Consider the following 71140-nt stretch of genomic DNA (forward strand, 5'->3'; position numbering starts at 1 on the left):
TTGATTTCGATATTTCTTCTGTTCACTCACTTTGCATTTAGTTAATTGATAAATATAATCTATTAACATGTCTATTTTTGAAAGCATTCTTACTTTACAGAATTGTTTCACACCTGCCTAAAATCTTTGCACGGTACTGTGTGTATACAGTGCATTCAGAAAGTATTCAGACCCCTTGACTATGTTAGAGAGTCTGGCCACTACCATAGAGGCCTGATTTGGTGGAGTGCTGCGGAGATGGTTGTCCTTCTGGAAGGTTCTCCCATCCCCACAGAGAAACTTTGGAGCTTTGTCAGTGAGAATCGGTTCTTGGTCACCTCCCTGACCAAGGCCCTTCTCCCCCGATTGCTGAGTTTGGCCGGGTGGCCAGCTCTAGGAAAAGTCTTGGTGGTGCCAAACTTCTTCCATTTAAGAATGATGGAGGCCACTGTGTTCTTGCGGACCTTCAATGCTGCAGACATTTTTTGGTACCTTTCCCCAGATCTGTGCCTCAATACAATCCTGTCCTTCGATCTCTACGGAGAATTCCTTCAAACTCATGGCTTGGTTTTTGCTCTGACATGCACTGTCCAATTGTGGGACCTTATATAGACAGGTGTGTGCCTTTCCAAATCATATCCAATCAATTGAATTTACCACAAGTGGACTCCCAACAAGTTGTAGAAACATCTCAAGGATGATCAATGGTAACAGGATGCACCTGAGCTCAATTTCAAGTCTCATAGCAAAAGGTCTGAATACTTATGTAAATAAGTTATTTTTCTTTTTTCTTTTTTAACAATTTGCAAAAAAAAAATCTAGAAACCTGTTTTTGCTTTGTCATCATGGCGTATTGTGGGTATTTATTTTTATTTATTTTTTTAAATCAATGTTAGAATTAGGCTGTAACGTAACAAAATGTGGAAAAAGGAAACGGGTCTGAATACTTTTCGAATGCACTGTATGTACAGTACCAGTCAAGTTTGGACACACCTACTCATTCAAGGGTTTTCCTTTATTTTTAATAATTTCTACATTGTAGAATAATAGTGAAGACATAAAAACTATGAAATAACACATATGGAAACATGTAGTAACCAAAAAAGTGTTTAAAATTGAGATTCTTCAAAGTAGCCACCCTTTGCACACTAGGCATCCTCTCAACCAGCTTCACTTGGAATGCTTTTCCAACAGAGTTCCCACATATGCTGAGCACTTGTTGGCTGCTTTTTCTTTACTCTGCGGTCAAACTCATCCCAAACCATCTCAATTGGGTTGTGGTCGGGTGATTGCGGAGGCCAGGTCATCTGATGCATCACTCTCCTTCTTGGTCTAATAGCCCTTACCCAACCTGGAGGTGTTTTGGGTCATTGTCCTGTTGAAAAACAAATGATAGTCCCACTAAGCGCAAACCAGATGGGATGACGTATCGCTGCAGAATTCTGTGGTAGCCATGCTGGTTAAGTGTGCCTTGAATCCGAAATAAATCACTGACAGTGTCACCAGCAAAGCACCGTCACACCTCCTCCATGCTTCATGGTGGGAACCACACATGCGGAGATCATCTGTTCACCAACTCTGCGTCTCACAACGAAGCGGCGGTTGCAACCAAAAATCTAATTTGGACTCATCAGACCAAAGGACAGATTTCCACTGGTCTAATGTCCATTGCTCGTGTTTCTTGGCCCAAGCAAGTCTCTTCTTCTTATTGGTGTCCTTTAGTAGTAGTTTCTTTGCAGCGGTCTCTTCTGAACAGTTGATGTTGAGATGTGTCTGTTTGTTGAGCTCTGTGAAACATTTATTTGGGCTGCAATTTCTGAGGGTGGTAACTCTAATGAACGTATCCTCTGCAGCAGAGGTAACTCTGGGTCTTTCCTGTGGCGGTCCTCATGAGAGCCAGTTTCATCATAGCGCTTGATGGTTTTTGGGACTGCACTTGAAGAAACTTTCAAAGTTCTTGAAATTTTCCGCACTGACTGACCTCCATGTCTTAAAGTAATGATGGACTGTCATTTCTATTTGCCTATATGAGCTGTTCTTGCCATAATATGGACTTGGTATTTTACCAAATAGGGCTGTCTTCTGTTAACCACCCCTACCTTGTCACAACACAACTGACTGGCTCAAACACATTAAGAAGGAAAGAAATTACACAAATTTAACTTTTAACAAGACACACCTGTTATTTGAAATGCATTCCAGGTGACTACCTCCATGAAGCTAGTTGAGAGAATGCCAAGTGTGTGCAAAGCTGTCATCAAGGCAAAGGGTGGCTACTTTGAAGAATTTCAAATATAAAATGTATTTTTATTTAACACTTTTTTGGTTACTACATGATTCCATGTGTGTTATTTCATAGTTTTGATGTCTTCACTATCATTCTACAATGTAGAAAATAGGCTTTGAAAAAGCACCCGCGAATAGGCTACCAGTGCAGCAAGTGCTGAAAAGCTTTGAAAATAATTTGAATTTCAGTATACATCCGGAATTGACTGGGATTTCAATGGAATTGACCCCAACCCTGTGGCTAACCTTTGTGTAAACAGCTGCTCTTAGCGATACAATTTAGCGTACCTTTCTAGCTAATAGGCTATGTTAGAGTTTACTCTTCCTCTTTCAATTGTAATGTTGGGATGTCAAAATAATGAACTATCTACCAAATCTATTCATTTGTAAATGTTGCTTCTCCTTGCCATTATCATTCACCTGATACGACCAGATGTGAGATTTTTTTATTTATTTTTGCTAACGTATGATGGTGGGTTGCCAGTTTGCCTGGGATGGGGTCCGTGGGCAAGAACAGTTTGAAGACCTATTGTATAAAGCAATAATGGAGATACTGTTGTTACAGTGGAGATGGATATTGGATCTTGTAATGAGCTAATCCTCAGCGGATTTCTCAGATGACTCATGTCTCTCGCTGGTCTTTACATAATGTATCCTTGATTTCTCCTCTCTTCAGAGTTGCGTTCGTTCCTGCAGACCCTGCTGGACTTGCTCCAGAGAGCAGAGGACTATATCAGAGACAAGGTAGACCTGACCTTCTTCACCCAGACCCTGCCTCAACTGGTGGAACACATCTACAGTACAGCCTTTACCGCCAAGGAGAGGGAGAGGAGGGAGATCCCACAGGAAACAGGTACAACACAGGCAGCCCACTACTGTACTCTTTCTAGCCCCCTCGTACCCTCCATTCTTCCCCGTTCTGTTAATCACCTACATTCATATTATCCCCTACCTCCACACACCCTACTACTCCACATCACAGTACTGTAAGCCCCTACACCCCTGCTACCCCCACAACAACCCCATTCCTACTCAAAACCATGTCCAAAAACACAATCTTACCCACACAGCCTACCTTAGCATTACTACCTATAGAAAAAGCTAAAAAGCTATTTATTAACAGTATGTATGTATTATATTATTCATACAGAAGTGTGTGTCACATGGCCATTGTATGTGTCTAACAGGGGTATTATTTATTAAAGAACAGGTATGGGGTGCTGTCCGGTCAGGGTCAGAGGAAACTGGTCCTGAGTTGTTCCAGAAGGTAGGCCCCCTGGTGGCTGACTGGGAGAACTACCTCAGGGGCATCGCTGTGGAGTTGGACACACAGACACACGGACAGACAGACGGCTCCAAACCCCTGAGCCAAGAAGAGAGTCTTTTCCTCCAGGTAGGCCATAGTGAACTCAACTCTTCAACACTTTGTAAAGGTCATTTTCAGTCACTTTGTCTATCTTGGGAACTATCTTTATGATCGTCTCCCATGTTGACCACTGGCTTATGAGACTGTGTTGTACTCTTACTTTATATTCAGTAGCTATATCAACACTATCAACAGTACACTTTACTGGTGTACTGTGCTATACTGTTGCTGTACGTTAATGTTAGTCTGTGCTTTACTATACCCTTTTTTAACCCTCTTTATGATGTCATTTCCAGGCAGAGGACCCCTCTCTGCATCAGCTAAAGGGGAAGTACCAGACCATCATCTCAGCCTTACACTCCAAACTGGACTCCAGACCTGCTCCTCCAATCCTGCACCTGAATACAGCCCTCCTCCAGGAAAACTCTCCCAACATTCATGCTGTTCCCACTGAAGAGTCGCCCTCCTCATTCCCCCTTCAGGGGTCAGAGTCGCTCACAGCCCTCATCAGTGAAATCCGGAAATTTGGGACACAGAATGAAATGGCGACAGAAGATGCAGAAATTAGTGTAACATCTTTTGAAGAGGACACATTTTCTGATCCAACACCAGTCAGTTCTATAGAGACTACAGATTGGCTTAACAGAGCTGTGACCGAGCAGACATCCTTACAGCGCCTGTTCCCGTCTCTGTCCACCATCGGCAGCACCATGTCTCCCGTAGCAACGACCTTTGACTCCAGACAGACTCTACTTCCTGGTTCTCCCTCCCTCCAGCTGTCCCTCGACCACCGGAAACGCAGGAGTCTCCGCAAGAGGCAGATCCCTGGGGTTAAAGGTACGTGTCACAGCTAGTACTGTATGTCTGTACTGTATGTGTCTGTGATGGTAAGATGGAACAACTCAGTAATCAACAGTGTCACATTATTACGACCCTGATTTTGTTTTTTATTTTTCTGACCATGTGACATGACTAGGAAACACTCTGGGTCCTAGATAGACTAAACATAAGGCTTGGAGTTTTTCCTGGTCAGGTCACGTGGGCAGGAGAAACCCCTAGCCCAACTCATAGCATGTGTATATGTTAACATTATCAGTGTTGGATATTAGCAACATAATAATAGGTTGTGGGTGTTTGACAGCTTGTCCAGGAGTAGCAGAGTCCACCCAGCAAGTCAGTGGTATCAGAGACACATACAAGTGGATCCTGGGCATCCCCACCAAGAACCTCCACATGAACTTCCAGGAGGTGAGTTTATCTCTGCACAGCAATATTTACAAGGTCTATTAATAAGGGATATAGTTATGTAGATATTGGGATTGTGCATGTTATGTCAGACAAGTCAACTCAAACCAATCAGACTTTTTCCATCACTTTTTCTCTATTCAAGTAATGTGTTACTGTGTTACTGTCATCATGTCCTGTGTTGTTGACCAACGTCCCTCTCTCTCACACTCTCTTTCTCCTCCTCCTCCTCAGTTGCTGGTGGACCTGAGCTCTAAGAACGATCGGGGTCTGTACGAGGCTCGGGTCAGGGCGGTGGTGGGGGGTCGACCTCTGACCTTCTACAGCCTGGTGGGTCTGGAGAATGAGTCCTTCTACCGTAGCATGCCGCGCATCATTGCTCTGGCTCTGGATGCTCTCAAAACGTAAACGACATCAACTTCAACAAAAACGAACACGCGTCAAAGACTCGGTGGCTCAGCGAAGGTCGAGTCAGCTGGTGGTGGCAGAGACCAGAGAGGGGGAACGAACCCAATGGGACCTTGAAACTGGCGACTACTCATTCAGATGGGAGGCGAAAGGACAGGCACTGGGCATTCTAGGAGACCTAAACATTAGGAATGTAACAACTCACCAATACACATCAGATCCGGTTCAAATGTTGTAAGATGCGAGTGCGTCAAGTTTATTGGTGGGCGGGAGCTCAAACTGATCCAAATGACGTATGCGTCGGTCAGAAAACCCATTTTAAAATGTTCCAAATTGACAGTGAACTGTTTTTGACTTTATATAGTGTTATTCCGGGGGGAAAACACTGATTGATGCGTCCTCCTTCAGTTCAGTAGCCTATCAAACTTGTTTTATGACGTAACTGCATATGAGTGTGAGATAGCAACTGTGCGTACAGTGCTGGAGACGGCTGCTCGCGCCAACGAGAGGTTGTTCTAATGGGCTATTCGTACATCTGCATTCAGATGCTTGTAATGGCTTTCACAATGTCAAATCCTAGGCTTTATTAGTTGAGTGACAACAAATGTAATTTGGGTCATTTCGGGTCACTGTTACCAAATGAGCTGTAGAAAGTAGTTTTTTTAAGTTTTTTTACTCGAGTTGTGTCGCCTACCGGAATGGATGCAACTCACATCCAACTGCAGATTTTGGGTTTTCAATCATTCAGATTTCATTTAATAGTTCAGGTTCACTATAAGAAATAGTTTTGGTAGTTTTGCTTCAAACAGTCGGTGTATTTGGTCATTTCAACATGAACAGGGTATGTTCATTAAGGACGGAAATACGTTTTGCCAGCTGCGCATGGTTGCGTTCATTCATTGGTCGGAATGGAGAAGCTCTCCCATAAAACTCCAAATGGTCTAAACCATTCCCTTTTGAGACGGGGTAAAATCCAAACCTGCATTATATTAATTGGCTAAATGCCATGCTAATTTCTAAAGAGAAATATTGACATAGTACTAGCTCGAAACATGTTTAATCTGCAAAAAATGACAAGTTAATCAGTGGGCGATGGTGATGTCAGAGAAAAAGTGGTGGGAGAAAAAGCATACATTTCCCCACTTCTAATCTGATAGTGGGGTGGTAGATGCTCAGTCTGCTCACGTGTCTACACACACACACACACACACACACACACTGAGGGCCACTCAGCTTAGAGAAGTCATCTCAGAGAGGCCCAGCTTCCCATCAGCAGCAGTTATTAATTAAAAATGGAAAATTAATGTGTTCAATGCAACAGCGAAAAAAGTGCATTGAACCGAATTGCATCAATTAGTTTCCCTAATCAAACCAAACGTATCGTTCCTGTATTGTACTGGGGCCAATGTGTCCAAATGCGTATCAAATCGTCCGCGCAAATGGGCGCAAGTGTACACGCGCACGCACACACAGTGTGTGACTCTGCTGGCAAACGCTGAAGAACAGAGACAGGAGAGTGACATTACAATATGACATCATGTCAACCCACCTGAGAGCCTGACCTCTATATGTACACACAGCCCTGAATGTATTGGACCATCCTGCTTAGCAACCATTCATGGAGATGAGTTGTTTTTTTACATGGCTGGCGTATCGCAGTGAGACAGCCATAGAAGTAGATAGAGAACTCATTTTTGTATCTGTGCCATTAAAATGGTGGAAGCCCACAGTGGCGATGGCCATGCTAAAACGGGTTATATCCATGTGTCTATCTCTATGGACGCAACCCTTTGTAATTTTTGAGCCTGTATAAATAAATAAGTTATTCAAAATGTTTGTTTTTCTGCAAAAGGTTGAGCCTCTTGTGAAGCAAGCAGACTGTAGGCCCCTTCATACTGTACATTGGTATATTATTTTTCGTTGCTATATTTATTTGTATAGAGAACTGCTTTGTATTTTTCTAATAAAATATCAATAAAATTGTTATTATTCTATCTGTAGTGCTTGGTTAGATATTCTATGTCTGGTGAAGTGCACAGAGAATCCTTGTCCTCATTTCAACTCGGATTCATTCATTTGTAAAAAAATATATATATATTTTTGAATATATGAATATGAATGGCTCAGACTCGCTTTTGTGAGGACGTTGCCTCGAGTCAAAATGGATGTTGAGCAATTCAAGATTCAATTACTAATCATTATGAACACCAGAACTAGTTGATGGGTTGAAACAAAAGCCTGCACAGAGGGACAGCAAAAGAGGTTTGGGGCTCCTAAATCAAATCAAGTTTATTTGTCATATGCACAGGATACACAAGGTGTACACAGTACAATGAAATGCTTACTTACAGGAACACCTCTCAACTTTGCGACAGCTAAAACAGAGCTGGCAAGGAGCATAGGCAACAGCTGTATCAACATACTGTAGGCCTATAGCTCTGTACCCCCACATGAAGGTATAAACGCTGGTAAGAATGTTAGCGTCTAATTTTCCTGTTGGCACGGCTGTTAATTGGAGGAAATTCAGTTGGTATTTGGGAGGAATGTCAAGGTGTGGATCAGTAGCCTATAGATTTTCTGAGAGTGTGGCAGACGCGTTATGTAATAACAATGCGTTAAACGAAGCTTCAAAAATATTGCTTTCAGACACGTTTTGCTCAGTTCAAAGTGAATTAATAGACAAATACTTAGAATGAAAAGAGCAATGTGCGCTACAGTGTGTTGCCCTCAGGGAATCTGTATTTTGAAATGAATGTTTTTGTTTTTCATGGGGGGGTAGCTGTTTTTTGGGGGGGAATACAGTATACATTAATAGATCATTTTAGTTCTGTGTATATTTCTATACCATTGGGGAAAGTATCCAAAGTATTTTTGCTTTAGCTGACAAATCAAAGCCAGTGTGTTTACCTATTGGAAGTGTGAAAGGTCCAATGCAGCTATTTTTATTTCAATATCAAATCATTTCTGGGTAACAATTAAGTATCTTAATGTGATTGTTTTCAATTAAAATGCCATCTACCGAAGTGCCCGCTCCATCATCGTCAACTACTTCCTCTTCGACTGGCAGAATTTCACCATGTTCTTCCGGTGTGGGAATCATACACACTCCCAATCAAAAAACCCAAAACATCCCCTTAGCCAAGACATACCCCCAACCTCTTCAGTGATTTGAGGCGTCGGGTTACTACCTGTAAAAGCCTCGGGGTCGATCACCACCCACTCCACAAGCTGGTTGTCCTCCTCTGTGAGAACTAGTTCTATCTCGTTAACGTTGTAGGTCTGGGAACTGAACACAGGGGAGACACAGTCATCCATTACTGTTTACAAGACAGCATGCTGAAAGGAGACATTAGCATGTTTGTTAGGAGTATTGTCCCTGGCCTGGCTGACAGGGAGAGATTGAAGAAAGACCGTGAATAAATCTGAATATTAAAGTACCTTCCTTTCTTAAACTGTTATTTTCTTGGACTGTTTAAAAAAAATTAGGATCAGGTGGATGAATGCAAAAACACAGACCTTACATATCAGTAAGCTGTCTATCATGTTGACCAACTTGGTCTTCTTCATATTTGTTGTTTAAATTACTGTGTGCTCATTGGCAGGCCAGGTGGAGGCATTATCCGTATCCTCTATATATTCCATTAAAAAAAATAAAAAGTTCTCTCAACATCCATTGCTCTCTCGTTCTCTCTCTTTTTCTCTCTTTTTCTAGCCAGAATTGGATATTGTTCTAAGCAGCATATCTGGAAGTCATGACACTATTCATATTAACTCTAGCTCTCTACTGTTGCCAGAGAATGGGGAGTGGAACATCAAGCACAGGCCTGCTAAGAAGCTGATCAACCAGCTCTACACTAAAATAAGTTAGAGTAGGGTTACTAGGATATTTTCCAGGGGAATATGGGGAATTGATGGGAATTTTTGGTTACACTGTACCTACCCTGCACTTACAGTTAAGGGTTGAACAAGGATGTTGACATGACGCTAAGGTTAGGGTTAAGGTTAAGGTTAGATCTAGGGTTAGGGCTACTGCTGTCAGTACAGTACAGTGTTACAATGAGCAGTGGCGGACTGTCCGTCGGGAGCACTGGCCTGAGGGTCGTTTTTGCCTGCCATGAATAGTCAACTTGACCAGCGATAATATATCAAGCAGGAATGAGTTGACAGAGAATCCACACATCAGGCGTGACTCTCTCGCTGCAGTGTCCCCGCGCGAGGGTGCGCGCGCCAAAAATGACATCAGGTCTCTCCGCGACGCACATAGCAACCGTCTACCTGCTTCTCTAGCGATAACATTTTAAACAAGTCGCACGGCAAAATGGACGGTCAGAAAAGGAAAGGTGGAGCAGAGAGAGAGAGAATAAAAAAGAGAAAGGCCCTTGCCACAGACGCTGCTAAATGCTGCAAAATAAGCGACATATTCGCCAGTAAGGGACCAGGTCAGTCAAAAACACACACACGACACCCAGAATGGCTAGCTAAGTAGCCTAGCTAATAATAGTGACACAGCGGCCGGTAGGCTAAACAGTTTGCACGTCTTACGTCTTCGTGGAGGAATTATATCATAGCAATGAGTGCAACATAGCGATCATAATATGACATTGAAGGCAATATGTTTCAACTAGTAAAAAATAGTAAACCTAGACTATGGACTTCCCAGCATTCGGTCATGACTCATGCCACATAAGCTGGGGAAAGTGCACATACACTGTACAGCGAAACAGGCTACAGTAACGTAACCATAATACATCCATGAATGTAACACAGTAGCCTGTGTGACACAGCACAGGCAATGACAAAGATCATTAGCGCCATTAGTACCAGCCTTACTACAATAATATACAGCTCTGGGAAAAGTTAAGAGGCCACTCTAAATTAAGAGACAACTCTTAATTTTTTACAGAGCTGTATTAATGTAGCCTACTGATACACTAATGATAGTGAGTACAATAATAGTATTTTCTTTGCAAAGGTGGAGAAGGAAGCAGCAGCAGCCCTAGAAAGGTGGAGAAGGAAGCAGCAGCAGCACTAGAAAGGTGGAGAAGGAAGCAGCAGCAGCCCTAGAAAGGTGGAGAAGGAAGCAGCAGCAGCATTAGAAAGGTGGAGAAGGAAGCAGCAGCAGCCCTAGAAAGGTGGAGAAGGAAGCAGCAGCAGCATTAGAAAGGTGGAGAAGGAAGCAGCAGCAGCCCTAGAAAGGTGGAGAAGGAAGCAGCAGCAGCACTAGAAAAGTGGAGAAGGGAGCAGCAGCAGCACTAGAAAGGTGGTGAAGGAAGCAGCAGCAGCACTAGAAATGTGGAGAAGGAAGCAGCAGCAGACTAGAAAGGTGGAGAAGGAAGCAGCAGCAGCACTAGAAAGGTGGAGAAGGAAGCAGCAGCAGCACTAGAAAGGTGGAGAAGGAAGCAGCAGCAGCACTAGAAAGGTGGAGAAGGAAGCAGCAGCAGCACTAGAAAGGTGGAGAAGGAAGCAGCAGCAGCACTAGAAAGGTGGAGAAGGAAGCAGCAGCAGCCCTAGAAAGGTGGAGAAGGAAGCAGCAGCAGCACTAGAAAGGTGGAGAAGGAAGCAGCAGCAGCACTAGAAAGGTGGAGAAGGAAGCAGCAGCAGCCCTAGAAAGGTGGAGAAGGAAGCAGCAGCAGCACTAGAAAGGTGGAGAAGGAAGCAGCAGCAGCACTAGAAAGGTGGAGAAGGAAGCAGCAGCAGCACTAGAAAGGTGGAGATGGAAGCAGCAGCAGCACTAGAAAGGTGGAGAAGGAAGCAGCAGCAGCACTAGAGCTTCAGGTGCCCCTGCAGAACTGGAGATGGTGGTCAGTTCAGAGTCAGACTCAGAGCAGGAACCTTCAGGTACAACTTCAGAGCACAAACCTAAACATGGAGGCTATGATTTTAGAATAAAAAGTGCTTTATTTATGAGATTATCAGTAGGACTGTAATCGGGGGGGCATACAATCGATGACTGCACAAGTAATACAAGTTTAAGTTTAGGTTATTTACAATGTTAATCTCATTCTGCAGAGCAACCAGATGTTGAGAGAGAGAGAGGTTCAGAGCCTAGTACAGAGAAAATAGAAAGGGACAGCGAAAGCACTGAAAATCCATTTGATTATTTTGCCCGTCCTCAGTCCAAGGATTTTGACTTGTTTTTTCAGTACCACCCAAAACAAACCGCTCAAAGTGTACTTCCCAATGTATTCCACTCCAAAGATGGCACAAACAGAAAATGGCTGACATACAATGAAGTAACTCACTCCTTGTTCTGCTCAGTATGTCTTGCATTCGCAAAACCTTCAGCCAGTGATAGTGCATTTGTCAAAGGAGGCCTGGAAACATGCCCATCAGAGAGTACAGGAACATGAGAGAAGTAAGACCCATAGAGAAAATGCAGAAGCCTTTTTCCTCAGAGCCAGCAAAGCAGACATCCGTACCCTTCTGTGTGATAAGCAAATGTCAGTTCAATGAGACCAGGTCAGAAAGAGGAGGCAGGTCATGGCACGTGTGATTGGTAAATGTGAAGTTATTGGTAAATGTTTGGCTTAGCTACAGAGGACACAGACACGAAGCTGCATATAACTTGGAAAAGACGGCCGTCGATCATGGCAAGTTTCTTGAGCTTATATTGTTGCTAAGCAAATATGATGTCTGCCTACAAGAGCATGTTAGTGATCGCATTGAGAAGAGCAAGAAGCAGTTGGGAAGTAAAGGAAGAGGGTTCTTGGTAACTTTGATGTCCAAAACAACAGCAAATAAAGTAATTGAAGTCATCAGAATGTTGATTCAGCAGGCAATTGCTGTTGAAGTGAGAAAGGCAGGGATGTTCTCAGTACAAATGGACACAACACAGGATTTAACATCCAAAGACCAGTGTGCAGTAGTTCTGCAATATGTCACTGATGTTGTCCACCAGAGACTCATTGCGGTCATCGACTGGACAGTACTTTGTGGACCTGGTGAAACAGACCCTTGAGAAGATTGACATAAATATCAAACAGAGTGTGTTGGTAATGCAACAGACGGAGCAGCTAATATGCAGGGACAATACAGGGGCTTCTCTGCATCGCTCACAGGAGAGTCTCCTAACCAAGTACACATATGGTGTCACTCACATGTCCTCAACCTTGTGCTAACTGACACCACTGGGGTTGTTGTGGCAAGTGAATCCCTTTTCTCACTACTGAATGACATTGCAGTGTTCGTTCGAGATTCCTACAAGCGCATGAAGCTATGGGAGGAAACCAGTGAGGACAGGAGACACGGACGGCTTGATGTAATTGGTGAAACACGCTGGTGGGCCAAAGACGAGGCGTTGAGGAAAGTATTTGGAATCTTTGCAAAGCCTGACCGTACACTTTACACGGATGTGGTCATCACTATGGAAAGAATTGAAAAGGATGCGACCGTAAAACCTGCCATCCGAAGCAAGGCCCAAGGGTACAAGGATGCTCTCCTAAAGTATGAAACCATACTTACAGCTGAGGTTTTTCTCAGAATTTTTGAGCAGACGTCCCCTCTCTCTAAATACTTGCAAACAAGTGGCATGGATATCGTAACAGCACAGCACTTGGTAGGATAAACTGAGAAAGTGTGCCCGAGACTTTGAGGGTGTGAAGAGGGCAGCAGACGACTTTGTTGAGTGGGCCAATGGCATTCTGGAGGAGCAGCAGGACTGTGATGCCGAAGCTCAGACTGCTCTCCCAGAGAAGAGAACAAAAAAAAGAAGAGAAAACCAGGCGAGTTGGCAGAAGACGAGCCCATTGCTAATGCAAACATGGATTACAAAATCAAGATCCACAATCTGGTACTGGACACTGTTGTTGAAAGTATTCACCGCCGTTATGAGGCAAATGCCGTGCTGTGTGCAGATGTCTCCTGCATGAATCCCAGGCCTTTCCCTGAGATCAGAGAAAAGGGCCTTCCAAAGACAGCCATGAAGGAGCTCAGCAAATGCTTACTGGAATTTGATGAACATTCCGCTGTTGCGGCATTGCAGGCTGAACTGATCAGCCATGCACAACAGTGGGAAAGACTGAAACAGTCAGCATTGGAGGAGTACAACCCCAGGGCCACCGCCGCCAGTGATAAATCAGGGGAAGGCTTTGAGGATCCTGATGAAAGGGTGGAGTTGGTGAGCAGAAGTTGTTCCACATGTTAAAACCGCCCCCAATATGTTGCTATCTTCTCCTGTCTCAGTACAATCTGCTCACGGATGCGTATCACATCATTGGTTTGAGCTACAAGTTCCTCCTCACCCTATCCATCACTCAGGTGGCTTGTGAGAGGACCTTCTCCACCCTGAAATTCGTGAAGAACCGCCTAAGAACCTCCCTTACTCAAGAGAACCTTGAAGCGTTCCTTTTGATGGCAACAGAGAAGGAGATTCTTATGGGACTTGACAAAGATGACATCATTGACAAGATGGCGGAGAGCAGTGAGTTAGTGCGCCACCTACTGGTTTACTAGTGGTAATTACTTACTGGTTACTCGTAGCTATGCTACGACTCTTCCTTAACAGGCTGACAAGGGTGAAAGAAAATTTGCTGTGAGTTAAAGCTTTTGTACAGAGGCACGTTTTTTGGACTTTCGTATCATACTTGCAGTTATGTAGCCAACGTTCAATTTCATTGACTCAGTGTATAGATGTGTTTATTTTTGTGTTGTTTGCTTTATGGACACCAGTGAGTGAACATTGTAATCTGAAAAAAATTGTAGAGGAGTGCTTTTTTGACTTTTGTATTATACTTACTTACATCGTTGTAGCTTATGTTCAAGTTCAGTGAATGTGTGAAGTTTGTTGATACTTTTGATATGCTTGATGCTTGAATATGAAGATAATCATTTGAACATTTGAGCTAACTCTGTATATCTCATTCTTTTTTTAAGAAGTGTAGGCTAATTGTTTTGTGCGTCTAGCCTTGTACATTTGCATGTGCTGTGATTGGTGTATTCCTAGTGAGTTTTTGAGGTTGCACCCATAGCCATAGCATACCTTGAAAACTCAGTGTTCAGATAGGCTACATGTTGGTCAGTCCCAAATGTTTGTATTTTGTAATGTGGATAACTTTCTCCCCAGATGAACATAGTGGCCAAATGTATAACTACTTTTGTACCCGTTACATCAACAAATAGGGTTAGCCTACAAAATGAGCGGTCTGGTGGTTTGCGTGAACAGGGTGGCTTGGGATGGAGTCAAATTCCGGGCCTGAACTATTGTTTCAGTCAGCCCCTGACAATGAGTACTTACAATACTTGTTGCAATGTACTGACAGGAATAATTACACATTAATAAGGACAGTGTAATGTAAAATGTTACCAAATTTTCTAAAAAATTGTATCGGTTGATTCCTTTGAATCGGTTGATCACTATAGCTCTCTGTTTGACATTTGACCCTAGATATCGGTCTGGAGGGGGGTACGACCCAATAATTGGGGGCTATCCTGGCCTAGGCTTCACCGGAGGTGGGCCAGTGTTTGGCATCCTACAAACATATCGCTGAGAGTGCCCGGCAACAAAATTACTTAGAGAGTGTGAGTCTCCCAAAGTGTTGCGCCCACCTGGGTGATGCACGGCTACTATTTTGTGCCAGAAGATGTGGTTCCTGGTTGGACGGGTGATTGACAGGGTGTGCTTCATCACCATGGCGCTGTCGTTCCTCATGGGTACCATTGGAATCTTCCTGACGGGGCATTTAAACCGGCCGCCCTCCGTGTCTTTCCCTGGTGATACCAGGAAGTGCCTTCCTCCAATAGGGAATAACATCACCAATCCCTCTAGGAATGAAACTGGAGCAAATCTACTGGGGTAACACTATATGAAAGGGCATGACATATCCATTAACAAGGAGGCATGTCATGAATGGGGTTTAGCACAGGTTTTTGTGGCTAGAGAATGCTTTGAAAGATCTATGGTTATGTATGCACTGGGGGTCTGAGACTGAAACTAAACCATGTGGGTCTGTCACAGGTTTTGCAGTCTATGAGTTTGCTCATTCACTGAGATGAGAAGGGTTTTGGCAGTAGATATCCGTGCTGTATACAGAGGGCTTGACCATAGGTGTGGATGCCTTATATGCTAGAAGCATGATATGTGTGATTCAGAGCAATGGTTGAAGGTGTTTTTTAACAGAGATATTACCACTGAGTAATATGCAAAAATTGTATCACACTGTTAACAATTCCAAGATGGCGTAGCAGTCGGACATGTGTTTGTCTTGTCCCATGTAAATAGTCTGTTTCTTCTGGGGGGGTTTTTGTATATATTTTAATCTCACTTTCCATCTACGATCTAAATATACAGTACTTTCCTGCAACCCGCCTCACCCAATGTGGTACGGATCTGCTATTTTTATACTTTATTACTGGAACCTCCATCAGCAGCTAGCCAGCTAACTAGCTACTAGCTACTAGTCATTGTTAGTCACTGCTAGCGGTCTTCACCTTTAGCTCGGACACCAGCCAGCCTCAGCTCGGTCAATAACTGCCAGTTTCCACAGCGCGATATCAACCCAGAGCATATCGGACTGCTTTTCTCTACCACATCACCGGATTCCTGCCGCAAGCTCTGGACCATTACACTGGATCATCGCAGCTAGCTAGCTGCAACCGAGTGACTATTGTTGGCTAACGCCTCTGTCCCGAAGCAAGCACCAGTTAGCCTTGAGCTAGCCTCGAGCTTGGCCCATCTCCCGGCTAGCCGACGAGTATACCAGCTAATTCTTGGGCTACAATACCTCTTTTGCCAATTGGCCTGGACCCTTTATTGTCGACATGGAGCCTCGTCGATCCATCACGACTCGTCTGCCGACGTAATCGTCATATGTGGTTTCAACAGGCTTTTCCATTGCGATGTTGCCGAAGACCCATCTGCTAGCCCCGGCCCGATAGCTTTCTGAACGCCGTGTCTCCCGCTCGCCTAGCATAGTAGCAACTACCGAACGGCTCCCTGACTCACCTATTGCTGCTCATTGGACCCTATGATCACTCAGCTACACAGCTGATGCCTGCTGGACTGTTCACTAACAAGGTACATAATTTTGTTTATATGTGGGACCTCGAACTCAGGTCCTGTGTGTACCTAACTGACCCGCTCTGCCCATTCATCGTCATTTACCCATTGTTGTCTTAGCTCTCCTGATCACCTCCCGTGATTGCTTTATGCCTCTCTCTAATGTCAATGTGCCTTGTCTACTGCTGTTTCAGTTAGTTCCTATTGTTTTATTTCAGTGTAAAGCACTGCTTTGCTTTATCTTGGCCAGGTCGAGTTGTAAATGAGAACTTGTTCTCAACTGGCCTACCTGGTTAAATAAAGGTGAAATAAAAAATAAATATGTACTTACTTAAAGGCAACCATCATTCTTCAATGTTTTTTGTAAAATGGTTGACTTTATGATTTTTATTTTACTTGAAATCTAGTGTGTTGAACATGCAGTGTTTTTGTTCAAATATGAACTTTTTCTTATTAAAGGTAATGGTATAACAACTTGTTCTTATTAAAGGTAATGGTATAACAACTCTTTGTGATTGTCACGAATCCCGCTTCCTGAGTCTGGGTTTGCCTGTGTGTCTGTCCTGGAGTGTGTTTCAGGTGTCCTGGAACGCACCCTGTCTGGTTGCCGGGCGAATTAGCTCATTGGGAGATTGATTTCACCCGCACCTGTTTCCCGTCAGTAATCTGCACACCTGTCCTGATCATCATCTCTACCCTTCAAAAGCTCTGACCTGACTTCCATTCCCTGCCGGATCGTTAGCCATGAACAGTATGTTGTGCCTGAGTACCAGACTCCAGTTGGATAGAATTTGTTTTGTTGTTTTCATTTACGTATTGCTTGCCTTGAACTTACCTCCGTTTGTTTTGTCTTCAGTTACTCACCTGGATCATTCACTCCATTCCCGCCTGGTTGACAGAGGATTCTGCTACTACATTGGATTCACCTATTTCCTCTCATCTACTCACCACCGCTGCCCGCTACGCCATCTGGATATATCTACCTTTTCACATTTCACTGTAAATAAATACTCACCTTCTTCCTACGCTCCTTGTCCTGGTCTGCTTCTGGGTTCGATCTTGAAAGATCGTGACAGAACGATCCGGCCAGTAATGAACCCAGCGGACCTGGACTCCGTTTGCCATGCCATTACCCTGCAGGAGAAGAAATTGGGACAACACAATACGGCGCTACAGGAGATAGCGAGTTCGATCCAGAATTTATCTGCTAGCTTGACACAAGTCCAGGATCAGCTCAGTTTGCAGGTGATTCATTCACCACCGGTTTCACCCATCTCACCTGCCGTGTCTGAAGCGGTTCCATTTCGTGAACCCAAGGTACCGACGCCTGATAAATATGAAGGGGATTTGGGAAAATGCCGTTCGTTTCTTATGCAGTGTGGGTTAGTGTTTGATCTACAGCCCCATTCTTACGCCACTGACAAGGCTAGGATAGCCTTGGTTATTGAACTGTTGCGTGGAAGAGCTCTGGAATGGGCTTCAGCCGTTTGGGAACGACAGGGAACCTGCACGGCTTCATATCAGGAGTTCACGGGAGAGATGAGGAAGCTTTTTGATCATCCAGTCCGAGGTAAGGACGCAGCTAAACGTTTGTTCTCTCTTCGCCAAGGAGATCGCAGTGTGGCAGATTTTATGATTGAGTTCAGGACATTGGCTGTGGAGAGTGGTTGGAATGAGGAGTCACTACAAGCGGTTTTTTACAAGGGGTTGTCAGATGAACTTAAGGATGAGCTGATTTCTTATCCAGAGCCTAGTGACTTAGACAGCTTGGTCGCTTTATCTATTCGGGTTGATAATAGAGTCCGAGAGAGAAGGAGGGAGAAGCAGTGGGGTCTATCCAATCAATCTGTAACTCGGTTACCATTCGGTTCAGGAGGTGAACCAGGACGTATTGATCGTTATTCTCCACACGGGATTAGTGGAGGAGTCTTGCCACCAGATTCTGAACCAATGCAAGTGGGGCGACACGGGCTAACTAAGGAGGAGCGCCAACGTAGACGTGAGACCAATAGCTCTTTCTACTGTGGTAGATCGGGACATTACAACTCCGCTTGTCCACAGCGCCCGTTAAACTGCCCGGCTCGCTAAATTTGGGAGGAATTTTAGCGAGCCAGTTTCAATCTCTCAAGGATCTTGTCAGACCCCGTTTTCCTGCGACCCTTATGAATAAGGATCAGAGTTTTGACCTGAACGCTTTTATCGATTCAGGTGCCGATGGCAACTTTATGGATGCCGACTTGGTGGAACAGCTGGGGCTTTCCAAGGAGCAATTGCCGGAAGCCATTGAAGCAACCACTCTGAACGGCAGTAGTCTGGCACGGATCACTATGAGGACTGAACCGGTTAAGATGTTGGTGTCGGGAAATCATTCAGAGTTTATCTCTTTCTTCATTTTGTCCTCGCCCCATGTTCCTCTGGTTCTTGGTTACCCCTGGCTGAAGGAACACAATCCCTCGTTTGATTGGGTGACAGGGAAGGTAACTAGTTGGAACATTGAGTGTCATGCTAACTGCCTTAGGACTGCCTGTTCTCCTGCTGTTTCCAGTCAGGTCAGTGACTCTGCTCCTCCTGATTTGTCCCTGGTTCCAGAAACATATCACGAGTTTGGTGAGGTATTCAGTAAACAGAAGGCTCTGTCTCTTCCTCCCCACCGACCTTATGATTGTGCGATTAATCTGTTTCCTGGATCTGCCTTTCCCAAGGGACGGTTATACAGTATCTCTCGACCGGAACGTGAGGCCTTGGAGACCTACATCAAGGAGTCTCTAGCTACAGGTCTCATTCGGCCATCGTCATCACCTTTGGGAGCAGGATTTTTTTTTGTGAGCAAGAAGGATGGTTCTCTTCGACCGTGTATTGATTATCGGGGTTTGAATGAGATTACGGTTAAGAACAAGTATCCCCTGCCCTTGATGAGCTCGGCTTTCGATTCCTTACAGGGTGCTACGGTTTTTACGAAGCTTGATTTACGTAATGCTTATCATTTGGTTCGGATCAAGGAGGGGGACGAGTGGTTGACTGGGTTCAATACTCCGATGGGACATTTTGAGTACCAGGTGATGCCGTTTGGACTGACCAACGCTCCGGCGGTGTTCCAAAGTATGGTGAATGACGTTTTGAGAGATATGATTGGTATTTTTGTGTTCGTTTACCTGGATGATATCCTCATCTTCTCAAAGGAGCTTTCTAGCCACGTTCTGCATGTCAAGCAGGTCCTGCAGCGGTTATTGGAGAACCGTCTGTTCGTGAAGGCGGAGAAGTGTGATTTTCACGCCCATACAACGTCCTTCCTCGGGTACATCATATCCAGGGGAGAGATCAAGATGGACCAAGAGAAGGTTCGGGCGGTTCGGGATTGGGTCCAGCCCGGTACAAGATTGCAGCTCCAGAGATTCCTGGGGTTTGCGAATTTTTATCGGAGGTTTATCCGTGACTACAGCCGGGTGGCTGCACCTTTAACTGCCCTGACGTCTTGCACCAGAAAGTTCTGTTGGACTCCTGAGGCAGACCGAGCATTTCTGGACTTGAAGAGCCGATTCACCAACGCCCCGATTCTCTCTCAACCTGACACTTCCCGTCAGTTCGTTGTGGAAGTGGATGCTTCTGATGTGGGTGTGGGCGCCATCCTGTCCCAGCGTAGCTCCACTGACGGTAAACTCCATCCCTGCGCTTTCTACTCTGGTCGTCTTTCTCCAGCTGAAAGAAACTACGATGTGGGTAACCGGGAGCTTCTCGCTGTGAAGCTTGCCTTGGAGGAGTGGCGGCACTGGTTGGAGGGAGCGGAGCAACCGTTTGTGGTCTGGACTGACCACAAGAATCTGGCTTACGTACAATCGGCTAAACGTCTCAACGCCCGTCAGGCTAGGTGGGCCTTGTTTTTTGGACGTTTCAATTTTTCCCTGACGTTCCGACCTGGGTCTAAGAACGGGAAGGCGGACGCCCTGTCCCGGATGTTCTCTAAGACGGAGGAGAGTGGGGTCAAGACTGAGACGATTCTTCCCCAGAATGTTGTCGTGGGAGCCGTTACATGGAGGATAGAGGAGGATGTGATGGCGGCCCTTCGGACGCAGCCCGGCCCCGGTAACGGTCCACCCGGTCGGTTGTTCGTACCCGAGTCGGTCCGTTCTGCTGTCCTTCAGTGGTCCCACGCCAGCAAGATAGCTTGTCACCCTGGCATTGCTCGGACTATGGCACTACTGCGCAGACGTTTTTGGTGGCCTGCCATGGGAGAAGATACCCGGAGGTTTGTTGCCGCATGTCCTGTTTGTGCCCAGAACAAGAGTACCAATCGGCCCAGCTCTGGGCTTCTTCACCCCCTACCTATTCCTCGGCGACCTTGGTCGCATCTGGCCCTGGATTTTGTCACGGGATTGCCCCCTTCTGTTGGGAACACGGTCATTCTGACCATTGTGGACAGATTCAGCAAGTTTGCTCATTTTGTTCCTCTCTCCAAGCTTCCATCGGCTACGGAGACGTCCGAGATCCTGGTCAGGGAGGTTTTCAGGGTTCACGGATTGCCCAGTGACATTGTGTCTGACCGTGGTCCTCAGTTTACCTCTGCTGTCTGGAAATCCTTCTGTTTGGCCATTGGAGCTACAGTCAGTCTCACTTCTGGATTTCACCCACAATCTAATGGTCAAGCGGAGAGAGCCAACCAGAAGATGGAGTCCACGCTGCGTTGTCTTGTCTCCTCTGATCCCACCTCTTGGTCATCTCAATTACCCTGGGTTGAGTATGCCCATAATACCCTTCCTTCATCTGCCACTGGGATGTCTCCCTTCCAATGCCTTTACGGATACCAACCTCCTTTGTTTCCTTCTCAGGAGAGGGATCTCTCGGTTCCCTCTGTCCAGACCCATATTCGTCGTTGCCACCAGACCTGGCATCGGGCCAGGAAGGCTCTCCTTAGAGTTTCTGACCGGTATCAGATACAGGCGAACCGTCGCCGTATTCCTGCCCCAGCTTATACGGTTGGAGATAAGGTTTGGTTGGCTACACGGGATCTTCCTCTACGGACGGAGTCAAGGAAGTTGTCACCTAAGTTCATTGGTCCGTTTGTAGTGGAGAGAATCATAAATCCTGTGGTGGTTCGACTCAAGTTGCCTGCAACACTTAGAGTGCATCCCACTTTTCATGTCTCCTGTCTCAAGCCGGTTCACCTCAGTCCTCTGTTGCCTCCTCCTCCTCGTCCTCCTCCTCCTCGGCTGATCGGAGGTGGTCCTGTCTACACGGTGCGCCGCATCATGGACTCCAGACGGCGGGGTCGAGGGTACCAGTTTCTAGTGGACTGGGAAGGATATGGTCCAGAGGAGAGGAGTTGGATTCCTCGGCGACAGATTCTGGATGACGACCTGATTCGTGACTTCTACCGCCTCCATCCTGGCGCTCCAGGTAGTCCGCCCGGTGGCGTTCGTCGGAGGGGGGGTACTGTCACGAATCCCGCTTCCTGAGTCTGGGTTTGCCTGTGTGTCTGTCCTGGAGTGTGTTTCAGGTGTCCTGGAACGCACCCTGTCTGGTTGCCGGGCGAATTAGCTCATTGGGAGATTGATTTCACCCGCACCTGTTTCCCGTCAGTAATCTGCACACCTGTCCTGATCATCATCTCTACCCTTCAAAAGCTCTGACCTGACTTCCATTCCCTGCCGGATCGTTAGCCATGAACAGTATGTTGTGCCTGAGTACCAGACTCCAGTTGGATAGAATTTGTTTTGTTGTTTTCATTTACGTATTGCTTGCCTTGAACTTACCTCCGTTTGTTTTGTCTTCAGTTACTCACCTGGATCATTCACTCCATTCCCGCCTGGTTGACAGAGGATTCTGCTACTACATTGGATTCACCTATTTCCTCTCATCTACTCACCACCGCTGCCCGCTACGCCATCTGGATATATCTACCTTTTCACATTTCACTGTAAATAAATACTCACCTTCTTCCTACGCTCCTTGTCCTGGTCTGCTTCTGGGTTCGATCTTGAAAGATCGTGACAGTGATAGGAGCCATGTTCACACTTTCAACAACATCATTTCTAGAAATCAGCCAAACCTCCATGTAAGGATCAATGCAGTTCATCATTTGGGTTGTACAAATTCCGGAGGCATGGAGAGAGATGGGGGGTGTCTCCCTATACGCCCTCTCTCACACAGCCATCCCCCGATTCTCTCCTGCCCCCCTCACCCCCACCACCCACCCCCTCTCCCAGAAGCAGGATCTCAATTACATGGGTGAGTGGTGCCTTTCTGGCCCAACAAAAGAAAAATCCGGCTGGTTGGGATGGAAACTGGATGGGGGGAGACAGAGTCAGAGAAACCAGTGGGTTGAGAACCCCCCCCACCCACCCACCCCTCCATAACACTCATCCTCGCAAACACACACACATACACACACCCACACACACTTGAATGCTAGATAGAAGCCTACTTCACCCATCCTTTTTTCAAAAACCCAGATGCTTGCCTACGAGACACTAGACACTTCAATCAAGAGATACCAGGGAGTGGACCTTAGACGGTAAGAGCTTGAGAAATGGCAACATTTGTTTAAAAAAAACCTACTCACTTACTTCCATCTATATTCATTGTAAACCACCAACACTGTACATACTTTGCTGTTATGTAACTTATCATGAAAATAATGTTGTGGAGAATTTTTGATTTATTTGACCATATGAGGAGAAAGACAGACATGGAGAGGTTGTTTCGCACGCCATTGAGTAGCGTTGGAACACTTGTTGCTTCTGGAGCGGAGTACACAGAGCATTCAAATAGAGCGTGTCACCACTACTGTTAAAGGAACAACTGTGCAATATGCTACACTTTGCTGTGAGTCCATGGAGTCAGACTATGTGCAGTAGGTTTCAGACACGGGTTAGATACACGGTAAATGGCTCTTATACCTCTGTAGTTACACTAATTACTCAAGTAGCAACAGAAGCAATACCTTAATACAATGTTGTTACTCGAGTAACTACGGTGTAACTACAGAGGTTTGAGAAACACGGAGTGTGAAGAGCAACTTAAAGTGTCACCAAATACGAATCAACGGTGACATATTACCGTAGAGTTGAGTGTCTGAACCAGAGGTATTGTAGATTGCGACAGGTTTTCAATAGGAGATGGATGTAGTGGTTTCAGTGATGCTGTGGCGTGAATATGAAATAGCCAGGAGCTGGCCACTGTGTTGCTTCCACTCCGTCTTCAGAGAGCTGAGATTGTCCCGGTGCCAGGGATGTGTTGACTGTGGAGCAAGAGGCAGATGCATGTATAAAGACATTTGTTTTTTTGTTAATTTTGGGGTCTAATCCTTTGGATTGTTTGAGAACCTGATGTAATTTGCAGATTATTGGGGTTAATAGTGTGATGATATTGGGATAAAGTGAGTGATAGACAATTCCATCTCAATTCCACTCCGTCTTCAGATTCCAATTCCAATATTTCCTCATTGAAGAGCATTGATGACAATTGGAATTGGAATTTCAGTGTACTTCCTGAATTGAGAATAGACTGAATTCAAATGTAATTGACTCATAGAGAATGATAGAGGACTCTGTCCCATTTTGGCGTCTGTGTGCGCAGAGTCCTCTATTTATATCTATAAATTAGCCCCAACCTTGAACAGTAATTCCTGTCATTGCTTCCTGCATCCTGTCCCAGACTATGTCAGCAGTGACCGCCCAGCCCCTCCCCTTCGGCCGTCTGGAGAGAGAGAAGCACATCGAGAGGTTCTTCAGAGCCTTCCACAGTCGAAGAAGGCTCTCCGCCGATCCCCAGAGTTTGCCTTGCTCCATACCCCACCACGGGCCACCTGACCTGGGCTCAGAGGACCAGCAGCTGGGCCTCGGCTCTGGAGGTCCGGGGGGTCAAGAGGAGAATGGCCACGTGAGGCCCAGGGCTTCTGGAGGGCCAGAGATAGCAGGGGAGCATTGGTTGAATGGTGCGGGTGGACAGGAGGGTCTGGCTCTCCTGGACGCAGTCAGCCAACTACGTATCACAGCTAGGCCAGAGCTGCAAGGTTTGTGCAACTTCATGTATGAAATATACAGTTACATCAGAGTAAAGAATGATTTTCTGCCAACAATTTGCCTATTGATTCTATGAGACACGGTATGATGTGTGTATTAGTGATAGTCCCTCTGACCTGGTCATGTCATGCTGCTGTGTTCCAGGTCCACAATGTGTGTCCCGCAGGACCTACAGCATTGCCACCGGGGACAGCAGTGAGCAGCTCTTCGTGGCTGTAGAAGGTACAATAATAACAGTAACATACAGCCATTACACTTATAGATCCTGAATGTGTCTGCAGACAGACAGAGCTGTGGCCATAGAATAGAATAGTATTTATAGAATAGAATATAATTTTATTGCCCATCTGGGATGGACATTTTTCTGGTTACCATTTCATTATTGAACTGGGCCCTCTGTGTTTCTCCTTCTCAGAGAGTTCCTGTATGTGTCTGCAGTGCTGCGGCCCGGCCCGGTCCTGCTCCCTACAAGGTTTTGACCGCCAGGCCCGCCAGGTCTTCCTGTTTGAAAGACCCCTCAGGGTGGACGCGTGCTGCCTTGGCTGCTGCTTGATGGAAATGAGGGTCTACACCCCCCAACGGCAGCTCTTAGGGAGCGTACGGCAGAGGTATGTCTATCCTGAAATCAACCTCCAACCTCTACCTCTCTCCCAGAATATTTCTCACATTTATCCCTACCCCCACTCACTCCAGAATCAAAACGCTGTGCAACGGACTACGAAAAGAGTGTTTGTTAATGTTCAGATAGTCCCTCCATTTCAGACTGTTTCTTCTTTTTGAGGCTTGATGAATACGACCCAGGACTGTAAATAGAATGGGTGGTGCTCCTCTCTCCTCACTCCCCACTCCCGCCCAGTCTCCAGGGAGGCTAAACTGGGGGGAGTTAGTGCATAGCACAGCTGTCTGAATGGATGGAGCCAGGCTAACCTAGGTTGCTGGTGTCCTGGGTGGGGAGGAATGTGGCTTCATTCCTACTAGGAAAAACAGCTTTGTGTCTGGCGGCTGCGCCTCTTGTTTTCCCTCATTACATCACCGTTTCCACACCACTCAATCAAAATGGTGGCTAATTTAGTGGAAAAAATGGAAAAGACTAGGCCTAGTTATTTTTGACCAAATGCCCAACCTCTCTCTATCGTTTCCTCTATTTCTCTCTCTCGCTCTCTCTGAAATGCCCAAACTCTCTCTTGCGTTCCCTCTCTTTCCCTCGCTCTCTCTGAAATGCCCAACCTCTCTCTTGCGTTCCCTCTCTCTTTCCCTCGCTCTCTCTCTGAAATGCTGAACCTCTCTCTCCCAAGTATTTCTCTAGGGTTAGAAGAGGTCTCCTTTGTGTGTTTATTTAGTAGAGCTTGCAGACAAGGCCACCAGAATCACTGTATCCAATTAACAGAGCTCAGAGCAAAGTAGAAGTTTGAATTAGATCTGTGTTGTATCTCTATTCTACAGTATGGAGGGGTCACCCCGGTAGACCTCTTATGACACCAAGTGGACAATGGCCTCAGTGGTGCAATGCAATAAAAAACTGACCAGCTGAAACCTTGATCATCCATCCGACCATGCAACCAATCAACCCACGCTAGGAAATACAAAAAAACAAGAACAATCACCACCCAGGATTGGTCTCTTATCAGCGTCTGTGAGTGGGTGCAGGAGGGGTTGTGTGTTCACCAGTTGTACCTGTTAACAGATGGAGTATGTTCACCCCTCTCCTGGAAGTGTGTGATTCCGATGGAACCGCCACTGTAAGAATCCAGGGATCGTGCTGCCCCTACCGATGCCTCTCTAACCAAGAATTCCAGGTCATTATCATTTCAGGCCATTACCAGCCATTATCTGATTGACTTTGATTGGTCGGATATTTGGTTGATTATCATATTATTTAATTCATTTTCGAATAATTATTTCAGTAGATAATTTATGCCATATGCAAATATCTGTTTCACCACTTCCATTCTACTGTATGCATTTTTATCTCTTTGTCAAACATCAGGTGGTCTCAGCCATCGGTGAGAAAATTGGCTCCATATGGAAGAAATGGCCTGGGTTTAACGAAGAATGCAACATGGATCATGAATACTTTGGGTTAGAGGGTGAGCTTTCCTTCGTTTACACCCGAAGCCATATAGCTAAACCTTGGCTTAATAGCTTTACCTTCAAAACAAATAGAAGTATCTACTGTTCGAGAATAGTGCAAAACCCCCCCTCCTCCTAAAACCTCTTAATCCTGCAGTTCCACAGGATATGACATCACAGACCAAACTTCTTCTGCTGGCGGCCACGTTCCTACTGGTAAGCATGAAGAAAAACTCTCCCACAAAAAACTCCCCAGATAAAATACTGTGGGAATCAATGAATACAACGTGAACCTGACCTGGGGACGCAAACTCTGTACTAGAGGTCGACCGATTAATCGGAATGGCCGATTAATTAGGGCCGATTTCAAGTTTTCATAACAATCGGTAATTCTGGACGCCGATTTTGCCTATTTTTGTAAAAATGTTTACACCATTATTTAACTAGGCAAGTCAGTTAAGAACACATTCTTATTTTCAATGACGGCCTAGGAACGGTGGGTTAACTGTCTTGTTCAGGGGCAGAGCGACAGATTTTTACCTTGTCAGCTCAGCGATTCAATCTTGCAACCTTACGGTTAACTAGTCCAACGCTCTAACCACCTGCCTCACGAGGAGCCTGCCTGTTACGCGAATGCAGTAAGAAGCCAAGGTAAGTTGCTAGCTAGCATTAAACTTATCTTATAAAAAAACAATCAATCAATCAATCATAATCACTAGTTATAACTACACATGGTTGATGATATTACTAGTTTATCTAGCTTGCCTTGCGTTGCATATAATCGATGCAGTGCGCATTCGCGAAAAAGGACTGTCGTTGCTCCAACGTGTACCTAACCATAAATATCAATGCCTTTCTTAAAGTCAATACACAGAAGTATATATTTTTAAACCTGCATATTTAGCTAAAAGAAATCCAGGTTAGCAGGCAATATTAACCAGGTGAAATTGTGTCACTTCTCATGCGTTCATTGCACGCAGAGTCAGGGGATATGCAACAGTTTGGGCCGCCTGGCTCATTGCAAACTAATTTGCCAGAATTTTACGTAATTATGACATAACATTGAAGGTTGTGCAATGTAACAGGAATATTTACACTTATGGATGCCACCTGTTAGATAAAATACGGAACGGTTCCGTATTTCACTGAAAGAATAAACGTTTTGTTTTTGAGATGATAGTTTCCGGATTCGACCATATTAATGACCTAAGGCTTGTATTTCTGTGTGTTATTATGTTATAATTAAGTCTATGATTTGATAGAGCAGTCTGACTGAGCGATGGTAGGCACCAGCAGGCTCATAAGCATTCATTCAGACAGCACTTTCGTGCGTTTTGCCAGCAGCTCTTCGCAATGCTTCAAGCATTGAGCTGTTTATGACTTCATGCCTATCAACTCCCGAGATTAGGCTGGTGTAACCGATGTGAAATGGCTAGCTAGTTAGCGAGGTGTGCGCTAATAGCATTTCAAACGTCACTCGCTCTGAGACTTGGAGTAGTTGTTCCCCTTGCTCTGCATGGGTAACATTGCTTCGAGGGTGGCTGTTGTCAATGTGTTACTGGTTCGAGCCCAGGTAGCGGCGAGGAGAGGGATGGAAGCTATACTGTTACACTGGCAATACTAAAGTGCCTATAAGAACATCCAATATTCAAAGGTATATGAAATACAAATGGTATAGAGAGAAATAGTCCTATAATTCCTATAATAACTACAACCTAAAACTTCTTACCTGGGAATATTGAAGACTCATGTTAAAAGGAACCACCAGCTTTCATATGTTCTCATGTTCTGAGCAAGGAACTTAAACGTTAGCTTTCTTACATGGCACATATTTCACTTTTACTTTCTTCTCCAACACTTTGTTTTAGCATTATTTAAACCAAATTGAACATGTTTCATTATTTATTTGAGGCTAAATTGATTTTATTGATGTAGTATATTAAGTTAAAATAAGTGTTCATTCAGTATTGTTGTAATTGTCATTATTACAAATACATTTAAAAAATCGGCCGATTAATCGGTATCGGCTTTTTTTGGTCTTCCAATAATCGGTATTGGTATCAGTGTTGAAAAATCATAATCGGTCGACCTCTACTCTGTACTCCCTACATTGACCATTCCATCTCTCTCTCTCTCATTCTCTCCCTCTCTCTTTAGAATTATATGTTCTTTGAGATGAGCTGAACTGGCACCAGACAATCAGAGATGAGAAAATGTAGGTAATCAAAAGTGGACCATGAGAACTGCAGAGGTCAAATGACCATCGGCGAGTTTCACAGCTTCGCCCGATGCCACGCCGCAGCATCATCAGCGATAGAACACATGGACAGTTGTTTGGGGGAGGGGTGCAAATGTTAGCGACACCAAAGATGTACTAGTCTGCATGGCATGACCTCCTTTCCTTTATTTAGTTCTCATTTAGTTGTCCTGGTAGAAGAGATGCATCCAATTAAAATTAATAGATACCTTGCATTGGCTTATGCTCCCATCACAACAATTTGACTGACTGACAATCAGTTCATACTATCTTTGTTTGGAAAGATACATGTTTTCCTCATCATACATATGCCACCGGTGACATCACAGAATATAACACTGAAGCCATTGGTTAGCAGCAGATGCATAATCAACATTTATTGCTATAATCCATCAGGTGTATATCCATCAGACAGTACTTTCCTCGTTTTGACAAGACACCCTTTTTCCAGCACCACCCACCCAATCCTAGGCAGTATATCATCAGGGGGGAGAAGATAGAAGGAGCCCCAAGCTCTGGCCTGGGACCAGTTTCTGTTCTGTAGCACTAAATGGTGAGGGGGTCAGATGAGCTGATTCCAGGTCAGTGTTCAGGGACTCCTTCTACCCGGGGGAAATATCACAGCAGGGCCACCATTCTAGCCTGGTCCCAGATCTGTTTGTGATTTTGACTAACTCCATGATCATTGTCAAGCCAAACTGTTTTGCATGACAATTCCAAAAGGAGTTGGCAAGAGAGCGGAAACAGACTGACACCCAGGCTACCACCATTCCACACTGGAGAGATTATGTTGTCACAGATAACATTGTTACAACATTATTACATTGTTGTTAAAGTTGTAATGTTATGTCCATCTTCACTGTGGGATCTTGAAAGGCATTTTGAATGTTTAATCTGTGTTGGGTCCGTCTCGAGGCCAGGCACAGTGATATAGGCAGCTAGGCAGTCCATTCTAAAGAGGCCTTTTCACGTTACCCGCAGTCCCCCTTTAGGATGGTCCCCATCCTTTGGGTTGAAGACTTCCTGGTCAAAGGTAAAGAATCAAGTTCTCGATTCTCGTTAAGTAAATAGATTTCTCAAAAGGACATATCTTTTTCTAGAAATATATTTTTTGCACGCAATAATATTTCTAGTTTAAATGACTAGAGGCATTGTAGTTAAAATACTGCACTATAATAAAATAACTTCCACCTGCAACCCTGTTTAGTTTCAGAGTAAAAAAAAAAAAGATACATTTTCTCTGCTGTACATTTAAAACTCTACCAGAGGGAACTGTGATTGTGCTACACAATGATGAATATTCTGTATCTACCTATTTATGGGAAGGGTTTGGTTTAATATTCTGTTAGAAGAAGATTCCGTCAACAGTCATTGGCCAAAGTCTCCCTCTGTTGGCAGATCAGGGACAGTGTAGCTCGAAAAAATACACCCACTGAGGTTTCATTCATCTCTGACTGGCAGGCAGATAAAAAATCATTTTTCTTATTTGCTCCAACCAACCGACAACCGGCTTGGTTCCGTGTTCCGTACAGTGGATTTTCTTTTTCAGTTAAGTTCAAATGGGTTTCATGAGCCATAGAAAGGAAGGAATGCTCTTTTGCCACTGTCCCCCCCTCTCTTTATCTCTCTCTCTCTATCTCTCCCTCGCTGTCGCCATGTAAAACAGTACTGATCCTTAAAAAGGTATTATTCCTCCGGATTTCATCCAAAAGACACTACACACAAATCTAGAGATATGAGAGAGAGACAAACATAAACAGAGACAGTTAGGTTATTGAAACACTCAGTTCCTATAATTGACTACTAGCGTACTAATACAGTAGTACTAATAATAGTACTGATCATGACTAGTGTCATGATTTCCATGCACAGAGACACAACAGAAGTAAGAATATGAGGCAAGCCAGTGTGTGCATGTAGGAATATGAATTAAGACATAGCAGCTCCTACCCTTGGCAGAAACTCACAGCTTTGGAGACTAGCGACCACCAACAGCGTTCACCAGACCATGGAAGTCCTCCCAGGCCCTGAGAACAGACAGAACCCCCCCAGGTATCACAGACTGTGTTAGCCTACTGAGCTAAAGCCTAGTAGCTCAGGCATTAGCTCTGTGTTTGTGTGTGTGTGTATTTACTTGATGCTGTCGGTGTGTGTCTTGTACTCCATAATGGTGTTGGGGGGTAGGTTGAGGACCCTACGTAGAGTGTCTCTGATCCGGGTAATGGTGGCCTGGTCACTGGCTGTCTTGTTCCAGATGGAGATTATGTCCTCCTGGAGGAAAGACATGAGGGAAGCATGGTGTTGGCAACACTAGACACTGGAACAGTGAATGTGTGTGTGTGCGTGTGTTTGCACGTCTGGCTCGATGTATGTGTGTACCTGGAAACGTACAGACACCACAGCGCCACAGATCTCCTCCCCCACCATAAACTGTTCCCCCAGCATGGCCAGAATCAGATTCTCCCAGCAACGAGACGCCAGGCCCTTCCTCAGCCGGATGATCCACTTCCCACCTAGCTTATTAGCATCGTCCTAGAGAGACACAGAGAGAAGATAGACATGGGCATTAGGCAGGAAACAAATATGTCATGTTCATTAGGGCACACCAAAACAAAACATTCTGCAATTGAAAAGGAAAATGAGCATTCCTTATTAGTTTAGGCAGTCCCTTCCTGATCCCGTCTGTTTTCTTCTATTTGCTTCCTAATGAATACAACCCTGGTAATGGTATAACAGTATAAACAGGTGAAGACAGTGATCTAAGATCAGCTTGAGTGAGCTCATAAAGGTAAGGATAGATCAAAAGAATACAGGAAGCGAGACATCCCACTCCCCCAATTAAAAGAAAATGAACTAAGTAGACAAGACCCAGCTGCTATCACATTGGTGTCTATGGGAGAGCCACCCACTTAAGTAGACAGAAATGTTCAATGGTAAACGGCCTGAGTGAACTATCTTCATTTATCCACCATCTTTGCTACCCACCTCCCACATGGGTTTAATCCCTTCCTTGAAAAGGTGGAAGTCGCTGTGGCCCGTCAGGTCGCCCGGACGGATCATGTGACTGTAGAAACGCCAGAACTGCTCCACCTGGTGGACCGGAGGACAGATTTAGACTAGAACCCTAGATCCATACTAAACTAGATCAGCTGAGTCTAGAAACTGCAAAGGTGAAAGGCAAAGAACAATGGTTCCCAATAGGGACTGACCGAGGCGAAGCTGCCGATCTGTTTGATGTTGGATTCGTAACTCTGGGTGCTGGCAGGCCGGCCGGGGGTGCGTCTGGAGTACCAGAAGGAGTAGTTATACTGGAGGGGGTGCTCCCCTACCCCTGGAACTGCAATCTGAACAACACAACAGAGCAGAGAAGAGACAAGATACGGTCATTTAGCAGGCACTTTTATCCTAAAGTAACTTATCCTTTATTTAATTAGGCAAGTCAGTTAAGAACAAATTCTTATTTACAATGAAGGCCTACCACGACCAAACCTGGACAATTGTGCACCGCTCTATGGGACTCCGAATCACGGCCGGATGTGGTACAGCCTGGATTCGAACCAGGGACTGTAGAGACGCCTCTTACACTGAGATGCAGAGCCTTAGACCCCTGTGCCACTTATTCACACTTACAGTGCCTTCAGAAAGTATTCACCCCTTGACTTTTTCCATATTTTGTTGTGTTAGAGCCTGAATGTATTAAATATATTTATATATATCACTGACCTACAAACAATATCTCCTTATTGTCAAAGTGGAATTATCTTTTTTGAAAAGTTTGTTAATTAATAAAAAATGAAAAGCTGATATGTCTTGAGTCAATAAGTATTAAACCCCTTTGTTATGGCAAGCCAAAATAAGTAAAAATGTCCTTAACAAGTCACAGAATAAGTTGCATGGATTCACTCTGTGTGCAATAATATCGTTTAACATTCTTTTTTATGACTACCACATCTCTGTACCCCACACATACAGATAATTGTCAGGTCCCTCAGTCGAGCAGTGAATTTCAAATACAGATTCAACCACAAAGACCAGGGAGGCTTTCCATTGCCTCGCAAAGAAGGGCACCTATTGGTAGATGGGGAAAAAAATGGAACAGACATGGAATATCCTTTGCACATGGCGAAGTTATTAATTACACTTTGGATGGTGTATCAGTACACCCAGTCACTAAAAAGATACAGGCGTCCTTCCTAACTCAGTTGCTGGAGAGGAAGGAAACCGCTCAGGGATTTCACCATGAGGCCAATGGTGACTTTAAAACAGTTACAGAGTTTAATGGCTGTGATATGAGAAAGCTGAGACTGGATCAACAACATTGTAGTTACTCCACAATACTAACCCAATTGGCAGAGTGAAAAGAAGGAAGCCTGTACAGAATACACATATTCCAAAACATGCATCTTGTTTGAAACAAGGCACTAAAGGAATCCTGCAAAAACATGGGGCAAATTCAATACAACACATTACTGAGTACCACTCTCCATATTTTCAAGCATAATGGTGGCTGCATCATGTTATGGGTATGTTTGGAGTAAAAAAATAAACGGAATGGAGCTAAGCACAGGCAAAATCCTAGAGTAAAACCTTGTTCAGTCTGCTTTCCACCAGACACAGAGAGATGAATTCATCTTTCAGCAGGAAAATAACCTAAAACACAAGGCCAAATCTTCACTGGAGTTGCTTACCAAGAAGACAGTGAATGTTTCTGAATGGCCCGAGTTACAGTTTTGACTTAAATCAACTTGAAAATCTTTGGCAAGACCAGAAAATTGTTGTCTAGCAATGATCAAGAACCAATTTAACAGAGCTTGAAGAATTTTGAAAAGAATAAAGGGCAAATGTTGCACAATCCAGGTGTGGAATGCTCTTATAGACTTACCCAGAAAGACTCCCAACTGTATTCACTGCCAAAGGTGCTTCTACAAAGTACTGACTCAAGGGCGTGAATACTTATGTAAATTCGATATTTATGTAGTTATTTTCAATAAATTAGCAAAAATGTATAAAAACATGTTTTCACTTTATCATTATGGGGTATTGTGTGCAGATGGGTGAGATAAAAAAAATCTTGAATAGATTTGGAATTCAGGCTGTAACACAACAAAATGTGGAATAAGTCAAGAGGTATGAATACTTTCTGAAGTCATGGTAACTCCTTTATTCAGTACACCATATGAGGCAGGAATTGTACTCATAAAGCTTAAAGTTCAGATATCAACATTGTGCTCCAAACAGGGCCGGGTTACCGAAAGGACATGTGCCCTGGGGCCCACAACCTCCAGGGTCATAAGCAATGGCAAAATGTGTTGAATTGCAGGAAATTTGCTTCAAAACTGTAACATTTTCTCTCAGCCTCATGGCAAAATTAATAAAATAGCAGGAAATTTGCTTTAACATTTTTAGAAAAATAGCATGAGATTAGCTATAAAACAGCAAATGTTTCACTCTGCCCCATGTGTAGAATTGCAGGAAATTTGTTCTAAAATGTAATATTTTCTGTCAGCCTCATGTCAAAATATGTAGAATAGCGTTATAAAACAGCACATTTTCAATGAAAACAACTTTCTGTCCCCCCAAAAAAAATATATATATGTGACTTGTTTCAGGAAACCAAAATAGTTTTTTTTGGCAGACATTCCTTCTAGAACATGTGAACTTTCATGTGCCTTAATAACAAATGTGTATGCCATCTGTAAATATGAAAACAATTGTAAAATTACGAGCCTAGTTTGTTTAGCCACAGAAAAAGTCAGGAACCTTCCAGCTAGCCATGATTGGCTGAGATAATGGAAAGGCTGGACATGCCGAGAGATGAGTTCGGATTGGTCTGCCATGTAGCACGTTTCTGTATATAACATGAGCTGCTCAGCTTTTTAAAAATATATCATGAAGAACTACATAAGTGTTGCTAATGCTCTCCACTTTCTGGAGGATCGAGTTTTGAAATCAGTGGAATACCCGGTGGAAGCAGAGTATGATAGCTAAGGAGATGGAGAAAATTCTGGCGTTTGATTGCAAATAACTGAGGGATTAGAAAATAGAAAAGAAGAATGCGGTTGTATTGCATCTTCAAACTAAGGGCAACCATGGAATCCGTGACAGAGAGGGAGAAGCGTTCATCCATGTATAGCTAGCTACATTTTCAGATATTATACGTTTAAATTTTTTTCTGAAAGTTGTTTTCATTGAAGTTAAAGCGTACTGTTAGCTAGCTTTCTAATGTTAGCCGGCTGTCTCGCTAGCTAACGTTACGTGTATGATCTGTGTAGTGGTATTATTTGTATTGCAGAGCCATTTGCATTGCTAGTTATAGCCTAATGTTAGCTAGCTAGCTAACATTGAACCTAGCTAGTTGGTTAGCTTTAGCTACCAGCAGATTCATGTAGGGTAGTAACGTTTTGAGTTGGGATTATGGTTCATTGTTAAGCTAGCTAGCTAGCTATCTACATGTCTAAACAAAAGACCCCACTATGCAAGTACTGTCGACTAACCCCATTCCGTACAAATTTGCGCAACCGTGGCATTCAAACGAGGCTGCAATGAAAACTATTGGGAATGTAGCGACTGTGTTGGCATCAGAATCTGGGGTGTGAACTACGTTTATATTCAAGCGTTGATTGACATGGTAATGGCCCAATAGTATTGGAGAAAAGTTGAAAAAACGGACCCCTCCAACACTACGTTAAATGTTGACGTGTCATGACGTAACGTACAGCACGCATAAACCAACTCATTCTGTGTCGTACAGCTCTCCAACAGGTGTGTAGCGCTTCTCACGCAGTTTAAAATTAAGAAAGGGACAGGGTAATGAGGGATCACTAGTCAATTGTACAACTGAATGCTTTCATTTTTTGCATCATTACCGCAAGCCATCATGACTCTCAAAAGCCGCAACAGCCGCTGTTTACTTCTGAAGATAACTTTACCGCAGCCCTAAAAACCTGATTCAAATTTGACACAAACCCTCAAATAGGTATACAATGACACATTATATAAACTCTTTATAGTGTTTTATTTACATTTTAGAGGTGATAAGTTGGACAGATCGGGTGAAAAAAACTGTTTCCCCACACGGCTTATCTCCCCCTTTCCCTATCACGCAGTAGGTTTCACTTCCCCACCCGTCATTTTTTGGGGCGCTAAAATAAGGTCAATTGTACATTACAGCGCTATGTACAGAAGTGCATTGGCTTACAGTAACCATTTCATTGTACCGTTTACACCTACTGTATCCTGTGCATGTTACAAATAAACTTTGATTTTATTTGATATAATGTGTGTTTTCCAGAGACGGTAATGTGAAGAACAACATGACCTACACCAAAGTCAAATTAGGGTATAACGTTAGGCCAACGAGACAGTGACCATGTTCTAAAATTCTCCGGTAGAATGCCATGCTTATATTTCGTCACACTCACAACCGTAAGCTATTTACTGTAATTCGCTCGCCATTAACTTGTAAATAATGATCTTGTTGAGAGTTTATTTTCCTGTAATAACGAATACAAATTAGCTAAAGCTAAGATGTTGTCAGCTATATGATGTGGTTAATGTTAGCTAGCTAACAAGCTAGAAACTAAACATTGTTTATAAAGTTGCTTTTAGTTGCCTGGTTTGCTAGATTGACATATACTAAATTTATTTTTAAACTAATGAGTTTATTGGTGTTAAAATACACCAGTTAAGTATTTTGGACCATCATGCAGCCTGTCATTTTTTGTATTTATACTTTTTCATAACGACAAGTTTGATCTCGAACGACAATAGAACATTCATGATGTCACTGTGACAACTGTCTACAGACATGACGATAGACGTAGTATAAACCAGCCTTAAATCTTGAAATCTTTGGTTGTTTAGTACAGTACCATACTCACTCTGTATAGCACATGGCCTCACGTGATTCCTTAAAGAGATGGGTGGGGTTAAGGCTTAAGAGGGTGTGAACGATGCTAAATGGGTGTAGACATTAGAAGAGCTCTCCAGTAGGTGTACCAAAACATTTTCTCAAATGTACCAAGAGACATTTTCTCAAAAGTGGGGTTTAAGCTTTATCAACTTTCAAAGCAGAATTACTTTCCATTGTTCCTCGACTGTAGTGTATGATATACAATTGTTTTGCTCTGAGTCTCTTCTTTTATCCAATGTTAAATACACCATTTCAAATTTTGCTACATAAGACTGAATCGAGCCGGTCGGTCACATATATATATTTTATTTTTGGGGTTGTGGGGTGGTGCCCCGTGGCCCCAAATGCAGTAGTCCGGCCTTGGCTCTAACAAACTGAGCCATCACATCTATAATGTATCTCATTTAGAAAGCATAACAAACAATACATACTGTAGCATTATATTTGGGCGACACACACACCTTCTTCTTGGCAGTGTTCTGATCATCGTCCTCATCATTGTCATTTTTTTCCTTCTCACAGTCTTTCTGTGAGCCTTGATCCTGGTCGTGGTCCCCACTGTCATCATCTTTCAGACTGAACACACAGAATCAAAATCAGGATTGCCTTTATTTGCCAGGTGCAGTTATATATACCAGGAATTTGACCTTGTGAGATAATAAACTGAATGCAGACAAAACATATGGAGGATAAACAGTACACAGACAGAATATATAGAGGATAAACAGCATAGATAGAATATATCGAGGAGAGGAAAGGGAAAGGGGATATCTAGTCAGTGAGGAGAATAAGACCATAAGATACTGTACAGAAGAACCTTATCTAAAATACAATGAGGCATCATGACAAGACTAATCCATCCATCCACACAAATTCTGTACTCATACACATAAGCAAAGTATGATATTGAACTGTAATTACTTACAACAATGAAGGTCCTTGTTGAGTACACACTTTGAATAGTCTTATCTAACTAGGTTATTGTAAAATATTAGTAAAGTGTTGGTCCCATGTTTCATGAGCTGAAATAAAAGACCCCAGACATTTTCCATACACATAAAAAGCTTATTTCTCGAAAATGTTTGTTTACAAATTTGTTTACATCCCTGTTAGTGAGCATTTCTCCTTTGCCAAGATAATCCATCCACTTAACAGGTGTGGCAGATCAAGAAGCTGATTAAACAGCATGATAATTACACAGATGCACCTTGTGCTGGGGGACAATAAAAGGCCACTCTAAAATGTGCAGTTTTGTCACGCAATACAATGCCACAGATGTCTCAAGTTTTGAGGGAGCGTACAATTGGCATGCTGTCTGCAGGAATGTCCACCAGAGCTGTTGCCAGAGAATTTAAGGTAAATTACTCTACGATAAGCCACCTCCAACGTCGTTGTAGAAAATGTTGCAGTACGTCAAACCGGCCTCACAACTGGTAACCACGCCAGCCCAGGACCTCCACATCCGGCTTCTTCAACTGCGAGCCACCCGGACAGCTGATGAAACTGTGGGTTTGCACAACTGAAAAATGTCTGTCAGAAACCATCTCAGGGAAGCTCATCTGAGTGCTCATCGTCCTCACCAGGGTCTTGACCTGACTGCAGTTCGGCATCATAACCGACTTCTGTGGGGAAATGCTCACCTTTGATGGCCACTGGCATGCTGGAGAAGTGTGCTCTTCGGTGTCAACTTTACCAGGCAGATGACAGACATCATGTACTGTATGGTGTCGTGTGGGCGAGCGGTTTAATGATGTCAACGTGTGCCCCATGGTGGAGGTGTGGTTATGCTATGAATAGGCTTAAGCTACGTACAACGAACACAATTGCATTTTATCGATGGCAATTTGAATGCATAGATCCTGAGGCCCATTGTCGTGCCGTTCATCTGCCGCCATCACCTCATGTCGCAAGGATCTGTACACAATTCCTAGAAGCTGAAAATGTCCCAGTCTGTCTACGGCCTGCATACTCACCTGACATGTCACCCATTGAGCATGTTTGGGGTGCTCTGGATCAACGTGTACAACAGCGTGTTCCAATTCAAGACAACATTCAGCAACTTCTAACAGTCATTGAAAAGGAGCGGGACAACATTCTACAGGCCACAATCAATAGCCTTATCAACTCTATGCGAAGGAGAGGTGTAGCGCTGCATGAGGCAAATGGTGGTCACACCAGATACTGACTGGTTTTCTGATCCACACCCCTACATTTTTTTAAAGGTATCTGTGACCAACATATGCATATCTGTATTCCCAAATCCATAGACTAGGGCCCAATGAATTTATTTAAATTGACTGATTTCCTTATATCAACTGTAACTCAGTAAAAACTTTGAAATTGTTGCATGTTGCATTTATATTTTTGTTCAGTGTACATGTACTATGTTATTACATTGTAATAATCACTATATAAATGTGAATACTATGGTGGGTCACAGTTGTCAGCTGAAAGTGATTGGCTTTTCATTGCTTGGTATTTGTGTATAGTAACAGGGTCTTGTTAACATCTCTCACTAGCAATGTGGTCGAATGTGCAGTGTTGACAGTTATAAGCATGCACTCACCAGTGCAACATTGTAGCCTCGCCAGTGGCCACTTTAGTGGTTCCAATATACACATAACACACGGTTGCTTGTCGCTGTCAACGTTTCCATGCGGAATAGCGTATTAATATTTGCTAAATAAAAACCTTTCCCCACCTGTCTCTCCTAAAATAACTAAATGTGATCAGGGGCATGGGGGATAGTTTTAGCCGACTCTGCGCGCACCTGCCCCTGACTTTCAACCACTTGCAAGCCGAGGATTCAGCCACGGCCCGCGGGGCTCGACGCTAAAAGGGCTATCGCAAGAAGGGGCAAGCATTCCCTATTAAACGATTGATTCGTTGTCACCATGAATCTTGTTATGTGAAATGCGTAACTACGATGAGACATGACAAGCACTCGCGTGTCCCCCAGTCCTTGCAAGGCATGCAGACCAGACCGGACACACCTCTTTTTCTCCAAGCAACCCACGAGCAAGGCATAGGCCTAATTGCTCAACGAATTTGCATTCACAGCGGGGCGCCCATTGTCCACCAAATATTCAAAATAGCTTTGATTACTCACGCATCAAATTTGTTGTTCATTATTCTCTAGGTGGGGTGGGAGTCTTCAGTCCGACCACAGCTCCCTGAATTCCGCAGGAACGGCGGCGCGCACGACCGAAGCGGGGGACGCGCGCGTAGGCTACAGTATCGTGCGAGGTTGACGTGCCCCAGAGCGCATATTGCTTACAGATTAATGAGTAGATAGCCCTACAGTAGCAGAATACAGTTTGTGTGTTGCAGAAAAAGTACTGTCCCTCATCCGTGGACACTAGAGTATACGGAGTAGTTATTGTGATCCTCAAGACATGTTGTGTGTAAAGAATTGTGTGGTATTTTGATATGGTCCAAAAATCATCATTAGATAACACAAAATAGTTCAATCATGATGGTCACAGCTGAAGTGTGGTTTGCAGGAAACAACTTTATTGTAGTAACATCAGCACCTGCACCTTCTGTATAATTAAACACACAAACACACTGAAAACAAAAGTACAATAACACAGTAATACTCTCAGATAATGAAACCATTGTCATCAGTCAACAGTTGGAGTGGCAGTGGTACCCAAGTTACCCCACCAGCAACACACAAACACAAACAAACACACACCCACCCTGCCTTTTCAGCCACTGCGTGCAGAGCCAAAACACTGGCGGCTTCTTCCAAAGAATCTGTTGCCTAAGTAGTGCCGCCTCGCCCCATATCGCCCCCTGTACTTCCCCCTCAGCCTCATCTGTTCATCATGCAGCCACTTCAAACAGCAGTCCGGGTCAGGTCCAGTTCTAAGGGTGTGAGAAGGATAGGGACGGGGGCTGCAGCAGAGTCTCAGGTGTGGGGGTGAGGGGGCAAGGGGCTACTCTGTTTTTGGTCGGAGGGCAAGGGTTTGATGTTAAAGCTGTTCTTAGCCACATATTTATAATCACATTTACCATACCCTTAATCCTAAACTCAAACATTAAGGGGCTGACAAAATATCAATGGTTCGGGGACACTTCTACCTACTCTGGGGGCATGGATAAAGGCAAAGTTCAGTCACAGGCAGCCCTGGGGTTTGGGTCTGAGGCTGGGTGGGTGCACTGCAGTGTGGTGAGGTCCGACCCCTTGCTTCTGCCCTCTCTGCCCCAGCAAGGAGCTCCATGAGTGGGCCCTTTGTCCCAGGCCGACGGGCCAGCGAGTGAGCATAGTGAGCGGGCCTCTTCAATGGCGGCTGTTTGTTTACACCGGCCAGTCCCGTCAGCTCCCATTAGCGCCTGGCCCAACGACAACCTGTGATGTGCTAATCGCAGCCGGGAGAGAGAGAAAGGGAGAGAGAGAGAGAGAGACGGAAAGAAGAGATGCCGATCGGCTCCCTGAGCCTCGCCAGGCTGGGGATAAAGGCCCTGAGCCCAGGCCGTGCGTGCGCACACAAACACACACAGTGTTCGGCATGGGGAGGAGGGGGTAGACCCGCTCCTTTCATCTGTGGCCAAGGGCCGAAGTGATGTGAGCCCACGTCAGCAGAGCGGCAGCACAGCTCCCAGAGCTAACTACGCATCACAGATATGTGAGAGACCTGTCGCCAGAGAGAGAGAGAGAGACCTTATAAAATCCATCAATGTATCATTCTTGTGCAATTTATATCTACAGGCTACATTGAGGCTTTCCTTGAATTATTTGAGGTCATCTGATATTAGTGTGTTATAATGAGCTTTAGAGCCGAACTGCACACTCGCAAAATAGCCGACACCGCCAATCGCCAAATGCCTTTGGGAACGCGCAAAAAGGAAACGTCTTGAGTTCAATTCAATAAGAGAAAATCTGCAAAATGGAGAGTTGAAAATAAAGAGAAGGGTATGTTTGGGAAAGACTTGGTGATGTGGTGAAAGAGGATGATAGTGCCGGCGATGTTATGTGTGATGATTGTGAAGCACAGTCACAAGATGGGGACTTCATATAGGCCTACGGCACGTCAAGGGAACTATAGCCTACTGTTCAGATGGGTTAAATGGAAACTGACTGGGCACTGACTGTAGGTCTATAACCTCTCACATAGCCTTCATATTAACTCCTGCAGAACTAAGAATGTCTCGCAACAAAATGTTGACTGGGGAACAGGAGTAGAGAAATAGAATGACTTTCTTTCAGCATCTTGAGAGAATGCGAAATGCGCAGTTACCACCTCTACAGATGATATCTATCTGTATCTGCATCGTAAAATAGTATTTCAACCAGATGAAATATGCACCCAACTCGAACTGAAATGTCATCAGAAACATGTTGGGTTGTTTTCACAGATTTCTATCTCCCTACAACCGGTCAAACTGATGTCATTTGGACATTTCGCTCTGCGAAAGAAGCAGAGATGACGGAGAACTTTAGATTCTATCGATTATTCTGGTGAGCAAAGGGTTTATTTTGTCTTCTAGGGCAACATATCATTAACAGAAGAGAAGCTGTATGTATGGAATTAGAGTTGAAAAACAAATAGCCTACCAAAAATGTTGTAAATTAAAAACAGAAACATTTCAAATCAGGCTAAATAAATCCTGCACCTTGTCAAAACACCGTTCCGCCGTCTCTGAATGTAGCCTACAGCACATGTTCTATATTAGCGGGTTAGGGTCGGGTGCGGGCCTCAGATGTTCACTTTATCACATATAGTCGGGCGGTTGCGGATGGGTTATTAGCAATTGCTAACACACAACTGACCCGCGCACCACTAACACACATTGATTAAATACTGCCATTCAACAGTTGAAAAGTGTTTGTGCACTATGGTACACTAAATCGGTTTAGGAAGTGTGTTTGTTGCAAAGTATAGGTCTTGTACACACAGCCCAACACTCACTCACCTCTTGAATGGCTCTCCCCAGACGTTCCTGACTCTTCACCACTCTCCTGAAACACATGTACAAAACACCATCATATTATTCCCCAAAATAAAATGAACACAATCACAAGGGCATAGGGCCTAGGAGAAGGTATTAAGGGGGTGGGGAGTGGAATAGAACCAGGTCTACCTGTGTATTTTGCGAGCCACAGTGAGGGTGAACTGGCCTGGGGAGTCAGGCTGGTAGGTGGAGGGCACTATGACATAGGCCCCTGGAGGAAGGCAGCAGGCCAGACTGACAGCCTGGGTGTAGCAGTGAGGAATGCAGCTGGCCACCGGTTCCTCCTCCCTGGGTACTGGCGACTCGGCCTGCTCCTGTCCCTCTGGAGCCTGGATACACAGAGAGGTTCACATGTAACTAGTCACAACATAATCATCTTCATATAGACAGATTTTAAAGGAGGTTTAAAACAACATATCAACAGGCTAAAACATAGATTCTACATTAAGGACATCTTTTAGATAGGCTAACCACATACTGTTAATAAACCAGGGTCATATTTTATTTGGCACCAAACAGAAGAAAATGGACTAAAACAAGGAGGGACTAATTGGACTTCTTCAATAATAAACTCATTTAGTTTTTTTCATTCCAAAACGTTTTGCTAGAGTATTCCCTAATGAATACAACTCAGCTCACCTTGTACAGGTGAAAGCCGATGGCCTGGAGATCAGTGTCAGGGCAGTTCTGGTGAAGGGTGACCCTAACATTGACCCCTGTTGACCCCGCTAAGTTGTCACCCATGGTGACCGGGAACTTAGGGTTCTGCCAGTGAGACAGGAAGTTCCTGCTCCCCCCGGCCGATGACCCCGTGACCCATGCGCCCCGTAAGTAGCTTGTCTCCCACTCCCCCTCTGTTACCAATGGCAAAGAGGGCCCCGGGGTCTTCACAGCACTGCAGGAGGATGGGGGAACATAAAGATCCAGTTTCCTAGACTTGTAAGACAACATGATCTACAAAACAAATGGAATGATACATAAACCACTTTTGATGAATGAAAAGCAAAACTTCTGATACATTTTGATTAATCCTATGCGTATTTGGTCCCGCCTCCCCGTTTGACCCATCTCTTTATGGTCACAGTCTTCTGCTAAATGACTCAAATGTCAATGTTAGTCCCACTGACCTGAGTGAGGTGGGGGAAGAGGAGAAGACCCTGAGCAGGAATCTCCCCTCGCCCCCCTGGAGGAAGGTACTGGGGATGAGCAGGTGGCAGCCAGGGTCCAGGTGTGTGTGTAGCACCACCTCGCGCTCGTAGGCGTGGCAGTGTGTGGAGGCACAGGGAGGGCTGTTCAGAGTCCCAGACAGGTTCAAACACTTCTTCTCTACCTGGGGATTGACAGACAGACAGACAGATGTATGCACGCACGCACACACACACACACAGATAAAGATGAAATAATTAAAAGCCACACACACACACATTCTTATTTTAACATCTATCAGCTACAAGGCCACAATGCAGTACCAACCTTCCACATGTGCAAAGCGATGGCCTGGTAGTGCTGGTGTCGTGTGGTGCTGCTGCCCTCTTCTGGTGACTGTGTGTAGTGATGTCCTGTGTTCCTGCTATACCTTCTGTGCTGTAGCAGAGACACCAGCACCTCTCCCCTCTCAAACACCCGCAGCCAGAACTGAGGGTTGCTGCCAAAGCTACTGTTGTTACGGCAACCACCTGCTGAGTGACCTTTGACCCAGCGATCGCCAGTCTGGTGGCTGTGAGTCAGCAGCTCTCCTATTGGACAGATAGGGGCTGTGAATCACACAATCACAACAACACTGGCTTTGCTTAACTTTCCTTTTATGAAGGGATAGTTCACCCCCAAACCAAAGATCGTCAGACGTTCTCATACATTCAAAACTATTCAACTTTGTATAATGCTTGTATAATGAGGAAGTATTGAGTGAGTATACCAGAATAGATGCTCTGCAGGTGTCCCTCCTCATTGATAGGATACCCCACTGTGACATCATCAAACTGCAACAGGAATTCAGTCTCGTCCACCCAGAACTCTGCCTCCTGGGCCCGGCCCAGCAAGTTCAGAGTACAGGCCGGGTCCAGAGAGTTCCAGCCTTCTCCACTGCCAGGCGAGAGTGGCCAGTTTATTACTGAGACAGAGGTTCTTCAGAAAATAATTATAGATGGATCCAGGCTCAAAATGACACAAAAGAACACACACACACACACACACGCGTGAGCCCTGCACGGACATGGATTTTAAGCCCTACTCATGCCAGTGGTGTTCAGGCCCTACCCAGGCCCGATTGCTTCTGCCAAATTTAAGGCCCAGCCCTGCCCAAAATAACATAATTAGTACCCAATTAGCTGTTTGTCTGTCTGTTCCTCGCTCCCTGCGCAGCATACGCTGTGTGCGTGGCTCTGCTCTGCTTGTAGTTCTGCAGTGTTGCCAACTTAGAGCCTTTGTAATTATATCTAGTGAGTTTTTTCAGACCCTTCCAGCGACTTTAAATCGGTAAAGGATTCTAGCTACACATTTCCCACTAAATTCTGCTGCAAACGAGAGTGGGAGAAGCTGTCTGTGCAACAGAAGTCACAGCAATGGCGCACACACAGGCAGAAAAGCAGAAGGGGAGGGGGGAACACTACCGCTGGGACCGCAGCTGTGTGGGCTCGGGTAGTACAGCTCTAACACACACACACACCCTACCTCTCTCTCCATGCTCCCTCCCAGCAGCGTCTGCCCCAGGGGTTTCTGATCCTGATTAGACGTACTCCTCCACGTTCCACCGTCCTCACGTCCACCCACTCCATCACACTCAGGGCATGGAACTGCCCCAACTCACTGGCACCTAGGGTGTAAGGGGGCAGTGGGGGTAAATATAGCCCTAAACAATATTTTAGCTACTGGCCTATTAGCAGACTTGGGGGTGTGCCAGTACCTGACTTTGAAAGGTCAGTCACAAGATTTCAATGGAAGGCTTTCAGTAAGATTCTTAGAAAACTGCATTCCTTCTCCATTGGAGAACGATGGTCTGCATAGCCCCAGAGCTATTTTTGTGTTTAAAATGTGAAATCAGCAGAATATTCCCAGACCAGTCATTTTTCCTCCTCACCTCCGGGGGCGCTGTGTACAGAGCAGCTGACTGAACAGCCCTCTCTGACCGCATGCAACAGGTCCAGATCCAGCCTCCTCCTCCTGACCAAGTCACTGTCAGATGACCCCCGACCCTGGTCCTCCTCTGTGCCACAATCCCCCAGGCTCCAGCGCTCCGCCAGCCCCCCTGTCAGGTCTACCAGGGCCTCAGAGACCTGCCCCGCCCATAGGCGCTCATATGACCCCTGCAGCCTGGGGGAGGAGTAGGGACAGGAGACAACATGGGGGTATCAGAGAATATCACAAAACCTAACTACAGTATTGTATGGTGTGGAATGGATCAGTATGGAATGGTATGTGATTGGAACAGTATAGAATATTTGGAGACCCAATTTAATGACTAGATGCAGAAACGCTGTTAGTAAAAAAATTTGAGGTCACTTTCAACCTTCCACCTGTCACTCACTTGGCGTAGGCCTTCTCCAGCAGAGCAACCCAAAAAGCAGTGGGGGATTGGCAGCGCGAGAAGCAGAGCTTGCCGCTGAGGCAGGGCAGCCGGTCGTCAACGGTTACCTCTGTCCAGCAGCCATGCTGCCAGAGACGGAAGAGGAAGGAGCCCCGGTACCCCCTCTCCCCCCACTGGGGCTGGGCAGGGGGTACCACCTGGGGGACAGAAAGGGTACAGGGCACTGAGTTTTTCACAGTATTTTGGTATTGATAAAAGTCACCAAGTACTTAATGGACTAGGTCAGTGGCAGAAGCATAGTGTATTTGCTGTAAGACTTGAATTTGTGGTAGTAACCTACAGTTGTAGTTTTACTGTTCACAGCAAAACCAAAAAGCAAAAAAATACTTCAACGCAAAAACATGCGTGACTCGTTTCAGGAAACTAGACGTATGTCGCTGCTTCACAGGAGCGCCATTTGAACGTAACCTTTTTTTTTTTAATCAAAATGTGTTTTTTGGCAGAAATGCCTTCTGAAACATGTGAACGTTCATGTGCCTTAATAACAAAACTTGTATGCCATCTGTAAATACAAAAAAAATGTTAAATTACAAGCCTAGTTGGTTTAGCCATGGAAAGAGACAGGAACCTTCCCGCTAGCCATGATTGGCTGAGATAATGAGTGGGCTGGACAATCCAAGAGATGAGTTTGGATTGGTCTGCCATGTAGCATGCTTCTGCCTTTAATATGAGCTGGTCAGAATGTGTAGGTAATCGTTTCTAACGCTGCTTTTTTTGGAAGACATCACATAGTAGAACTGCATCAGTGTTGCTCTCCACTTTCGGGACGACCAAGTTTTGAAATCAGTGGAATTAGAGTATGATAGCTAACAAGATGGAGAAAATACTGCCGTTTGATAGAAAATAAGCAGACAGAGTCAAAAAGAGAACACAGAAGGCTCCGGATTACATCTTCAAGCTAAGGGCAATCATGGCATCCGTGACAGAGAGGGAGAAGAGTCCATCCATGTATACGGGTATGAGAGTCTAGCTAGCTACATTTTCAGATATTACACGTTTCAAATTTGGTCAGAAAGTCATTTTCATTTCAAGTTAAAGTGTACTGTTAGCTAGCTAGCTAACGTTAGCTGGCTGGCTAGTTAGCTAACGTTACGTGTATGATCTGTGTAGTAATGTTATTCATATCACAGAGCCATTTGCATTGCTAGATATAGCCTAATGTTAGCTAGCTAACATTGAACCTGGTTAACTACCTGCAGATTCATGCAGGGAAGTAACGTTATAACTTGGGTTTATGGTTCATTGTTTAGCTAGCTAGCTACATGTCTAAACAAAAGACTCCGCTATGCAAGTAACTATTCCAATAGAATTTGTATGATGTCACTGCAACAACCGTTGCTAGACGTAGCTGGTAAATTCGCTCTGGCTATCTACTCCGATATCAGAGCACGCTCAGACGAGTGTCAGAGCGCAGAATAACTGACGAATTTAGGAACGCTCAACACCCGTTGAATATGGCCGGTGTCAGTAAACGTTGGCAAAAAAAGCGTAATTAAATAGTTGCCAGCAGCACAGTTGCATTCACCAACGCTCGGGATAACATGTAAACAGCCTAACCAGCTCTGCTAGGGCGAGTAAAATGGTCAGAGTGAGCTGTTCTCTCATTTGTGTCTGGAAGTAGCTAGCAAGCTAGCCAACGTTAGCCAGTTAGCTTGGGTGCTTGACTGCTGTTGTTAGGACAGAACGTTCGGATCAACCCTACTTTTCGGCCAGAGTGTCCGGTGTACACTTCGAGAGCGAAACGCTCTGAATTTACGAACGGCCAATCTTACAACACTCTGAGTTTACGAACGCCCAGAGCAAACTCTGGCACTCCAGATAAAATGTACGAACACACCCGTAGTATAAACCAGCCTTTAGTGTTGAAATCTTTGGTTGTTTAGTACATAGCCTCACATGTGGGGCTAAAGCTTAAAAGGGTGTGAACGATGCTGATTGGGTGCAGACAAAGAACAGCTCTCCAGTAGGTACCAAAATATTCAAGGGCCATTTTCTCAAAAGTGTTTGTTAAAAACACCATTTCAAATTTTGCTACGTAAGACCGAATCGAGCCGGTCGGTCACATATACGTTACAGATTTGTGGAGCTTTACTTTGTTCATCAAATGCTGGTACTTCAGTAAGATTGTGCAGGCACAGAGGAACCAGCAGTCTCCCAGGAGGCCTTGCTTTGCATGGCCGTCATTGATGTTGTCAGGGAAGAGTGCAGGAGACGGGCAGATCTCCTGGAGGGACAGAGAAAGAAATATGTCACCATTAACAGACACACAGAATCATTGTGAGAAGATTACACATGCTTGCTTCCATTATGTGATCAAGTGTTCACAAGGTGTTGAGGAAAAAAGAACATGTATTGGAAGGAACACAGAATATAAATCGCATATACAGCGCCTTCGGGAAAGTATTCAGAACCCTTTTCATTCACGACAAAGTGAAAAAAGGTTTTTATACATTTTATCAAATTTATTACAAATAAAAAACAGAAATACCTTATTTACACAAGTATTCAGTAGGAAAAAAGTACGTTCTGAGTTTGAAGCCTCAGTCACTGTCAGAGCCAGAGCTGTGGTTGGAGGCCTCGTTGGCAGAGCCCCCTGGTTCTGATCCGTTGTCGGAGCGGCCCCTTTGCTATGAGACTTGAAATTGAGCTCAGGTGCATCCTGCTTCCATTGACCATCCTTGAGATGTTCCTACAACTTGATTGGAGCCCACGTGTGGTAAATTCAATTGATTGGACATGTTTTGGAAAGGCACACACCTGTCTATATAAAGGTCCCACAGTGCATGTCAGAGCAAAAACCAAGACATGAGGTCGAAGGAATTGTCCGTAGAGCTCCGAGACAGGATTCCTTTGAAGCGCAGATCTGGGGAAGTGTACTAAAAAATGTCTGCAGCATTGAAGGTCCCCAAGAACACAGTGGCCTCCATCATTCTTAAATGGAAGAAGTTTGGAGCCACCAAGACTCTTCCTAGAGCTGGCCGCCTGGCCAAACTGAGCAATCAGGGGAGAAGGGCCTTGGTCAGGGCGGTGACCAAGAACGTGATGGTCACTCTGACAGAGCTCTAGAGTTCCTCTGTGGAGATGGGAGAACCTTCCAGAAGGACAACCATCTCTGCAGCACTCCATCAATCAGGCCTTTATGTTACAGTGGCCAGACGGAAGCCACTCCTCAGTAAATGGCACATGACAGCCCGCTTGGAGTTTGCCAAAAGGCACCTAAAGACTCTCAAGATTCTCTGGTCTGATGAAACCAAAATGTAACTCTTTGGCCTGAATGCCAAGCTTCACGTCTGGAGGAAACCTGGCACCATCCCTACGGTGAAGCATGGTGGTGGCAGCATCATGCTGTGGGGATGTTTTTCAGCAGCAGGGACTGGGAGACAAGTCAGGATTCCCTGACATTTACTCCTGAGGTGCTGACTTGCTGCACCCTCGACAACTACTGTGATTATTATTATTTGACCATGCTGGTCATTTATGAACATTTGAACATCTTGGCCATGTTCTGTTATAATCTCCACCCGGCACAGCCAGAAGAGGACTGGCCACCTCTCATTGCCTGGTTCCTCTCTAGGTTTCTTCCTAGGTTTTGGCCTTTCTAGGGAGTTTTTCTTAGCCACCGTGATTCTACACCTGCATTGCTTGCTGTTTGGGGTTTTAGGCTGGGTTTCTGTATAGCGCTTTGAGATATCAGCTGATGTAAGAAGGGCTATATAAATACATTTGATTTGATTTGATTGAGGCAAAGATGAACAGAGCAAAGTACAGAGAGATCCTTGCTCCAGAGCACTCAGGACCTCAGACTGGGGCGACAGGACAACGACCCTAAGCACACAGCCAAGACAACGCAGGAGTGGCTTTGGGACAAGTCTCTGAATGTCTTTGAGTGGCCCAGCCAGAGCCCGGACTTGAACCAGATCGAACATCTCTGGAGAGACCTGAAAATAGCTGTGCAGCAATGCTCCCCATCCAACCTGACAGAGCGTGAGAGGATCTGCAGAGAATAATGGGAGAAACTCCCCAAATACGGATGTGCCAAGCTTGTTGTGTCATACCCAAGAAGAGTTGATGCTGTAATCATTGCCAAAGGTGCTTCAACAACGTACTGAGCAAAGGGTCAGAATACTTATGTAAATGTGATTCCAGTTTTTATTTTTTATATTTTTTATAAATCAGTCAATTATGGGGTATTGTGTGTATATTGACGAGGGGGGAAAACGATTTAATCAATTTCAGAAAAAGGCTGTAAAGTAGCAAAAAAAATGTAAAGTCAAGGGGTCTGAATACTTTCAGAAGGCACTCTATATTTTATTATGACATATTATTAGTGACCTAAGGCCAATTCTGATTGGATAAGTTGTAGGCCCAGGTCTCACCTGTGGCCGGAGCCATGTGATGTCATCCTGGAACCTGGCGATAGGGGTGGAGTAGTCTGAGAACAGGGAGGAGTCCTCACAGATGAAGGCAGGGTCCTCAAACAGACCCTTGTATTCTACAGCTAAAACAGTGATGGAGATGTTATCAACACTAGAAGGGATATTCAAATCTATTTTATAAAATGTAATTTCCTGCAACATATACAGTTGAAGTCGGAAGTTCAGAGTCATTAAAACGGGTTTTTCAAACACTTCACAAATTTCTTGTTAACAAACTATAGTTTTGGCAAGTCGGTTAGGACATCTACTTTGTGCATGACACAAGTCATTTTTCCAACAATTGTTTACAGAGATTATTTCACTTATAATTCACTGTATCACAATTCCAGTGGGTCAGAAGTTTACATACACTAAGTTGACTGTGCCTTTAAATGGCTTGGAAAATTCCAGAAAATTATGTAATGGCTTTAGAAGCTTCTGACATCATTTGAGTCAATTGGAGGTGTACCTGTGGATGTATTTCTAGGCCTACCTTCAAACTCAGTGCCTCTTTGCTTGACATCATGGGAAAATAAACAGAAATCAGCCAAGACCTCAGAAAAAAAGTCTGGTTCATCCTTGGGAGCAATTTCCAAATGCCAGAAGGTACCATGTTCATCTGTACAAACAATAGTACGCAAGTATAAACACCATGGGACCACATAGCCGTCATACCGCTCAGGAAGGAGATGCATTCTGTCTCTGAACGTACTTTGGTGCGAAAACTGCAAATCAATCCCAGAACAACAGCAAAGGACCTTGTGAAGATGTTGGAGGAAACAGGTACAAAAGTATCTATATCCACAGTAAAACAAGTCTTATATTGACATAACCTGAAATGCCGCTCAGCAAGGAAGAAGTCACTGCTCCAAAACCACCATAAAAAAGCCAGACTACGGTTTGCAACTGCACATGTCCCCATGTGCAGTTGCAAACCGTAGTCTGGCTTGTACTTTTTGGAGAAATGTCCTCTGTTCTGATGAACCAAAAATAGAACTGTTTGGCCATAATGACCATCGTTATGTTTGGAGGAAAAAGGGGGAGGCTTGCAAGCCGAAGAACACCATCCCAACCGTGAAGCACGGGGGTGGAAGCATCATGTTGTGGGGGTGCTTTGCAGCAGGAGAGACTGGTGCACTTCACAAAATAGATGGCATCATGAGGCAGGAAAATGATGTACATATATTGAAGCAACATCTCAAGACATCAGTAAGGAAGTTAAAGCTTGGTCGCAAATGGGTCTTTCAAATGGACAATGACCACAAGCATACTTCCAAAGTTGTGGCAAAATGGCTTAAGGACAACAAAGTCAAGGTATTGGAGTGGCCATCACAAATCCCTGACCTCAAACCTATAGAACATTTGTGGGCAGAACTGAAAAAGCGTGTGCGAGCAAGGAGGCCTACAAACCTGACTCAGTTACACCAGCTCTGTCAGGACGATTGGGCCAAAATTCACCCAACTTATTGTGGGAAGCTTGTAGAAGGCTACCCAAAACATTTGACCCAAGTTAAACAATTTGAAGGCTATGCTACCGAATACGAATTGAGTGTATGTAAACTTCTGACCCACTGGGAATTTGATGAAAGAAATAAAAGCTGAAATAAATCATTCTCCCTACTATTATTCTGACATTTCACATTCTTAAAATAAAGTGGTGATCCTAACTGACCTAAGACAGGGAATTTTTACTATGATTAAATGTCAGGAATTGTGAGTTTAAATGTATTTGGCTAAGGTGTATGTAAACTTCCGACTTCAACTGTAATTGATCCTTCAACATAGCAGTAAAGCGAAATAAATACATAGGCTAATAGCAGCAGTACACAGGTATAAGGGCAACGTAATGTCAAGTTACCAACAGTTGTTTACTAAAAAGAGACTGTCACCCTCAAACTTACCCCGCTCATCTTCCTCCATTGCCTCCCTGTCTTGTCCGGGAATCACCCACGATGCACTACTTCTCCTCTACTCCACAACCAAGGAGCTGGGTTTTTCATGACCCCACCATTCTTGAAAATACAGCATTATGTTTTCTTCAAAATAATCAGAACAGACTGTAATGGCAAGATAAATTGGTAGCCAGCATTTGCATATCAAAACAAACAGCCCAGATAAACAGATGGGCTTTGATGCAAATATAGACTATTAGCTAGATTCACCATTGCTCAAATTAAACCATGCTCCTGTACTCTTTAATTACCATATCCTATAGTGATTCCCTTTATCATTGGTTATGGCCATAGGCTAAAGGGGTCTACACAGAATACACAAACGGAGTCGATGGAGCGTTTTATGTATTTAATGTAACCCTTATGGTGGTGAGAGGAAGCCCAGTGACCAGTAGTGGGAGAAGATAGAGCGAGATAGATTTTGGCCGACATTCGGCAACTTTTCTCATCGATTAAACATTTGAGCTCAATACAGTTTTCTGTTTCCAAAACTAGAACTGTTCCAAACAGAGTGGACTAAGTTTTGTAGACTTTACCCTTTGCCAAAGTAAAAATATAAATAGTTGTTTAGGAGTGCAAGGGCAAATGTAGGTATTGCACACGCGCACTTCACAGACTAGGCGTTCCCTAATGGTAATATGCAAATATATACTAGAACGTGCCAATAGGCTCTCGCTAGCTCGTGCTTGGCGCTGCCCACCTCCTTGCTGGTTCTGCCCACTATGATTAATTTGCTCCCATTGGAAACGGCAGGCTCTGGTCATTATTGGGTTAGTTATAAAGGCTTTGGTAGCGCAGTATCGCAATGTCGTTTTTTTCCGCCATAAAAGGAGCGACTCCTTGAAGTGCGCTCCGACATTCGACGTAATCCCGTGCCACATGCAAATTGTAACGCGCAATATCATCCCGTCAGTAGCCGCTGGGGCAGTGTTGTGTAGGCAATGGAGCTTGCTTGGTTCCTTGATCTGATCTACAGGCTATGCATCGAAGTACCCTATTTCACATTGATAAGCAAACATAATCTCAGCGACTGTTCAAAAGATAAACCAAACAACATTGTAGCCTTATTAGAATCCCCTCCAAAATGTATTTGTGATTGCTGTAACCTAGTGATTCCAGGTTACAGCTGCGAGGCATATTATTTTTCTCCATGACCGAAACTATTTTTAGCTGATATAGGTGTGAATACATTCAAACAGCATATTAAACTGGGACAACATTGTAGGTTACACCAGCAAATATAAGAATATTTGTCTGGTGCAGATTCAGAAATAATTGAAAGCAAATCCAATTTTGATAAACTCCCATATCTACTGGGTGAAATACCACACAGTGTGCCATCTCAGCAGCAAGATTTGTGACCTGTTGCCACAAGAAAAAGGCAACCAGTTAAGAACAAACACCATTGTAAATACAACCCATATTTATGTTGATGTATTTTCCCTTTTGTACTTTAACTATTTACACATCGTTATAACACTGTACATAGAGATAATGCCATTTGAAATGCCCCTACTCCATTTGTGAGTGTAACATTTACTGTTCATTTATGTTTATTTCTCTTTTGCTTATTATCTATTTCATTTGCTTTGGCAATGTAAACATATGTTTCCCATGGCAATTGAGTGGTGTGGAGGGAGAGAGCCGGAGGGGTGTGTTTGCGTTGAGCATAGTCATTGGTGTTGAGAGAGCGCAGCAGTCACCTGTGTGACAGGAGAGCAGCACAACTTGTATCCTCACCGCCCCCAGTCCTACCAATCATTAGCCTACCAGAGCCAACACAGCAAGGGAGAGATACAGGTAAATAATCATCCAAACAGATTAAGAGAGAGGGAGAGAGAGGATGAACAATGTGCTTTGTCTCTGGGTCGGCTATATAGCTAGGGCTCGAAATGAAGGGCGTCCCGTCGTCGATAAATATATATGTCTGGGACAGTTCAAGCAGACTCTGGGACAGTTCTGGGAAGATGGAGCCACGACGACACGGATAATATAGAGCTGGCTGGGTTTTCCATGCATCGGCAGGACAGAGCAGCTACATCTGGTAAAACGAGGGGCGGGGGGGGGGGGGGGGGGGGGTCTATATGTCAATAACAGCTGGTACGCGATGTCTAATATTAAAGAAGACTCAAGGTATTGCTCGCCTGAGGTAAAGTACCTCATGATAAGCTGTAGACCACACTATCTACCAAGAGAGTTCTCATCTATATTATTCGTCGCCGTCTATTACCACCACAAACCGATGCTGGCACTAAGGCCGCACTCAACAAGCTATATAAGGCCATGAGCAAACAAGAAAATGCTCATCCAGAAATGGTTCTCCTAGTGGCCGGGGACTTTAATCCAGGCAAATTTACATCCGTTCTACCTCATTTCTACCAGCAACCATGTGCAACCAGAGAAAAAAGAAAAGACCACCTTTACAAACACACACAGAGACGCATACAAATCTCTCCTTCGCCCTCCATTTGGCAAATCTGACCATAATTCTATCCTCCTGATTCCGGCTTACAAGCAGAAACTAAAGCAGGTAGTACCAGTGACTTGTTTAATACGGAAGTGGTCAGATGACGCGGATGCTACGCTACAGGACTCTTTTGCTAGCACAGACTGGAATATGTTCCGGAATTCATCCAATGGCATTGAGGAGTATACCACCTCAGTCACAGGCTTCATCAAATAAGTGAATCGAAGACGTCGTCCCAACAGCGACAGTACGTACATATTCCAACCAGAAGCCATGGATTACAGGCAACATCCGCACCGAGATAAAGGCTAGAGCTGCCATTTTCAAGGAGCAGGACACTAATCCGGACGCTTATAAGAAATCCCGCTGTGCTATCAGACGAACCATCAAACAGGCAAAGCGTCAATACAGGACTAAGATTGAATCCTACTACACCGGCTCCCTCAAGGGTGCGTGCTTAGTCCCCTCCTGTACTCCCTGTTCACCCACGACTGTGTGGCCAAGCACCACTCAAACACCATCATTAAGTTTGCTGACGAAACAACGGTGGTAGGCCTGATCAATGAAAACGATGAGACAGCCTATTGGGAGGAGCTCAGAGATCTGGCAGTGTGGTGCCAGGACAACAACCTCTCCCTCAATGTGAGCAAGACAAAGAAGCTGATTGTGGACTACAGGAAAGGGAGGGCCGAACAGGCCCCCATTAACAACAACAACAGGGCTGTAGTGGAGCGGGTCGAGAGCTTCAAGTTCCTTGGTGTCCACATCCCCAACAAACTATCTTGGTCCAAACACACCAAGACAGTCGTGAAGAGGGCACGACAAAAACCTTTTCCCTCTCAGGAGACTGAAAAGATTTGGCAGGGGTCCCCAGATCCGTATTCGGTATTGTGTGTAGGTATTGTGTGTAGATTACTGAGGATTTAATTTAAACCATTTTAGAATAAGGCTGTAACGTAACAAAATGTGGGAAAAATCAAGGGGTCTGAATACTTTCCGAAGGCACTGTATATGGCCAATATACCACGGCTAGGGGCTGTGTCCAGGCACTCCATGATGCGTCGTGCATAAGAACAGCCTTAGCCGTCGTATATTGGCCATATACCACACCCCCTCTGGCCTTATTGCTTAAATAACCTAGGCTACACTTTTACATGTAGGCTAATTATTTATGTATATTTATGCATAATATATGTAAATATTATTGTTATCCATTTTAGAGGCAATTTTATGTTAATATCTGGCTCAGTTGACAGTTCCATTTATTTATTTTAGTAGTATGCTAATCTTATTAGCCGTTTAAATCACTATGAATGAATGGCCTATATGTTATAGAGTAGACCCATGTTGGCATATAACAACAAAAACACGTATTTGAATTTGGGAAGTTCATCTTCAGTTTGGGACTATTTAAATTGCACTTCAGGACAATTCTGGGACGGTGATGAAAAAAAAAGTTAGTCTACATACATGTAGCAAGCTAGCTAGCTAACATTGGCTGGAAAGTTGAAGTCAGAGGAGAGAGAGAGCGGCGTGCAGCAGTGCGGAGCACAGCGGAGGTGAGGACAGAGAGGAGCCAATTAACTGAATTACTGACTACTAAATAGTCAGGGGTGGCAGGTAGCCTAGTGGTTAGAGCGTTGGACTAGTAACCGCAAGGTTGCAAGATCGAATCCCAGAGCTGACAAGGTAAAAATCTGTCGTTCTGCCCCTGAACAAGGCAGTTAACCTTGTTCCTAGGTTGTCATTGAAAATAAGAATTTGTTTTTAACGGTAAAGGTAAAATAAAATAAAAATGATAATAGTTGTTAGTTGATTGATTAACAGTACAATACAACTATTGATGTACTGGACTCGCTCTTTCCTTTCCATCTTGCTCCAGAGGGATGGATGACTGGGACATCAGGCTGCCTGCAGCCACATATTCATTTAAATGTTGTATTAAATAAAAGACAAATAGCAAAATGTTGGGGCTTTTCGGTTTTTCACTTCTATAGTTCATATTAAATAATTTGGTGTAAACCAATAACAAAGGGAGATATGCAGAGAACAGTTTAAAGTTAGAGCAATTTTACCAGTTGTATTTACATAGATTGTCATTGTAGAGACACCTGTTGGAAACATGTGCCAACTCCACCTGCTGCGTAAAAATTGGGTGCTAGTTTTCAAGCCTTGTGGGCGGGTTGAGTTGTCATAAGCTACTTGAAACGCTGAAATCACATATTGTTACCATAAGAGTGAATAAATACAATTGAGAAAACTGCAAAGAAACGTAGCAGGTAATTACCTGAATATTGTCCTGCCAAATCTCTCCCGGAAGGACAGTGACAGCAAGCTGCCCATTCATAATGCGAATCCTTTGATCTTGCCTATGCCGTTCTGTACCATCACTCATTCATATATCTTGATTTACATATTCTTTATCCCTTTACACTTGTGTGTATAAGGTAGTAGTTGTGGAATTGTTAGGTTAGATTACTTGTTGGTTATTACTGCATTGTCGGAACTAGAAGCACAAGCATTTCGCTACACTCGCATTAACATCTGCTAACCATGTGTATGTGACAAATAAAATTTGATTTGATTAATTATTTTTCGACCTGGCAACCCTGCTGCTACTCCAAAAATCACACGTGTACGCACGCACGTAGATCAACAGAGTGGAGTTTGTCTCAAGAGAACAGTAGTAACACAGATAGAACAAAGAGACAGATATTTCACCGGATGTATTAAATGTGAATCATTCAGTTGGCGTTTCCACTCAATACCAAATACGGTAACGGGAGGAAGCCCAGTGGCCACACAGTTTTGCGTTGTTTAGTAGTGCAAGCACAGACAAAGGGGGAAACCGAGGCACGTCACAGGGGCTATAAAGATGAAGCATCGTTCAGAACGTTTTCTAACCACCGAATATGGTAGTGGGAGGCAGTCCAGTCGCGGGTATTGGAAGAGGATAGAACTAGGTGAAACTGGCCGACATTCTGCACATTTCCTCACGGATGAAACATCTTCTCAATATTTTTTCCCAAAACTACAAATATGTTACCAACACAGTGCACTACGTTTTATAGACTTGGCACTTTGCCAAAGTTTAGTTATGTTTTTTATTGCGTTGTTTAGGAGTGCAAGGTCGAATTAAGTGTGTGCACACACGCATTTCACAGGTGAGGCGTTCCCTAGCGGATATATGCAAATAAATGATTGAACGCGCCAATAGGATCTCACTAGCTCACGCTTGGCTCTGCCCACCTCCTTGTTTGTTCTGCCCACTACTATGATTAATCTGCTCCCATGGGAAACGACAGGCTCTGGTCTATCTTGGGTTGGTTATAAACATCTTTGGTAGTAGGCTAGCTATAAAGGTAATCCCATGCAGAAACAATAGAGAACAAACACAATGGCACGCGTATCAGACTAGTCATTAAATAACCCTGGTTTACAGCCTCAGAGTGAGAGATCTAGCTAGCTACTTGCCAAAGTCGTGCATCGTTCTATGCACTGCAGTCAGCGTTTTTAAAATAATGTGGATGATGGCTAGCTAGCTAACGTTAGTTAGCTTTAGCAAACCAGCTAGCTAGCTAACGTTAGTAAACTAGGCATGTTAGCTAACTACGTTATTACATCGTTATTAGACAATGATAAAATCTACTTGAAACGCTGAAATCACACATTGTTACCATAAGAGTGCATAAATACAATTGAGAAAACTGCAAAGAAACGTAGCAGGTAATTACCTGAATATAGTCCTGCCAAATCTCTCCCGGAAGGACAGTGACAGCAAGCTGCCCATTCATAATGCAAATCCTTCCAGTTCGCGAGTTTTTGGTATTATGGTGCCACCCCGTGGCTATACATTGCATTACACAAGGTTTATCTGGAATGGACAGGCATCGCGTCACATGACATAACTTTCGCTTGCTTGGATGGAAGTTTGGATATAAGAAAACAGGTTGAGGTTAGGAGGGTTACTGCTGTAGGCTACTTCGAATAATATTTAGCCAACTTTTAGCAGACGCTCTTATCCAAACCAAATTACAGGAGCAATCACGGTTAAGTGCTTAATGATCTTGAGATCAATGCCCTCTCCTGTTTTTTAATATGTGTTTGCACACAATCCGGCTACTGCCCTACACAGGATATTTAATTCTGATTTGTATTCTGAATCTGATTTGGACTTGTCCTTTTGTTTTTGTGTTTTCTTTAGGCCTTCACTGAACGAACGTGTCTAAGTGCCCTAGACCAGACATGCTCAACAGAGACCAACGACTGCTTGCTCACACTAAAGGAAATTACTCTAACACCCTCTACCAGAGACCAGAAACAAAGAAAACATGGGTCAATCAAAGAGTACAGAATAAAAGATAAAGGAAGAAAGGCAAATGATATCAGATGAACTCAAAAATCAGATGAGCTCAAAATACTTTCCAGATGTGGGCATAGACAAAGCTCTGCTGCAATTCTCAGGTCCTAGGTCCTTGGAGAAGCTGATCCAACACTACAAACAAAGAGAGATGGAACTGAATGAAAATGCTAAAGCACGGATAAAGGACCTTACTGAAAAGCTTGTCGGCTTGATTCCGATACCTGATGCTGCAGGCTTGGGGTCCCTGATTATCTCTATAGTAATAGACAGATTTGTAGCTGCCATAGAGCCCCCTAAGGATAGCACAGATTATCTGCTGCGTCGTATCTTTGCAGAGGAGAAGGCCTCCGCTGTGAGAGACCAAATGGATGAGTACCTCAAGAGGCACCTCATGCACATACGCAACAAGGCAGAGCTTAAGAGTGACATCCAGCACGTGGAGCGTAACCTGAGCTTTGCCCTGACTCAGTTGAAGAACTCCATGCTGCTGGACGGACAGATGAGCTCGTGGGCTCTGAGGATGTGGGTCAACGGAGCGTCCTTCCATGTCCAGATGCTGATTCACCTGGCCAGACTGGATGGGGCCAAAGACAGTGGCCCAGTACAAGGAATTAGTCAAACAGCATCCTTCACAGTGCCACAGTGGTTCCTATGAGACAGTTTCAGTAAAGTTCTGGTTTTGCTAGAGCTCTGAGATTACTAAATTACATCCAGAATATAGTGGTTTTTAGATATTACCCTATGGTGTGTGTTGAGGTTGGTTATAACCCTGTAGATCCATTTTGATCCCAAGGTGTACTGTCTATGTTCTGTATCATTGTTTGTGTGTCCAGCATAAGACAAGCAATGGTCAATTGTAACCAACAGGCAGAACTTTTAGCGCTGGATTTCTTGAAACGTTACTAATGGGAGATTACATGCACCTGCGTGTTAAAACAAACTAGCTTGCAACCAAAAACCCACAAGAATAAACCAGCAGACCAGTTGATCTCCCGTTGTTACTGTGTCAAACGAGTTTGATATCAGACAGCTGTGTCTAGGTTCTCTACTCCAGGCCCCAATGAAATACGACCTATCAGGACCATTGAAAAAAGCAAGGCTGGTATTTAATTCAAACTATTTATTGTAAGAATATAGACCCCATGAATTGTAAGAAACTATAGTACAGTAAACTTTAGTACAGTATAGTTTAGTATAGCTCCTAAATTCTTGTGTATTTTATTGTATTCCTCGTGTTACTATTTTATTTTTAAACTGCATTGTTGGGAAGGGCTCGTAAGCAAGCATTTCACAGTAAAGTCTACACCGGTTGTATTCGGCGCATGTAACAAAATAATTTTTATTTGATTTTACAGGAAAGTAGAGTATAGTTCAGTACAGTACAGTTTAAATCAGTATAGAAAAGTAGAGTACCGTACTGTATTGAACTATACTGCACTGATCTGTACTGTACTTTCCTGTACTGCACTGCACAGAACTATACTTGAGTTTACTGTCAAGTACAATACAGTGCATTATAGACATCTATGTTTGGGCCACATTAGAATATACTAATATGTCATTTGACATACCTTGATTCAATTTGAATTGAATGAAAACAGATTTAACAGTATTAACTCAATCATAATTGTCTTCATTAAGTTACCAATTTTAGATGTAGACAGTACAGGAATACTTTATTTTTCCCTTTTGATAAGAAATGACCATACTGTATTGAGGTTTTATTCATGGGTTAAATGATTTGGAAATTACAAGTAAGTATACCAACATAAGCTTTACATTAACAAAATGTGTAGAGTACATTGTCACAGTAGATTCTCTCTGGTAAATGAGGAAATACCTTATTTAAATTGTATGAAATGATGTGAAATAGTTCTATTTGGACTTAGTCTGCTCAAATATTAGGTTTCATTTATACTGAACATAATACCCACCAGAGGCATAAATAGTCTTGAAAAATGTTGGCAGCAACCAGGACTTAAAGTTAAACACCGACATCAAATGTAGGGAGCGATAATATGGTGGCCAGTAATGGCTGCAATTGAGATCAGCTGTGCGGGTGATTTTTGCGCATATTGATGTTTTAACGAGAGATTATCTTGTGTTGAGCTGGTGCTCAGTGTTGGTATCCATTGACCTGGAGTATTCAGTGAACCACACCACGATTCCAAAAATATAGCTACGGTATAACGTCTTGTACTGAACATTTACATCTTGACATTGCAGTACTTTTTCCAGCCACAACTACACATTCAATAACAAATGAAACGTAATTCAAATGTGGTTCTTAACAGTGGACAGACAGACACCATAACTGGGAAAGAGACTTGTGTCATATCTGTCATCACCCAACAGATTGTTTGTGTGGGTGCCATCACGTTCAGGCTGCGGTCCTTTTGTTCCTTGGGAAGAAAAAAGAATGTTTGGTCATTTACAACATCATATATAGTTCAAACAGTTTTGTGTTACTGTTTAATAAAATGGAAAAGTGTTGCTACTGTGATGGGTTTATCTTACTTTATGTGCTAAATGGCTTCCTCTACCCACTTGCTGTCGGGGTCAGCACAGACAAGTCTGTCCTTCACGGTGGTGGACCTGTTATAAAAGAGAGGAGAGGTGGATTTAGAAATTGTAATGGCAGCCTTCCTCCTCTTCACGAGAAGAGAAGGTGTAGCAGGGATCGGACCAACACGCAGTGTAGCCAGTGCTCAACATGTTTAATAAAACGAAACTGTGAACACTTACAACAATACAAAATAACAAATGTGGCAAACCGATACAGCCCTATCTGGTGCAGAGAAAACACAAAGACAGGAAACAACCACCCACAAAATCCCAACACAAAACAAGCCACCTAAATATGATTCCCAATCAGAGACAACACCAAACACCTGCCTCTGATTGAGAACCATATTAGGCCAAACATAAAAACAGACAAACTAGACACACAACATAGAATGCCCACCCAGCTCACGTCCTGACCAAACACTAAAACAAGAAAAACACACAAGAACTATGGTCAGAACGTGACAGAAATGTTACATCAGATTCAACAATCAATCCAATAATGTCACTTGAACATTCTAAAAAACTATTTTCCTGTTTCTATGTACTGAAGCTGTTTAAAGACAATATAATATACAGTAGCTATACGCTTACATCACAGCATTGATGTCGCAGATCGCAGATCCCAGTCTCATGTTGGATTCTGTACTCTTTCAGGTTTCGTCACAGGGATAGCGTTCTCTGTGTATTCTGTGCAGCTTCGAGTGGACCTCCACAAGACAGACAGCATCTCAGATATTTAGACGTATTGGTAGAAAAGACATCGTAAAAATAGATTGCCGTTTTCAGGGTAAAAACAAACAAACAAAGCATAGCTCAAAACAGAAGCAATGCACAACCTTTTCTCTACTAAAATATGACTAAACCCACAATAAATGACAGTTCATGTCCTACTTACTACTTTCGCACAGAGTCATCAGTGCCACCGGCAGCACATGCAGTGTAGAGAGAGTCACCAGAAGCTTTGTCATCTTGTCAGGTTCAGAGTTCTAGGCAGGCAGTAAAGTTGGATAGATACATGTAACTCTATTGTCCGAATAAGATACAAAGATAATCTGATACAATGATCTGGCATTGTAATGTAGTTTAAATACTTACATAGTTGGAAATATACTGCCTTCTCTGGACCGCAGACTCTTATAAACTTGAATTAGCTAACACCACGTGCCATTGGAACACAGGAGTGATGGTTGCTGATAATGGGCCTCTGTAAGCCTATGTAGATATTCCATTAAAAATCAGCCGTTTCCAGCTACAATAGTCATTTGCAACATTAACAATGTCTACACTGTATTTCTGATCAATTTGATGTTATTTTAATGGACAAAAAATTAGCTTTTCTTTCAAAAACAAGGGACATTTATAAGTGACCCCAAACTTTTGAACGGTAGTGTAAGTAACCTTCTGTCTTATGTAACCATCCCGAACATAACATATCATACTAATTTCAGTGTCCTGGATTTACATTTACTATGTTACGTCTAGTCATTGAGACCAGGCTGAGTTTTCATATGGTAGTTGTTTAAGGTTAAGTTGTATGTAACAACAGCTTAACTGCAGTTTTCACATTGTACCTACCATTGTAATAACCATGCAAATACATGTTTGTAGTGCTAAAGCAACACCAACATTTTAAATGTTTCAGTATTCATATGAACATGATCAAATGTCCCAATTCAAGCGTTGTGTGACATATGCATGGGTAAAAAGGTTGTGGTTGTCACAGGGACAGCTATGATGCAACAAATGAAGAAGAACTCAAAACCACTTCATAATGACCTATTTAGTTGTCACATCATCACTTCTATGTGTTCCTCTGACCTAGAAAATAACCATATTATAACCTCAAGACAACCTATATGCAACAGCCCACATCCATGCAAGTCACACACAGACATGACTATTGGATTGAACAGATAAGATATTACTTTTCTTTGTCTTTCGGTGTATTGTATTTCAGTGCTGTGTAGATTTACAGCACTACCCAAACAAAGTTACACATGAAAGTTCCCCTCATAACTCCCCCATTCTCCACAGGTTCTAGGAGGGATCCTATAGTGTGGACAATTATTGTTATTTGTATTTGTTTATTTTTGTAAAATTTTTTATCTCTTTTTCTCCCCAAATTCATGGCTTCCAATTGGTAGTTACAGTCTTGTCCCATCGCTGCAACTCCCGTACGGACTCAGGAGAGGCGAAGGTCGAGAGCCGCGCGTCCTCCGAAACACAACCCAGCCAACCTCACTGCTTCTTGACACAATGCCCGCTTAACCCGGAAGCCAGCCGCACCAATGTGTCGGAGGAAACACCATGCACCTGGCGACTGTGTCAGCGTGCATTGCGCCCGGGCCAGCACAGGGGTCGCTAGTGCACGATGGGACAAGAACATCCCTGCCGGCCAAACCGTCCCGTAACCTGGACGACGCTGGGCCAATTGTGCGCCACCCCATGGGTCTCCCAGTCGCGGTCGACTGCGACAGATCCTGGACTCGAACCAGGATCTCTAGTAGCACAGCTAGCAGTGCGCCACTCGGGAGGCGGTAGTGTGGAATTTTGACCATACATCAGAGCTCTGAGGTCATTATGTAATATTGTCTATGTAAACAGTTCAATAGTTGTCATACGTTTTGTAAGCTTATAGTTTTTGATCATCGTCAGTGCAACACTCAACCTGAATTCCTAGTTTTCTTACGGATTCTGTGGTGCCATTATGGTTTATTTGCTATCTTACAGATCACGTGAACTCAGCAAAAAAATAAACGTCCTCTCACTGTCAACTGTGTTTATTTTCAGCAAACTTAACATGTGTAAATATTTGTATGAACATAACAAGATTCAACAACTGAGACATAAACTGAACAAGTTCCACAGACATGTGACTGACAGAAATGGAAAAATGTGTCCCTGAACAAAGCGGGGGACAAAATCAAAAGTAACAGTCAGTATCTGGTGTGGCCACCAGCTGCATTAAGTACTGCAGTGCATCTCCTCCTCATGGACTGCACCAGATTTGCCAGTTCTTACTGTGAGATGTTACCCCCCTCTTCCACCAAGGCACCTGCAAGTTCCCGGACATTTCAGGTGGGAATAGCCCTAGCCCTCACACTCCGATCCAACAGGTCCCAGACGTGCTCAATGGGATTGAGATCCGGGCTCTTCGCTGGCCATGGCAGAACACTGACATTCCTGTCTTGCAGGAAATCACGCACAGAACGAGCAGTATGGCTGGTGGCATTGTCATGCTGGAGGATCATGTCAGGATGAGCCTGCAGGAAGGGTACCACATGAGGGAGGAGGATGTCTTCCTTGTAACGCACAGCGTTGAGATTGCCTGCAATGACAACAAGCTCAGTCCGATGATGCTGTGACACACCGCCCCAGACCATGACGGACCCTCCACCTCCAAATCGGTCCCGCTCCAGAGTACAGGCCTCGGTGTAACGCTCATTCCTTCGACGATAATTGCGAATCTGACCATCACCCCTGGTGAGACAAAACCACGACTCATCAGTGAAGATAACTTTTTGCCAGTCCTGTCTGGTCCAGCGACGGTGGGTTTGTGCCCATAGGCGACGTTGTTGCCGGTGATGTCTGGTGAGGACCTGCCTTACAGCAGGCCTACAAGCCCTCAGTCCAGCCTCTCTCAGCCTTTTGCGGACAGTCTGAGCACTGATGGAGGGATTGTGCATTCCTGGTGTAACTCGGGCAGTTGTTGTTGCCATCCTGTACCTGTCCCGCAGGTGTGATGTTCAAATGTGACCGATCCTGTGCAGGTGTTGTTACACGTGGTCTGCCACAGCGAGGACGATCAGCTGTCCGTTCTGTCTCCCTGTAGCGCTGCCTTAGGCATCTCACAGTAATTTACTGCCCTGGCCACATCTGCAGTCCTCATGCCTCCTTGCAGCATGCCTAAGGCACGTTCACGCAGATGAGCAGGGACTCTGGGCATCTTTCTTTTGGTGTTTTTCAGAGTCAGTTGAATGGTCTCTTTAGTGTCCTAAATTTTCATAACTGACCTTAATTGCCTACCGTCTGTAAACTGTTAGTGTCTTAACGAGGTGCATGTTCATTAATTGTTCATGGTTCATTGAACAAGCATGGGAAACAGTGTTTAAACCCTTTACAATGAAGATCTGTGGAGTTATTTGGATTTTTACGAATTATCTTTGAAGGACAGGGTCCTGAAAAAGTGACGTATCTTTTTTTTGCTAAGTTTATTATCTGATCAATATCATAATCTCAAATGTGCCATTCACCAGGCCACAAAGGCCACAAACAGTGGCAATCCCTTGGTATGACTGTATAGCCTTACCCATTGGGGTAGATCAACTGAAAAATCTGATAACTGTATATACACACTTTTAGAAAAAAAGTGTGTATATATAAAAAAAAAAAAAGTGTGCTATCTAGAACCTTAAACAGTTCTTCGGCTGTCCCTATAGGAGAACCCTTTGAAGAAACCTTTTTGGTTCCAGATAAAACCCTTTTGCTTCCAGGTAGAACTCTTTTGGGTTCCATGTAGAACCCAAATCACTGCAAAGGTGTGAATTTGAGACCAACGTGTTGTTCTGTTTGAATATAGGCCTTGATTTGGTTATGAGGCCAAAAGTGCATTATACTGTGACACTATTTTGTTGTTGTAAGATTTTTTATTTTTTTTAATGAACAATAGAAAACATACACATATCAAATCAAATCAAGTTTATTTTATATAGCCCTTCGTACATCAGCTAATATCTCGAAGTGCTGTACAGAAACCCAGCCTAAAACCCTAAACAGCAAGCAATGCAGGTGTAGAAGCACATACAAACGACAACATCATACAAACATCAACTACATCACATCTGCCCAGACCCACTAGCACACATCCCCATATCCAATGCCCGCGTCACCTTACACCACATGGCCTCAAACTGCACCATTTTGTTTTTCTCGGTAGCCCACGCACTTACATTTTTTAGTTAATAAAGCATTTTACCTTACCATTGCGTTAATGATGGAGGATTGGTTAATTTCCCGTTTTTAAGTATACGTTTATTTAAGAAAAGTATCGTCCAACCCATGGGATATCTCACTGTTCCATCATATGCCATGTCTTGAAATATACAGACAGACGGATTAAAAGTAAACTTTCTACTTGTCACGTCTGCACCCCCTCGTCTGGTGCTCATCATTACACACCCCTGTCACCATCGTTATGCGCATCAGCGATTCATGGGACTCACCTCGACTCTATTACTTTATTGATTGCCTCCACTATATCTGTCACTTGCCTGTCAGGCTCGCCCAGGTGGGACGCCGGGCAAAAAAAATTCAAGTTGAAATTTGGGGATTTTTTCAAGTCAAAATGTGATTTAATTTGCATGTACAGTGGGGCAAAAAAGTATTTAGTCAGCCACCAATTGTGCAAGTTCTCCCACTTAAAAAGATGAGAGAGGCCTGTAATTTTCTTCATAGGTACACTTCAACTATGACAGACAAAATGAGAAAAAAGAATCCAGAAAATCACATTGTAGGATTTTTTATGAATTTATTTGCAAATTATGGTGGAAAATAAGTATTTGGTCAATAACAAAAGTTTATCTCAATACTTTGTTATATACCCTTTGTTGGCAATGACAGAGGTCAAACGTTTTCTGTAAGTCTTCACAAGGTTTTCACACACTGTTGCTGGTATTTTGGCCCATTCCTCCATGCAGATCTCCTCTAGAGCAGTGATGTTTTGGGGCTGTTGCTGGGCAACACGGACTTTCAACTCCCTCCAAAGATTTTCTATGGGGTTGAGATCTGGAGACTGGCTAGGCCACTCCAGGACCTTGAAATGCTTCTTACGAAGCCACTCCTTCGTTGCCCGGGCGGTGTGTTTGGGATCATTGTCATGCTGAAAGACCCAGCCACGTTTCATCTTCAATGCCCTTGCTGATGGTAGGCTTTGTTACTTTGGTCCCAGCTCTCTGCAGGTCATTCACTAGGTCCCCCCGTGTGGTTCTGGGATTTTTGCTCACCGTTCTTGTGATCATTTTGACCCCACGGGGTGAGATCTTGCGTGGAGCCCCAGATCGAGGGAGATTATCAGTGGTCTTGTATGTCTTCCATTTCCTAATAATTGCTCCCACAGTTGATTTCTTCAAACCAAGCTGCTTACCTATTGCAGATTCAGTCTTCCCAGCCTGGTGCAGCCTGGTGCAATTTTGTTTCTGGTGTCCTTTGACAGCTCTTTGGTCTTGGCCATAGTGGAGTTTGGAGTGTGACTGTTTTAGGTTGTGGACAGGTGTCTTTTATACTGATAACAAGTTCAAACAGGTGCCATTAATACAGGTAACGAGTGGAGGACAGAGGAGCCTCTTAAAGAAGAAGTTACAGGTCTGTGAGAGCCAGAAATCTTGCTTGTTTGTAGGTGACCAAATACTTATTTTCCACCATAATTTGCAAATAAATTCATTAAAAATCCTACAATGTGATTTTCTGGATTTTTTTTTCTCATTTTGTCTGTCATAGTTGTGTGTACAAAGTGTACCTATGATGAAAATTACAGGCCTCTCTCGTCTTTTTAAGTGGGAGAACTTGCACAATTGGTGGCCAACTAAATACTTTTTTGCCCCACTGTATTTGACAATATCTACATTGGCCAATCCAAAATTGCTTTTTAAAGCTGTCATGGAAATACATGTATTTCCTATTACCAAGTCATTTACGGTTTCTATGCCTATAGTTTTCCATGTGGTCCAATTTAACTGTGAATTCTGAAAAACTATTCAAGGATTATTCCATAAGGTTGTGTTTTTAGGGAGTGATATTGGTTCTTGTAAAATAAAAAAATGTCTCCACGTATTCTGAAAATATTTTTAGCAAAGGGGGCATTGAGTTTTCAGTATTGGTCAGGTATATCAGGAGATCATCTCTAAATAAGTTTAGTTTATATTCACTTTTACCAATACTGATACTTTGGTTTGGGTGCTGTCTAATTCTTTCTGCAAGCGGTTCAATTGCCAGTGCAAACAGGAGGGGGGAGAGGGGACTTCCCTGTCTTGTGCCCCTTTCTAAAGCAATTTTATCAGATAATGTATTATTTGTGTATATTTTAGCTTTAGGACATGTATATCATATTTTTATCAAATGTATTATTTCAGCTGGAAAGTTGAAAGCTTCCAAAGTTATTTAAACTTTATTTAACTGTTCTTAAGTCAGTTAAGAACAAATTCTTATTTACAATGACGGCCTACCCCGGCCAAACCCTAACCCCGGACGACACTGGGCCAATTGTGCGCCGCCTTATGGGACTCCCAATTACAGGCAGTTGTGATACAGCCTGGAATCAAACCAGGGTCTGTAGTGATGCCTCTAGTCCTGAGATGCAGTGCCTTAGACCGCTGCGCCACTCGATAGTCTATACTGTAAAAATGTTAAATTGACACTTGGAAATATGTTTGAGTAGCTCATAAAGGATCATAGGACAGAGTATCAACTCATTGTACTTTGTAGTACATTTTAACCATCTGAGGATAAATGTTTGAATAAACAAATAACATTTGTGTTAAAACATCCCTTGTTGTCCGTCTTTTGAGTAATGTTGTTCGCTTTCTTGCTCAATGTGGGTTAGTGATGGGGAAATTCTTTCGTGGGACGTTGCCATTAAGGGGTGGGTAAGAAAGCCTATTTCAACTCTCAAAGCAGACGTTTCCACCTGCAGAAGGAGTATATATAGAGAGTAGGACCTCACACAGCCACTGAAGCTTTCTCTTTGAAGACAAGACAGCAGCTCAACTCAGCTCATCCCTAACCACAGCATCACAGAAGAAGAAATGGCCCAGATGAGAGCCCCTGTGATTGTACTGCTGGTGCTACTGGCTTTGGGGCTCTTTGCTAAGGAAACTTCTGCAGCTAAACAACGTAAATATTGTGCTGTGAAAGTTTTGTCTTAGTCTGTGTCTCTGTGTTTAATTACTGAATACAGAAATAAACAACTGGACAATTAGGGTAATATTTTGTGTTTCTCAACATTCCTCGTAAATCCTTCATTTGTTCCTTTTTGACAGCACGGCATAGGAGAGGATGCTGTGAGAGTTATACTCTTCGTAAAATACCTTTCGCAGTTATCGAAGGCTATACACTACAGACCATATCAGAAACCTGCCGTATCTTTGCCATCAGGTGAGTTTCTTTGGAGTATCTGATTGCATTGTATGGCAAGTAATAAAGCCAGAAGAATGCCATTAAAGCTACTATAAATAGCCTACTGTACTGTAGTTTTAGCAATCAAACAATTATACAATGCTGTAAGTGTAAAAACAGAGAGTTGAATATGAACTTATGCTTTATGTCTCTTCCAGGTTCCACACTGAAAAGGGTAAGGATGTGTGTGCAGACCCTGACAAGAACTGGGTGAAAGAGCACGTCACCCGACTGGGGTAAGAATCATTCTCATGAACAGAGACTAAAAGTGAGACTAAAAGTGTGGTTGTAGCCGTGACAATACAAATGAATGATATCCATTTGACATTTTATATCCGTTTTAGGACCAAAGCGGCTCACATCAAGACCTCACAGGCCAAATCCAACAATGTCATCACAACTATCAGAGGGGGACTCAGGATATAAAGGAACAGTACGCAGTCAAAAACTGAACACAACACCCACTGTTAATCTTTCCTCTCACCACCAAGAATAAAATCAATGACAAGGGTGTCACAAGACCTGTTTCTTCTTAGTTCTATATTTTCTGGGATGATTTTATGTGAATATATTTTGTAAATATGAAGGATATTGTTATAATACAACACATTTTTTATATACAAGAGGGTTATGATCTCATTGTGAGACCATCAGAAAAGTCATACTTTGTATGTTTTTATTCATAAACTTTTGTTACTTCTGTTACATTTTGTCATCTGTAATAAATGTGTTATATTTTACTAAGAATACTTACCTGTGTTTTCATCTTGTGTGTGGTGAAAGGAAGAGGTACCATAGAAAGCACAGTGACAGATAACAGATAAAGCAGATAGAGAAGATATTGTGTAGGCCTAGTTACTGTGTGAAGTACACTACATCATGAGAGTTCACCAGTGGATGGATCACTTATAGGGCTTCTTATAAAGGTAATCCTTGTATGCACTGTTAAAACAGAAAGACTCAAAACACCATGATCATGTAGTCAAACCATGAAAAGTAGTGCATCCTTAGCTGAGATCTGGTGTTTGGAGGGTGTTTGAATGTCACCCCAATGTAAGTGTTATAATACACTGAATGTATTTCAAAACAGAATGGAAGTACTCTGAAACACCGAAAGTGGTCCTTCAATCG

The 71140-nt window shown here is 43.7% G+C and overlaps 4 protein-coding genes across 7 annotated transcripts; 2 read left to right on the forward strand and 2 right to left on the reverse strand.

The window, feature by feature from the left end:
- The first annotated feature begins 22726 nt into the window (after positions 1 to 22726).
- Positions 22727 to 28835, forward strand: LOC120019998 (phospholipid scramblase family member 5). The gene is made up of 8 exons (XM_038963417.1): positions 22727 to 22785; positions 23928 to 24285; positions 24440 to 24517; positions 24711 to 24903; positions 25980 to 26091; positions 26283 to 26382; positions 26523 to 26581; positions 28523 to 28835. Exons 2-8 carry the CDS (start codon positions 23931 to 23933, stop codon positions 28547 to 28549), a joined length of 924 nt encoding a protein of 307 aa, XP_038819345.1. The 5' UTR covers positions 22727 to 22785; positions 23928 to 23930; the 3' UTR covers positions 28550 to 28835.
- A 138-nt stretch (positions 28836 to 28973) lies between these two features.
- Positions 28974 to 39731, reverse strand: eif4e2 (eukaryotic translation initiation factor 4E family member 2). 3 transcript variants are annotated; one of them, XM_038963420.1, is made up of 8 exons: positions 39644 to 39731; positions 36996 to 37110; positions 31832 to 31966; positions 31608 to 31712; positions 31002 to 31154; positions 30757 to 30893; positions 30573 to 30649; positions 28974 to 30349 (listed from the first exon to the last, which is right to left on the reverse strand). In XM_038963420.1, exons 1-7 carry the CDS (start codon positions 39661 to 39663, stop codon positions 30601 to 30603), a joined length of 714 nt encoding a protein of 237 aa, XP_038819348.1. In that variant the 5' UTR covers positions 39664 to 39731; the 3' UTR covers positions 28974 to 30349; positions 30573 to 30600. The 3 variants fall into 3 exon arrangements, with proteins under 3 accessions (XP_038819348.1, XP_038819347.1, XP_038819346.1); XM_038963419.1 differs by having other exon boundaries at positions 31014 to 31154; positions 36966 to 37110; XM_038963418.1 differs by having other exon boundaries at positions 36966 to 37110.
- A 294-nt stretch (positions 39732 to 40025) lies between these two features.
- Positions 40026 to 58680, reverse strand: capn10 (calpain 10). 2 transcript variants are annotated; one of them, XM_038963874.1, is made up of 14 exons: positions 58644 to 58680; positions 52392 to 52502; positions 50452 to 50573; positions 48168 to 48299; positions 46016 to 46212; positions 45569 to 45801; positions 45163 to 45304; positions 44408 to 44574; positions 43966 to 44228; positions 43620 to 43822; positions 43132 to 43387; positions 42622 to 42821; positions 42454 to 42499; positions 40026 to 41174 (listed from the first exon to the last, which is right to left on the reverse strand). In XM_038963874.1, exons 2-14 carry the CDS (start codon positions 52408 to 52410, stop codon positions 41145 to 41147), a joined length of 2010 nt encoding a protein of 669 aa, XP_038819802.1. In that variant the 5' UTR covers positions 52411 to 52502; positions 58644 to 58680; the 3' UTR covers positions 40026 to 41144. The 2 variants fall into 2 exon arrangements, with proteins under 2 accessions (XP_038819802.1, XP_038819803.1); XM_038963875.1 differs by lacking the exon at positions 58644 to 58680 and having other exon boundaries at positions 52392 to 52506.
- A 10959-nt stretch (positions 58681 to 69639) lies between these two features.
- Positions 69640 to 70435, forward strand: LOC120020533 (C-C motif chemokine 20-like). Its single transcript, XM_038964242.1, has 4 exons — positions 69640 to 69727; positions 69874 to 69988; positions 70168 to 70245; positions 70354 to 70435. Exons 1-4 carry the CDS (start codon positions 69640 to 69642, stop codon positions 70433 to 70435), a joined length of 363 nt encoding a protein of 120 aa, XP_038820170.1.
- Positions 70436 to 71140: the final 705 nt, after the last annotated feature.

Source organism: Salvelinus namaycush, chromosome 25 (genome assembly GCF_016432855.1).
Source record: "Salvelinus namaycush isolate Seneca chromosome 25, SaNama_1.0, whole genome shotgun sequence".
NCBI classification, from domain to species: Eukaryota; Metazoa; Chordata; class Actinopteri; order Salmoniformes; family Salmonidae; genus Salvelinus; species Salvelinus namaycush.

What these genes read in the sequence shown, in the direction of transcription:
- LOC120019998 (XM_038963417.1), top strand. Translation starts at nt 23,931, where the DNA reads ATGTCAGCAGTGACCGCCCAGCCCCTCCCCTTCGGCCGTCTGGAGAGA. An exon ending in TGAATACTTTGGGTTAGAGG is followed by an intron (nt 26,383 to 26,522) that starts GTGAGCTTTCCT and finishes TTAATCCTGCAG; the next exon opens with TTCCACAGGATATGACATCA. An exon ending in TGGCGGCCACGTTCCTACTG is followed by an intron (nt 26,582 to 28,522) that starts GTAAGCATGAAG and finishes CTCTCTCTTTAG; the next exon opens with AATTATATGTTCTTTGAGAT.
- eif4e2 (XM_038963418.1), bottom strand. Translation starts at nt 39,663, where the DNA reads ATGAACAACAAATTTGATGC. An exon ending in AGATCGGCAGCTTCGCCTCG is followed by an intron (nt 31,713 to 31,831) that starts GTCAGTCCCTAT and finishes CCGGTCCACCAG; the next exon opens with GTGGAGCAGTTCTGGCGTTT. An exon ending in GGATTAAACCCATGTGGGAG is followed by an intron (nt 31,155 to 31,607) that starts GTGGGTAGCAAA and finishes GTGTCTCTCTAG; the next exon opens with GACGATGCTAATAAGCTAGG.
- capn10 (XM_038963874.1), bottom strand. An exon ending in TCGCTTTGCACATGTGGAAG is followed by an intron (nt 43,823 to 43,965) that starts GTTGGTACTGCA and finishes GTCAATCCCCAG; the next exon opens with GTAGAGAAGAAGTGTTTGAA. An exon ending in TCGGCTTTCACCTGTACAAG is followed by an intron (nt 42,822 to 43,131) that starts GTGAGCTGAGTT and finishes CTGTGTATCCAG; the next exon opens with GCTCCAGAGGGACAGGAGCA.
- LOC120020533 (XM_038964242.1), top strand. Translation starts at nt 69,640, where the DNA reads ATGGCCCAGATGAGAGCCCCTGTGATTGTACTGCTGGTGCTACTGGCT. An exon ending in AACTTCTGCAGCTAAACAAC is followed by an intron (nt 69,728 to 69,873) that starts GTAAATATTGTG and finishes CCTTTTTGACAG; the next exon opens with CACGGCATAGGAGAGGATGC. An exon ending in GAGCACGTCACCCGACTGGG is followed by an intron (nt 70,246 to 70,353) that starts GTAAGAATCATT and finishes TATCCGTTTTAG; the next exon opens with GACCAAAGCGGCTCACATCA.